General features: G+C 41.7%; 1 protein-coding gene and 1 long non-coding RNA gene across 5 annotated transcripts; both read left to right on the forward strand.

The window, feature by feature from the left end:
* Window positions 1-8,857: 8,857 nt before the first annotated feature.
* LOC143651220 (uncharacterized) lies at window positions 8,858-12,281 on the forward strand. Its single transcript, XR_013159916.1, has 3 exons — window positions 8,858-9,842; window positions 11,135-11,287; window positions 12,158-12,281. It is a non-coding gene; the product is annotated as an uncharacterized LOC143651220 (long non-coding RNA).
* Window positions 12,282-21,315: 9,034 nt separating this feature from the next.
* BMP4 (bone morphogenetic protein 4) lies at window positions 21,316-28,534 on the forward strand. 4 transcript variants are annotated; one of them, XM_077122607.1, is made up of 4 exons: window positions 21,316-21,464; window positions 24,785-24,909; window positions 26,089-26,412; window positions 27,383-28,534. In XM_077122607.1, the coding sequence occupies exons 1-4, from the start codon at window positions 21,403-21,405 to the stop codon at window positions 28,237-28,239; spliced, it is 1,368 nt and encodes a 455-aa protein (XP_076978722.1). In that variant the 5' UTR covers window positions 21,316-21,402; the 3' UTR covers window positions 28,240-28,534. The 4 variants fall into 4 exon arrangements, with proteins under 4 accessions (XP_076978722.1, XP_076978719.1, XP_076978721.1 ...); XM_077122604.1 differs by having other exon boundaries at window positions 21,376-21,674; window positions 26,036-26,412; XM_077122606.1 differs by lacking the exon at window positions 21,316-21,464 and adding an exon at window positions 23,917-24,128 and having other exon boundaries at window positions 26,036-26,412.
* Window positions 28,535-72,089: the final 43,555 nt, after the last annotated feature.

Genomic DNA, 72,089 nt, shown 5'->3' on the forward strand with positions numbered 1-72,089 from the left:
AGATGAGAGAACTAAGGTCAATTTACAGATGAGAGAACTAAGAGTGTGGCGTGACTTGTTCAATGTCACACCACCGGTTTGGGGCAGTGTGGGAAGTAGAAGCCAGGACTAGTCCTTTCAGCTGAGAAAGAGCAAAGGATTAGGACGGAGACATCCAAAAGTCGCAAACACAAAAATGTGTACAGGAACCAGGCAGACATGCAATGTGCAGAGCTAGCGGGGCTTTCCTAGAAACACACTGCTGTCTCCAGTTAGTTTTCCTTTTCTTACCTTAGAGATGTGAGTGCGGGCATGTCTGCATTTCTCTATTATAAGAATCCCAGCAGTGCTACAGCAGTGACCAAGGGGCACTCACCTGTGGCCTCCATGTCCCAGAACAGTAGGGAGCAAATGGACTGTGGCCACCATATGTCAAGGGGACTGCCACTCCAACCCATTGTCACCACATAGGAATCTGGTCCCCGTCTTGCCAGGTCTTCTGATTTTATAAGAGATGCAATAAATTAAGATATTTGCGTGAAATTTCCCAGGTATAAAATGTTGGGAGAATAATCCTCAAGGTAGGTAAATACGCCACCAGATGTTTACAACTCTCAATAGAGAATCTGAGAATGGGCAGGGTTGCCTCAGAATCCTAGAGTGAAGGCAAGCCTTAAGACCTTTGGTGAAAGAAGAAGAGTGATTAATTACATGCTGAGGGTTGACCTCACATCAATATACAGGGTCAGCACAGTGTCTCCTGGGGCATGGGGCACCAGTGGCAACTGTTCTTTCTGTGCTTTCCATAGCCTGCCTGTCTTTTTTCTCTCCTCTTTTATGTTGAAATGAGAAAATGATAGTTGTGCATCCTTAGCTTATAACCCTTATGTAGGTCTTCTCCAACCATTGACAGAAAGCTGTGGCTCTGGATTAGGGGTTGTGCTGGTTTGAAAGTATTATGTACCCCAGAAAAACCGTGTTTTAATTCTGATCCAATCTTGTGGGAGCAACTGTTTCTTTTAGTCCTGATTTAATACTGTAGATTGGAAACTTTTGATTCGATTATATCCATGGAGTTGTGTATCATGCCCAATTGTGGGTGTGAACTTTTGATTACATGGAGATGCGGCTCCACCCATTCTGGGTGCATCCTGACTAATTTACTGGAATCCTTTACAAGAGGAAACATTTTGGAGAGAAACGATAGAAATGACAGAGTGGACAGAAATTTTAGAGCAGAGCCGACACAGATGCCAACATTTAGAGAACAGAGACGCAGATGTTTGGAGATGCTTGGAGCCCAGCAGATATCATCATGAGATGTGAAGCAAGCCAGAACCTGGAGAGAGCCAAGGGAAGCCAGGAGATGAAAGGCAGCCCCAGAGAAGCAAAGTGAGGCGCCCTCACAGGAAGAGAGGCTGGAAGCAAAGGAGCCCAGGAGCACGGGACCAGCAGATGTCAGCCACGTGACTTCCCAGCTGACAGAGGGGTTCCTGACCCATCAGCTCTTCCTTGAATTAAGGTATCTTTCCCTGGATGCCTTAGTTTGGGCAATTTTATTGGCTTGTAACTGTAAACTTGTTACTTACTAAATTCCTCTTTTAAAAAGCCGTTCCATTTCTGGTATACTGTATTCTGGCAGATCTTAAACTAACGCAGGAGTCTACTTGTTGAAACTTGTATGTAGCACACAAAGGTCCCTAAGATATGTGAGCCTGTAGTCTGATGATTAGGAGAAGAGAGTGACCACAGAAGTGTATCTTTTTGCCATATTCCAGAGTCAGGTTTTTTGTCCCCTCAGGCCTTTACCTTCAACTGGAGAGTGGAAACTCTTGCCTCACCAGAGAGCTTATTTATTCATTATATAGACTGAAAAATTGGCAATACCAAGACCACACCCTGGCTTTCCCTTTTAAATACAACTCGTAAGAAAGGCATTGTTTTTTAAATGAGGACGATGAAGTTTCAGCTTGTCAACCTAACCTAAAAGTCATTATCTAAATTATGGGTGTAATGCCTCCATATCAGTTCCTATTTTCTCCAAAGTTTCTGCAGTATTTATTATTTTTAAAATCTAAAAGGGATAAAGTTAAGAGAAAAAAAACAGGAAAATAATACAAAAGGCATATGAAATGAAATGTCTATTTGAGAGTCACATCAGCCAGGTGGTTCAAGAAGCCCCCGGTGAGGTGGAAGGAACCCCAGCTATGGGGCCACAAACCCAAGTTGAATGCCAGTTTTGCCACTCACAGATTCATTTCATCTCTGTGATCATTCATATTTTCTTTCTGTTAAATGGGAAAATAATGCCTATATAGTACAGTCACAGTAAAGGCTAAAGCTAAGTTATATGACACATTGTTGGTTCTGAATGAAAGGTAGCTAATGTGGTGATTTTGTTTAAGGTGCCACCAGCCTCATATTAACTTACCTCTGGACAGCGCTGGTGAATATTGGAATTCACATGCATCCATGAGAACGAACCATTCCTAAGTGAACAGACAGCTGAAGCGTTTGCCCTTGTTTCTTCTGCAAAAACACCTCTGAGGAGAGGCCACCCAGTACCATGGAACCATGTTGGATGAAGTTTGGGACTGGACGAATCCTGTGAGAAAAATTTTACCTTTGTTTTTTCTCACTTTGTTTGGGGTGTTATACCATTTTTTAAAGAATCAGGGGTTGGTTTTTAGAGTTATTTGTAAATTTAGCTGCTTTTACAACATTGTACTAGTTTTAAAGTATTGTGCACCCCAGAAAAGCCATGTCCTTTAATCATGATTCAATATCAAACAGTGGAAACCCTTTTGATTAGATTATCTCCACGGAGGTGTGACATGCCCAATTGCGAATGTGGCCTTTTGGTTAGATGGAGATGTGACTCCGCCCATTCAAAGTGGGTCTTGATTAGTGTAGTGGAGTCCTTTAAAAGGGGAAACATTTTGAAGAAACCTCAGGTGCATATGCTTGGAGACCAGTTGCTTCAGAGCTGACAGAGCCAACATAAGACCCAGACGTTTGGAAAGGCAGAGCCCAACAGACATGGTCATGTGCCTTCCCAGGAGATGCTAAACAAGCCAGAACCCAGAGTTGTGTGCCAGAGGAGCTAAGTGAAGGCCCACAGATGCCAAGTGAGGAGCCCCCACAGGAAACAGGCTGAAAGCAACGGAGCCCAGGAGCAAGGGACCAGTGGATGCCAGCCATGTGCCTTCCCAGCTGACAGAGGGGTTCCAGACAGCATCAGCCTTTCTCAAGTGAAGGTAACCTCTTGTTGGTGCCATAGTTTGCACATTTTCAATGCCTTAGAACTGTAAACTTGTAACATAATAAATTCCCTTTATAAAAGCTGTTTCATTTCTGATATGTTGCATTCTGGCAGCTTAACTAATACAAACTTCAATAAAAAATTGTGTTATTTTGTTTTTATCCAGATTTCTTTTAGCACAAGAAATATACCCTTTTATATTTGATATAAAACAAACTTGGATCTTGTACCAAATATTATGACATTTTGAATGATGCTTCACACTTAGTAAGTAATCGATAAACACTTGTTATGTGTGATTAAATGCCCAGCCTCCCTGATGAAATATCTATTCCTGATAGACTCCAATGGAAAAGTGCTAGAAATATTGCATTCAGTGAAACTTCTCCACCCTCCAGAATTAAGGAAATTGCCAACATCTTCTGGGTTAATTCCATAAACTATCTAAGCACTTTCCCAGTCTACTAAAAGTTTTGTTATTATTGTTTTACATTTGAATTTACAAACAACTATGCCAGGCTAGAAATTTAAACTAATTTGAAATTTTTATTTTTCTTTTTAAAAGTCAATATTTAAAATAATAGGGGGAACAAATGTTAAAATAAATTCAGTTTGAAATGCTAGTGATAAATGAAAGCGAGGGGTAAGGGGTATGGTATGTATAATATATTTTTTTCTGTTATCATTTTATTTCTTTTTCTGTTGTGTTTTTATTTCTTTTTCTAAATCGATGCAAATGTTCTAAGAAATGATGAATATGCAACTATGTGATGATATTAAAAATTAATGATTATATATGTAGAATGGAATATGTTAATGTTTTTGTTTGTTGTTAATTTTTTTAATTAATTAAAAAAAATCAATATTTATCCAGTATCTTAGAGCAGCTAGAAGTAAACACCTAAAATTGTGGAATTGTGACCCTTACCAAATCTGTTCTAAAACTAATTGTTGCAATGTGCTTTGAAATTTATTGCTTTTTTTTTAATTCATGTTATTTTTCACAAAAAAGAAAAGAAAAAGAAAAAAAAAGATCCAGTTAAATATTTACTTCCTTTACTAAGTCCTCTTTGATGAATCCTACCCCATATCGACTATTTCCTTATTTCCTTTTATCATTCAAAGCATTCTATATATAATTGTAATATATTATCATATACTTGCTTTGTGTTACTGGACATGTCATATGTGAAAAATACCTTGCCTTATCTCTAAATCCTTTGGAGGCCATATCTCAATAGCGTTTATTCCAGAAATCATAGGTGAGGCTTAGTAAGTGTTTGCTGTATAAACAAAGAAAAAAAATCGGTATTTAGACTGACTAAAGATTTATGCTTCTGTCTCCCCCAAGGGCTGCCCATCTCCACTGTCCACTCTGCATTTCATCAGCTCTGGCCTGGACCATTGCAATTTGCTCCTAGCTGGGCCTCCTGTCTCATTCAGTCTACTCATGTGCACTACTGGATACTTTCTAAACACCAGCTTAATCCTAGCCTGTGACTTACTGGATAACAACCTTAGCTAGCGTTTGCTGAACATTTACTGCATCTGCTGTAGTGCTAAACCTTTGCGGTCACTATCTCATTAAATCCTCACAACAATCCTGTGAGACGCAAAGCGAGGCTCAGATGGGTTAAGTAAATTGTTTGAGTTAACTGCAAATTGCCTTTTTGGCTCCAGCTCATCTGCTCACATACACAGTCCCTCACCCACTGTAGCTATAGCAACATGGTAGCAGGGTGCTTGATGACAGCTCTTTGCATGCTGCCTCCTCTGTTTGGGGGGCTCTTGTCCACTCAGCACCTAGATGGATTCCTCTTTGCTGTGAAGCCTTCCCAGGTATTCCCCCAGCTCTCTACTTTGTCTCACCCATTTCCCTAGCACACCTCTGTTACTGATTACATTGCAACTATTAGTTTATCTTACTTTTTCTTTTTATCAAATTTCATGAGGGCTAGAACTCTACCACGTTGTATTTGTGTCCATGTACCCAAAGCCTGACATTAGACACTGAATAAATAAATGTTTGTGAAATGGATTCTGTTTTTTTACTAAGCCCTATTTGATCTGTATCATCCCTTTAAACTCAAATCTGCTCTCCCTTTAGTATTCTATTTCAGCCCCAAAGACCTCTCACTATCCCTGGGCCTCACTTCATTTTCCTACACAAAACATAACACCACCTGAAATATTATGCAATTATTTGTTCATTAGTTTTTTGTATCCCTTACCTTCCTAGAAAGTAATCTCCATGAGGACAAGGACTTGTTTGACTCAAGCCATTGCCTTATACTTAAAACAGATTGATGCTGAGACAGGGAGGGGCTGGGTGGCTATCCAGACTGGGTCATCTAGGGAGGTGATACTGAATTGATGGCTGAAAATCAAAACAGGACTAGATAAGAAAAGAAGAAGAGTATTCTGGACCTGGGGAGTCAACAAAATGGATGAATTTTGAGGTTCTCAAAGTGGACCGTCATGGTCAGGTTCACATGCCAACTTGCCCAGGTGGTGGTTCCCAGTTGTCTGGTCAGGCAAGCATTGGCCTGTCTGTTGCTATGAGGACATTTCATAGACTTTAATCATGACCACATCGACTGCATCTAAGATGACTGCATTTTTAATCAGCTAAGGAGTGTGTCTTCTGCAATGAGTGGTGCTTGATCTAATCACTGGAAGGCTTTTAAGGAGGATTCAGAAGAGACCATCAGTCTTCCTGCTTCAGCCGGTCAGCCTCTCCTGAGAGTTCATTGAGGACCTTCATAGGAGCTGCCAACTCACGGGGCTGCCCTACAGACTTTGGACTCTACATCCGTATGGTTATATGAGACACTTCTATAAATTTTATATTTATAGGTATCTCCTGCTGATTCTGTTTTTCTAGAAAACCCCAGCTAATACAGCTTAGTACCAGGAGTTGGGTGCCACTGCAGTTTGCAAATACCAGACATGCTGGGACAGTTTTTTTGGATGGATAAGGGGAAGATTTTAGAGGAACTGTGAGGAGCTTGATGGAGAAGACCTGGAGTGCTTGAAGAGACTATTGGTGTAAACGGAGTCACTACCAGTCTGGACAAAGGGGAAATAAAAGGGACAAATTGGAATTTGCAGAGTGACAATCATGGAAGCTCAGGTCTGCAGCCAAGAAACCACAGGCTGGGAGAATAGACTCTCCCATATATGTGGAGAGGGTGAGTTTGCTCCAGGAGCAGAGGGCAGGTCTTCCGCTTCGTTGCTCAGGAAGAGTTGTGCCACCCCAGGCATTGGAGAGGGTTGAGTGCATAAATGGGGTTGAAGGGAGCCTGGCTGCCACCCCATTTTTCTGGAGATGTTGAACATGTGCTCCGGAGATGGCAAAGATTCCGAGTGTTGCCCTGAAGCTTGGAGAGGGTGGAGCCGAGAAAAACGTGGACTTCCCAATGTGCCCCGAGATTGCAAGCACTCCAGTGTTGAGAGAGCAAAGCCACTGTATAGGCTCTTGGAAAGTGTGGGACTACTACTTTCTAAAGCCCTGAGAATAAATGACTTTCAGGCTTTGAAATCCAATGGAGTTTGCTCTGCAGGTTTTCAGAACTATTTGGGTCTGGTGGCTACTGCGTTCCTTCCAATTTCTCCTTATAGAAATGGAAACATTATCCTATTACTGTCCCTCCTTTGCATATTGGCAGGAGATAGCTTGTTTTGAGTTTCACAGGGACAGAGCAGAAGAGAATTTTCCCCTTAGAACAGACCATGCCTGTGGCTGACTTTGTTAAGATTTTGTGTTGGTTTTAACTTTGTATTATATTTGTATTATTGCTGAGATAATTTAAGGTTTTTGTGATTTTTATGATGAAACGAATGCATTTTATATATGAAAGATTTGCTGCATGGTATACAGAACCGATGCTAGTCGCCAAGTTGACAATGGGTGGACATGTAGTAGTTAGGTTCATGTGTCAATTTGGCCAGGTGATGGTGCCTAGTTCTGTTGCTGTGGATTTGAATCATTAGCCCGTGAAACTCATCTATGGCTGATTACATCTGCAGTCTCTACGGGGCAGACTAAAACAGTGTCTTACTGGTATATTCCCCAAACCACGTTGCAACACCTCCCACGAGGCCAGCTTGAAAGGGCCAGATTGACTGAGAGGTAGAGCCAGAGGATGACACCAACTGGGAACTACAAGCCATGGGGCAGAGATGAGCAGGCAGAGATGCCAACGCTGGAGGTAGTGAATCCAGCTTGGCAGGCAGCTGGACAAAGAGGGGGTTGTTATGGAGAAAGCAGGGATAGGGTAGGAACAAATAGAATCGACCCAGGAAAACCCTCAGGGGTGCCAGGCTCCAAACAGAGTCCCTCTTCCACTTAGAGGCTGGTACAACCCCACCAGATGTAGTCAGCTCTTGAGTGTCCTTCTCAACAGTCAACGACACTCCACACCTAAACCTGCTCCTTTTGTCCATTTTTCCATCTAACTCCTGAAACTTCTAACAACATTGGCCTTGGCTTGGAGTCATCCCTCATTCATTCTGCTCCTTGGTTCTGCCACATCTAGACAATTGCCAAGAACTGTCAATTCTTCCACATCCCTCCTGCCTTTTTTTTTTTTTTTTTTTTTTTTTTAGAGAGAGGGAGGAAGGGAAGGAAAGACAGAGAAGGAAGGAAGGAAGGGAGGAAGAAAGGGAAACATTTTTAAACATTTTCTTGTTTTATTATATTTTGTTTGTTTGTTTGTTTTTTTTTACATGGGCTGGGGCCGGGAATCGAACCGGGGTCCTCCGGCACGGCAGGCAAGCACTCTTGCCCGCTGAGCCACCGCGGCCCGCCCCCCCTCCTGCCTTTTATAGTCTACTGCTACTCTCCTATTACAGGGTGGTGGCTCCTCAAATTTAAAACAAAACAGAGTTAGGGATTCACAATCAGGTGAAAAGGAGGTTTAGGGGACTTGTTTTGAAGCTGCCTTCACAGAGCAAGATGCTTTTTTCCTTGGAGTACATGTTACAAATGAATTATACAGCAAAATTTTATATAAGTATACTTTACATCAATTAAGAACATGTTCATTGCACATATCAAGTTATATACATATTTAATTTTTATTTATGATAGAGCTTATGATATGGGAAATGCTTCATGGCACAGCAACCATTAGAATTGTTTCTTAAATGGTTTCTTTGACCTGAAGCTTCTCTTTTATTGCTGGACGAATCTTCCTAAAGCCTAGCTCCAATCCTATTACTAGTCACCAGCCTTAACTGGTTCCCCTTTGCCTACTGAATAAAGAACAATACATTCCATATGTGGACTTCATGGTTCTTCGCAATATGGATCCATACTGTGAGTCCACTCATGTTTTGGGCCTCTTATTCCATGATTACCCTCACCTAATTTATCAGTCAGGAATGCCCTTGACTACAAGCAAACTGAACACCCAATATGCACTGGCTTAAACCTATTTTTTTTCACATAATAATGTCAGGAAGTCTACAGTGCAAGACTGATGGACCCAAACTCCTTCCTTGTTTCTACCCCACCATCCTGTAGTATGACTTTTGACCTTCTGGTTATCACTTCATGACCTCACAAAGCGTTTCCAGGCCTCTCATCAGTATTCCAGGCAAGAGAAAGGAGAAAGAGCGCAAGGCAAAAGTTGGAGAAAAGTACATGTTAACTGAGCCTGTCCCTTGTTTATGGGTAAAGCAAATGGTTCCCTAGAATCTGAACCCAGCAATCTTCTCCTTATGATTAACTGGCCAGAAGTGTGGTGGGAGGTGACTGGAGCAGGCAAGATTGTGAGTGGAGGTCGGTCAACCAATCAGCAGTGCCTGCCACACAGCCCCCCACTCTAATTAGGCAGCTCATCTTAATCCGAATACGTCTTCACATCATTTCCTCCAACTTGAATGATCTTGGCTTACCCAATTGTTGCTTACTGAAGTCCTTTCATCTTTTTAAAGTCGCTGGTGAAATGTTACTTCCTCCAAGAAGGCTTCCTTGCTCTTCCTCCAAACTTTCTCTGACAGATTTCTCCCTCTGAGATTAACCACGTTTGCATATCTGCTCTAGGACTCTGTGCTGGTTTGAAAGGATGTATGTCCCCTAGAAAAGCCATGCTTTAATCTAAATCCCATTTCATAAAAGCAGAATAATCCCTGTTCAATACTGTATGTTTGAAACTGTAATCAGATCATCTCCTTGGAGCTGTGATTTAATCATGAGTGGCTGTTAAACTGGATTAGGTGATGATATGTCTCCACCCATTTGGGTGGGTCTTGATTAGTTTCTGAAGTCCTATAAAAGAGGAAATATTTTGGAGAAAAGGAGATTCAGAGAGAGCAGAGCAGAACAACATAGCTACGAGAAGCAGAGTCCACCAGCCAGCGACCTTTGGAAATGAAGAAGGAAAATGTCTCCGGGGTTGCTGCATGAAACAGAAATCCAGGAGAAGAAGCTAGCAGATGATGCCATGTTTGCCATGTGCCCTTCCAGAAGAAAGAGGAACACTGACTGTGTTCACCATGTACCTTTCCAGCCAAGAGAGAAACTCTGACTGTGTTCACCGTGCGCCCTTCCGCTTGAGAAAGAAACCCTGAACTTCATCAGCCTTCTTGAACCAAGGTACCTTTCCCTGGATGCCTTAGATTGGACATTTCTATAGACTTGTTTTAATTGGGACATTTTCTCAGCCTTAGAGCTGTAAGCTAGCAACTTACTAAATTCCCCTTTTTAAAAGCCGTTCTGTTTCTGGTATGTTGGATTCCAGCAGCTAGTAAACTAGAACAGGGGCCTTGCATTGTACTGTGGTTTATTATATGTGTTTCGTCTCCCCATTGATATTTTAGTCCGAGAGGACAGGGAACATGTCCCATTCATCTTTGTATTTCCAAGGCAACTCAGCACAGAGTAGGTATTCAATAAGTGTTGAATGGAAGCACACATATCCTACAACATTCCATTCTGGATAGAAAAATCTGCAATACCTCACACTGTGCCTATAATGGCCTCTCTGATCCGAGTTCAAGGAGAACATCTGCGGTTCTCTGTGAATATTGGCTGCTGTCCTTTGTTTTTAGCCAAAGCAGGGACATCTGTAGTGGCAACGTGACTATCTACCAGTGCTTGGCTGTATGTCCCTCTGCCCAAATGTGCAGCTGTTTCCTAGGAGGGAAAGTAGGGGAACAGTAAAAATAAGACAAAATAACAGCAATTTCAATAGGAGACTTGTCACGGAATTAGGCACATGTTAAGAAGCCTGAAATTGTGCTGCCACCTAAGCGATAATGATATCAATAACAACTAATACCATATATCAAGCTCTGACTGTATGCAAAACACTGCACTTTATATGCATTGTTCAACGTACTCCTCTTAAGAACATATTCATTTCTTAAATCAGGAAACCAAGGCGCAGAAAGATAAGTGATTTGCCCAAGGTTACAAGTTTGTAAGTGGCGAAGCTGGGAAGACACTTAGTGCGGACCTGTAAGGGAAGGGATATAGCTTTCTTTTACAGAGGAGAAAACTGCAACTCAGAGAAGTCAAGTGACTTGCTTAAGGCAGCAGTGCAGCTGCTAGGAGGGTGACCTCTGGAGTTGGACTCCCTGGGTTTGAATCCCAGGGCCACCACTTATTACCTATGTGACCTGGGACAAGTTGTTTAAAATTTCCATGCCTCATAAGGTTCTTATGAACAGGAGATGAGTTAATACCTTCATAGAGGCTGGCCCAGCACCTGCCCTAAAGCAAACATGTAGTAGCTCTTAACCAGAGCTGTCACGAACCTATACGATCAGGTAGCAATGACACAACATACCTGGTCTACTGAGCAGAGTGGACTTGGGCATTCACATATGCTTTGGGCTTTCTGAAATAAAGCATTCTTCTCCCAATGCCTTCTCTCCCACCAACAGGACCCATAATTTCACCAACCTCACTCATAAAGGAGTCAAGCTGAGTGGATAATGTGGCCCTGACTGCACTACTGCCCCCAACCAGCATTAATTGAGCCAGAGACTTAGCAAGCTGGTGGCTTCAGAGCTGTTTTGGGGAGGCACCTTCACCTGGTACGTGTTGAGCCATGTGGGGTGATCTTTGGTATTTCCATGTTATAATGCAAATTTGTTTAGTTAAAAGCCCCTCGTTATGGCAACTAGTCTCCAAAGACAGTCCCCACTGAGCCATGCCTCTTGGTACTCATGCCCTTGTATAGACCCCACTCCCCACCCGACTCTGAATGTAGGTGGGTTTCATGCGGCCAATAGAATATAGTGGGAGGGACATTGCATGACTTCTGAGGCTGGGTCACAAGAAGTCTGGCAGCCTCTGCCTTGTGCCTTTGGGATGCTCACTTTGAAGGAAGCCAGTTAATGTGTCAGTTCTACTGCCATGAGAATACTAGGCTGTGATAATGTCCAAGGCAGGCACATTGGGAGGCCGCATGGAGAAAAAGAAATACCCAGATGCCCCAGCAATTCCAGACATCCAGCTGAAGTGCTTTCAGATTGCTGTAGTCCCATCCTTCGTCCAACTGCAATTGCATAAGCATCCCCAGCAAGTACTGTCCTGCTGAACCCAGCCAACATGTTTCAGAATCGTTTGTTATGAAGCATTAGATAACCGAAACACTCATAATTCCCCAAAGCACTGGGGAAGTTACAACATACACAAATCCAAGCAACAGTTGAAGATTATAAGCTGTTTCTTTTCATTAAATTAGATTTTGTGGTAAATATACAAAGCAGGGTCAGTGCAGGTCTGTACGCAGAACTTTTGTAATGCTTTCCACTTTTCTCAAACGAGGGAAGGAGAAACACTATTTTAACACCACCTAACATTATAGTACACATGTATTTTTTTTTTTAATACTACTTGTCTTTCACTTACTTGTGAGCTAAAGATGCTAATGATTTTCTGTGTTTGGTTCTCCTCTGTAGCTCCTATGCCTAGAACAGGGCCTGACTTACAACAAGCATTTGTTGAATTGATAACATTTGAGAAGAGCGAAGATAGAATGTATTACAGAAGAAGTCAATATGTACTTAAATGTTTGTATAATAAATATATTCAGCCTATATAAAATCTCTCACACTCATTTCAAAAATAAAAGCTGGCACGCAAAGATATCCGTGATATATTAAGTTTAAAAGGTTGATTTTTAAAAACCTGATTGCAGCTTAATTACTTTTTAAAAAATGTTTAAGTGTATATTTACAAAGAAAAAGGGGAAGCCCAAAGCATTTTACACCATATTTATCTCACAAGTGATTTGTTTTTTCTTAGTGCCTTTTATACACTTTCTAAAATTTTAAAAATGAGATTTGTATTAGTTTTGGACTCAGGAAAAATGCCATTGAATAAAGCTAAACTGCAACATTGTTATTTTTGCTTTTTTTAAAATCTGCGATTCCCCCAAATTAAAGTTCTTCCATTTTTTTCAACCATTTGAATCTACTTTATGTGTATTTGTTCCAGTTACAGCTTTTCTAACTTCCAATAATGCCCTAGCACAGCACTTCTGCCCACATGAAGAACAAAGTGAAAAGTAGAAATAATTCATTTGAGGCACCAGTTCATTCCCATGGCAGTTTAGTACCATTATGATGCATCATTTTTTTTCTTTTTCTTTTTTTAATTTTGGGGCCTTGCTCTCCAGCAACTAACTTTCTATGATAACTGGTTCTCAAGACATAATTAAAACAGAATTAAAGGCAAAGAACAGATAACTGCTTGCTCTCTGATGCTTCCCCAAGCTATGTAAAGTTTGGTATTATGGATTTTAAGCTAAAGAGAAACAAAATGGGAGATTATCTGTTGACAAGCTAAAGGCATGAGAAAGAGTATTTAGCAGGAAGTTTGCCAGAGCTCAGGGTAGGTCCTCTAATGTACCATGCTGGAGGGAACACCAAAGTGAATCTGTTTATCCTCATCAGCTCCATGACTTGGTGGTAAGGACAAAAGAAAGTTATGGTCTTGTTATTTCACCTTGGGTGAGATATTTAACCACCTGGGGTCTCAATTTCAGCATGTTAGCTATAGATGATAGTTCTCACTGCAAAAGGTTAATGGAAATGGTCCCAGGGATGAAGGGGAGAGGAGTTCTTTCCTTTCTCAGGCTGTCTAATTAGCTGAAGAAGTTTCTATGCCATTAATAAGGAACTGTGGGTATGAATTTCCATTAAGATGAACCTGAACTGTGGGGCAAATGAAAAGGAAGTGAATGGGTTAAAGACAGTTCTGCCACAAAGTGTATGACAAGACTGAACATCTCAAGTTGTGGCTAGAGTTGCAGTTTGGGTTTGTTAGCTAGGTGGCCTCAGGCAATTCATTTAATTTCTCCAAGCCTCGGTTTCCTCAAATGTTTTTTTAAAAAAATATATTGGGGTAACTATAATATGTAAACCATAGATTGTTTCAAGGATTACATGAGATAATGGAACATGAATGTGCCTAACAATGGGCAGGAATCCAAAGCGTGCTGCTTTTCCTATGAGTTTTCAACAAAGATGGAAATATGCAAATATTTACATAATTATAATTATTTACATAATTGTTCAATTAATTATAACTATCCTGCAGAAACTCATTAGCATTATTAGCATAAATGCCACTAGCCATATAGTTTGCGGTCTGTAAATTAGTTTCACATGCACTGCAGCGTTTGCACCTCAAATTAAGAATTGCAAGAAGTTTTAGGTGGTTGAGTGGCAGAACAGTTAACATGGGGCAGAGCAGGTGTTTGGACTCTGGGTCACTGTTCTACAGAGCCAATGTCCTTTCCCCGCATGCGCTGTCTCTAAACACAGTGACATTTCTGTCATCTTGGTGAGGAGTTAAAAATGTTTTGCTTTTGAGTGGGAAAGCCATCTACTACTACGAATAAAGGTTCATGTTTGGAGATATAGCCCAATAAGAAAGAGTTAGGGCATGGGACATCTTCTAGGGGATTTTTAATCTTTCCTGGGTCCTGAATCTTTTTGAAAGTTTGATATAGCTATGTCCCTTCCTCATACACTTTTATACTTACATCTAAACTTGCACACATAAATACCAGAGTTTTCATAGATGCCCTAAAATCCATCCAAGATCCTTAATCAGACAACAGAGATAGTTTAAGGCTCTCTTATTTAAATAAATTAGCATTTAATTTAAGTGCAACAAAGAAACACAGCACTCACTGTTATTTTCTCCTTAAGACCCTGAGTCTTTCAGTTCTCTAGTTTTTATCCCTCTGCCCCCCCCCTTTTTTCCCCCAGTTAAGCTTGGGGAAATATAAACTGACCCTCCAAATCCCCCGTTTTAGCTGAAGAGCTTGTCAGATGCAGGAGAGGCACAACATATTTTGGTGCAAAGAAGACCTGTTTGTCCACTACCTGAGATGGACACCCTGGTACAGGAATTGAGCAAAAACATACAGCTCAACTGTATGAATGAAAATCAGAATTCTGAGCCAAAGGCATCCAAAACCAGTTTGCTTTTCCTTTGCACTGAATAAAGGAGACCCCTTACTGTGTTTCGCTTTTGTTGAACTGGCTTGAGGGAAGGCCAGACCCCAGGATCTTTGTTTTGCAGTGATGGCAAGGTCTGCTGCCCCACTCAGGAATATCTGAAGCCCCTTGCAGCATTCTCTCACATCCCCCTGGTCCCCTCCAAGTCAGGTCCTTGCTCCTCTTCATAGTTTTAGAAATCCCACCTCTTTAGTGTGGCATAACTCCGCAGGTAGCACTGCTGGGTTTGCCAAGGAGACACAGCAGATCCCAAGAGCCCTGGTACCTGGGGAAACACAGTCTTCCTAACTGATGGAAAAAACCATCCTCTGTCACCTGGACAACCCATCACAAAACGAATCGGCAGTGGAGAGGGTGGCTAGCTAAAAAAGTGAGAGCTTAACAGATATCACCCAAATATAATTATCTACAAGAACTCCTGTACTCTGTTGTTCCAGTATCCCAGGAGTGCAGGTGGGTGGGTGGGGGATGCGTGCCAGGAGTGGTCACCAACTCCCAGAGAAGGTTGGGAGCAGGGACAAATTTGACCCACGAGTCGCCTGGCTCCTGCCAGAGGAATCTAAAGTCAGGACCTCTCATTGCTTTCGTTGTTTGTTGACTCCAGGGATGCTCCGCAGTTTCACTCTCGTGGTACACGAAGAAGGAGGTGGCAGCACTTGGCAGCCCAGGAGTCTCTCTGTGAGGGTGGCTCGCCTCGGGTGCCCGGGCGCTCGCTGTTTACTCAAGTGCGGGTCAGCTTAGCCAACTGGGGCACAAACCCTGCACAACGAGTCTGAGAGCGGGGCGAGCTCTTGCAGGTGGGAGGGTGCAGCCGCTGCACTAAAAATAACAACGGCACGAGGATGGCGAGTCCCGGCGGGCGGGGTCCGCGGCTGTAGGCTGCGCGTTGGCTGGATGCGCGGGGGAAGAAGCGGCGTGAGCGGCCGCCTCCCGGAGCTGGACTGTGCGGTGTCAGCTCACTCAGCGCTGCCATCGGGCCTAAGGAGAAGGCGCAGGAGCCTCCCGAGCCTTTTCTCCTGGGGCGGGTGGGGATGGGGGTGGGGTGGGGTGCAGGGGATCCGGACAGAACCAGCTTAGTGCTCCCACCCCATTCCTCTTCTCCGGTGTCCCTCGGGCATCTGGAAGCAAGCCGACATTTCTTAGCTCTGGGATCCGCAAGGAAGAGTCAACTCTGAATCTGACCAAGAAGGGGTAGGGGTGGGGGTGGGGGGATAAGGACCTGCAAAAATGTTCCCCTCTGTTAGTCAGGAGGGGGCTGGAGAGGCACTGGGGCTGGCGAGGCTTGGTTGTTCCCCGCCGGCGGGCGCACCTGCAGTGGCGCACCGGGAAGCGCGGGGCGGAATTCCCGGCGTCTGCACCTCCCGCAGCAATGCCGCAGGTTGAGCGCCAGGTGCCTGTCAGCGACTCAGCCAGCCCAGGACCAGCCCTCTCCAGACTTCAGTCTCTATTTTCTCTGTGCTTGCTTAGCTCATTCTGGCAAACCGTCTCCAATTTCTCTGACTCCTTGAGATTGAGTTTGCAGCAATCTCTGAGCCCTGGTCGTCAGAAGGGCCAAACCTTGCCTCTGTCCCTTTGTTTCCGGGCAGGCTCTAAACTTTGAAGAGGGAGCAAGAGAAGCGATTCTTCGAAGCCTCAATTTCCTCCCTTCAGCTCATTCCCGGAGTCCTAGAGGTGGAGCCCGTTCCTTTTTGAAGCTCTTACCTCTTGATTGGGCTTCCTCCATTGCTCTCCTAAGAAATAAGTTATCCCGGTGACCTTTTTTTTTTTTCTCATGTAACTTATTTGGTACAGTCAGGTGTCCATGTAATAATCTTCTGCTTCCAAGACTCATCTCACAGTGGCAGTGCGAGATGACTCTTGTTCAGGTCCCACTGTTGAGACCCAAGAAGAAGGAGAGAGAGGGAAGGAGAAGATGTGTGAGCTGAGAGCAAAGTCATCTCCAAGGTTTTAATCTTCATGATACATTCTAGAAGAATTTAATTCCAAACAGCATGGAGGGGCAGCCTAAGCAGGAAGAAGTCAAATACCCATCACTGTGTGCCAATCCAGCCCTCCTTGTGATAACTATTCCTTGGAAAAGGCGCTTCTACATCCGTATCTTGTCTGCCATCCATGTATTAAACATGTTAATGATATAAAAGCAGTCTTCTAAAACTCGAATATCATTGGAGCTTGGATCAGCATTCTCTATTTTTGATACTTTACTTTAAAGGATTAAAAAAGAACCATATTTCAGAGAGTAGCAAGGTAACAATTTAAGGCATAGGGAACTCAAATAGTATTGCATTTTATTTGGTTCATGAAAAAAATTAGAATTCTAGTATTGTTTAGCTTTGAAGGATGTATATCAATGGTTGAGAATAGTCTCAAATGTTTGAAAAAGGAACTTTTCAATCAGATTAAAATTTATTCTTTAAACTAGGAAAAAGGAGACAGGTGTACATTTTACCAAGACGGGAAAAAAGTCAGAGGCATTAGGGATCATAAGATTCAGAGAGAGAAAATGTTCTGAATTTGTCATCTTGTCTATTATTTCCTTGCTCTCAGTAGGTCTGACTGCCCATTTTGTTCTTTACTTACTAGTTATCTTGGTAGACATATGTTCATGGGTCAGATCTATACAGACAAATCATAATGTTAACTCAGTGAATGATGATTTGTGTAAACAACATACCTTATTCAATAAACACCTGAGATATGTGTAGCACCAGGGATTGCAAATTAATGCGAAAGCATAACCCCTTCTTTAAAAAAGTTTATCGCTGATAAACTTCTTGGTAAAACTCGATGCTCAAAGTGGTTCTTCGTCTTCTACTTTGCTTTTTAATCATCGCCTTTGCAAGGAATAATAACAGCTAATATTTACTAAGCACTTGTATGCCTGTAATTTATCTACATGAACTCATTTAATACTTATAAAAGCACCATTCTCCAATTATAAATGAGGAAACTGAGACACTAGAGGGTAAGCTATCTGACCACAATCTCAAGTAGTAGGATAGATTTCCTCTCCTGGGACCTGAGAAAGACCTATGAGGAACCTGTTCAATCCTCACATTTTACCACGAGGACACTAAATCCTAGCAGAGGTAAGCAACTTTTTCTCAAAGAAGGTCACAGTTAAGTCTCACTCTGAGGTGGGCTGTGTGTTCAGATCAGAAGGAAATGAGCTTCATTTTGCTCTGTTTTTCAAGAACTTGGGAAGATATTCTGAAATTCCCAGTAAAGGCGTCTGCTAGGATGGAACGGCAGTTGGTGCCTTAGCATCAGGAGAGACTCCAGGACAAGGATTCTTCTGTCAGAAGCTGTGGCCAGAGTGATCTTGCAGGCTCAAGGCATCTGACCTGGGCTGAATTTTGAGTTTACTAGTTTACAACTCTATCATGCTAAGCAACTTCTCTGACTTTCAGATTTTCATTTATAGAACAAGGATTTTATGGGGGTATTGTGGAGGCTAGAGAGCAAATATGTAACAAATGGTAAATATTAATAAGAGAAAAAGAGATCTCTTTCTAATTCATCAAAATTTATCTTGCTTCTCAAAAGTTAGCAATGGTGCTGGGAATTCCTTTGGCGTACATCTTCATAGCTTCAATAAATACCTGATCAAGAAAGAAAGCTTGAAGACCTCATCTGGTTCTTAATGTGACATAGAAGCAAAGGCTACTGCTGCTACCAAGATTAGAAATCTTTTCACTTGCATAGACCTATTTGGTGTGCTTTGGGTATAGTACTGCTGTAATTACCACATTTAGCAGTTCATAAAGCATAAGCCAAACATATTCCTTGACTGTTTACTAATTCTTGATACCATCTTTTTAATAGCATCTACCAGCCCCATAAATATATGTGAAAGAACTGTTCAAACAGTGCTCAGAATCACTAGAGGACCTGGTTAAATATGCAGATTTCTGGGCCCAGATTGGGGGCAGGGCCAGGAATCTGTGTTTTATCAGCATCCCCTCTCTTAGTTCTCCAGCTTAGGATCCTACAGAACATATCTTAAGAAAGACTGTCTTAAAGGCTTATTGGCCAACTCGTCTTTCTTCATATTTTCCAGGAAAAATCCAACAAACACCCTTCATTCAGCACTAACAGCAGAGCAGCAACAGTTGTTTCTGAATCATCATTGGATATCTCCACTTGCCCGTGCTTTAAGAATAGAGTTTCACTTGGTTCATCTATATTATGTTCTATGAGAAGAACAAGATTCACAGGAGACTTGAGATGGGAAAAAGAAATGGACCAATTATCCTTGCCAACTTTGATACCTAGGCTCTGACTGACTTAGCTCTCTAACCAACAAGTAATTTGTTCTTGGCATGGGAAAGAGGAAGAAAAGGGGAGAAGACGAGTGGGTAAAGACAGTCAATACCAGATGGTTTGCACCCATCTTAAAGCATGGGGAAAGAAAAGATATCCAAAGAGAAGTGACGCTGAGCTGTTCCTACCACACATTTTACAATTCATAACAGGGTCTAAAGAAAGTATTTCAGGTGGCGCAATTGTACACTCCTGATTGTGAGTTTAACAGAATCATGGGCTGGTCAACGGCCACTTCATTGTCTGGGCTTCAGCAAAATGGGAAAACAATTATCATCCGAAAATACTTGGGATTAAACAACATTAAAACGCTATGGAGTTTAAAAATAAAATAGATAAAGCCCTGCTTTTAAGCAGTATATCACTCTTGTTTCTGAGTTTAAGGATTAAGGAACACTCTTAACTAATGGATTAAAACCATAGTGATTGATTTAGGGGGCTCAGGAAACATTTAATCTGTCCCAACTCTGTGTGCTAAAGGACCACACCGCCTAATGCCCCAGGAAGGACATTAGGTAGCTATTCAATAGAGTTTTAATTTTGTGTTGTTTTTAATTAATTAATTATAATTCGGATTTGTTGGAAGCAGGAGGTATATTGCGAGTCATCTTTTCTAAGTGGCATTACTGCCCTGCCCTGTCTCAGGGGTGATTTAAGATGAAAGAAGTTGTTGTTTCATAAAATTTCAATGAAATAATCTGACCATTTTTAGACTGAAAGAGAGAATGGAGATTATTTGGCCTAATCCTTTTATTCTCAGTTGAGAGACCTGAGATGTGTAGGAAATGAACTGACTTGTCCAAAGTCATACAGCTTGCTCGTGTGTTGTTTGATGCACTATTGAGCTAAAAGGCCTCGTCAGCGGTGTGATCCGGACACTTCCCACCCTTTGTCCTTTTCCACACATAGGAAGGAGTTCTTGTGTTCTAAATATTGAAGGTGTGTATAATGTAAAATTTTTACAGGTCAGCTACCCTGGGCCAGTATCTGTTTAAGTCAAGACCTAAAAGCTTTGCTGGGACAGGGAAGTGCAGTGTTTGTCTCCCAGAGAGAAAGTAGGACAGGGAATGCTGTCCTCCAGCACTCGTCTGGCTACCTGGAGCTCAGTGCTGGGATCTTTCACCTCACCCTGAAGCATCAACTGGAGGCTCCAGAGCAGAGGCTGAGATTTCCTTCAGGGCTTTGGGCAAGTCCCTTCCCCTTCCTTGTTTGTAAAATAGAGATGATGCTGATACCTCCCTGGTCGCACCATCACAGGCACTGTGTGAAATGAGATCCTGTCTGGGAAAGTTTTAAAGCTACCACATTCCACCTTCCCGCTAATACGATTACTAGTGCTTTCTAGAATATGAAAGGACCAACTCTTCACCACTTCTCCTTCCTTTAAAAACAGACCAAAGGGCATCTTTTCTTGTTTCCCGGTGGCCTACAAAGTTATTGCTCCAGTGACTGTCACTTCCTTGGAAGATGATAGAGCAAAGGATTCCTGGGTGTACACCAGGAAACAAACAAATCCACCATCCTCAAGAACCACAAAAATAATTCTGCTGTGGCAGTTAAAAGGGCTTCTGAGGTATATTCAGACTTTCTAACTGTAAGTAGCTCCAGCCTAAGTCCAGGCCACCTCTACTCCCAGGAAGTTTGGGCCTGTGGGGGAGGTGGGGGCAAGCCTGTTCACTGGAGCTCTTTTTGGGGATCATCACCAACGCTTTACAAAAGAAGCACTTGAAAAGATGTTCTGGGAGGAAAGCCACCTTGTAACAGCCGAAGAGGTACCACCTTCAGCTCTGTGCGCAGCCTGTTTCTCAACGTTTGGAAATCCTTTAACAACTTATGGAAGGCCACCCTTAAAACCAATCCAAGGGCTCCTTCCTCCATAACCTGATTTTAGAGGTGTTTCATTATCTCTAATTACTCGGGGTAAATGGTGATTACTCACTGTTTTAATAATCAGTTTGGGCAGCAGTTACTCTAAACTCAGGGAAGCCCAGACTCCCATGGGTATTTTTGGAAGGCACGGCGACTAGTCGGTGCATGCTTTCTAGTACCTCTGCACGTGGTCCCCAGGTGAGCCCCGGCCGCTTCTGCAAGCTGGAGGCAGCGGCGTCCCAGCCCCGGCGGCAGCTGAGGACTCGGGCGCTGCCGGGGCTTCCGGGACCCGGGCCTGGGAGGCGAGGCCCGGCGGCGGGAGGGGAGGATGTGGGCGGGGCTCCCATCCCCAGCAAGGAGGCGAGCAAGGGAGGAGGGACACAGGGAGGAGCTGACGGCCAAGAGGAGGAGGAAAGGAAGAAAGAACGAGAGGGCGAGAGAGAGAGCGAGAGAGAAAGAGAGGGAAAGACGAAGAAGAGAAGATGCAAGAGGGCCGAGGAGGAGGGCGGGCGGGAAGGCGCGTGGAGCCTAGCCCGGAAGCTAGGTGAGTCTGGCACCCGAGCCGGGGGACAGAGTCTGAGACCCCGCTGCTGCTCGGGGCTGAGTATCTCGCCTCGCTCCCTGATGGGATTCCGGTCCGAGCTGTCTCGAGCCTGCAGCGCCCCAGTCCCCGGCCCTCGTCGAGGCTCACTGCAACTGTTCCGAGGTCCCCAGAAGCTGCTGCTGGCGAGCCCGCTCTTGCAGGGAATCTATGGTGAGCAAGGCTGCCTGGCGAGGGGTGCTGGGCACAGGGGACAGAAGCGCATCCTTGCGGGCAGAAGCGGGATGCGGCCGGGGCAAAAGGTGGTCCAAGCTTTTTCCAACGGTGATGCTGGAAGTGAGGATGCTAGCGCTGAAAGACTTCCCTTACCTGCTATTGTCTCCGCCCAGGCCACCCTCTCCGTCGGGTGCCGGGGGCGTTTTCTACCTTCGAGAGATGTGGGCGAGGAGGGGAGGGGAGAAGCCCTTGCTAGGGGATCACTGGGAAAAAGATTGTAAGGTCGTGAGCTGAAAGCGCTGTCTGTGGACCGGGAGGTTGCGTTGCCCCGACGGGAAAGACCAGGCCAGGAAAGAGGGCGCCGGCCTTGAAGTCCGGAGAGGGTGAGGGGGCTGTGGGGCAGCAGGGTGGGGGAGAGAACCCCTAGCCAGCGGCGGTTCCGTCGTGGGAAGCGCAGTCCTACTGCCTTCTGGTGGGTGCGTGCCCTTGGCGGGGCTGCGTTGAGGGGAGTGTCACCCGATCAGGTGCCCCGCCGGCCGGACGTCCCCGAGAGAGCACGCGAATTACTCGGGCAGGTCGCGCCTCCTCCTTGAGCTCTTTTCGTGGACTTGCGGCTTCCAAGGAACCTCCCCTCTATCGTTTCGCGGTATGGAATCTGTAGGGAGGATGGCCGCAATGCCAGGAGCTCCAGGATGCTCCTCCTCGCAGTTGGCGTCCTAAGATTCACAGCTGGCAAGACGCGGCTCTTTCCCGGTTCTCTGTACCCGAAGCCGACGGGGAAGTGTCCCGAAACTTCCCTCCCCACGAGCGTCTGGCCCCACATCCTCAGATGCCTCCTGGGCTCCGCTTAAGTTCGCGGCTTGCAAGGACCACGGTTTGTGGGGTGGACGCTTTGTGAATCGTTAAAACGTCCAAAGACCTGGTCGGTAAACTGAGGCTACCTCTGAACAAGTTTCGGCGTTGGGAAGACTCGAGGAAAAGACGGCAAGAGTCCCGTCCCTGACCCCCGAAAAAAGGTTTTGGAGATGAAATTGGTCTTTCCGGCTTTTATCTTTTTGAATTAAAAATAATTCCGAGAAAAACGTATTAGAGACGAATCCTGCAGATTGCAAAAGTGAAGCCTCACCCACCCACATCACTCCCCCAGCCTACTCCTCTTAGCGCAGCTCAAGCCCCTTTGGCTGCCCGGGAAGATACCCAGAGGCCGAGGATGGCGCGGGGACCCGGGGCGTCCGTCCCCTGCATTGTGCGTTCTGCCCGCGGGAACCGGCCCGGCTCCGACTACTTCCCCCATTTCTGGGATTCCCCTCCTTTTTTAGGGTCCCAGGCGCCTTAAGAACACTTAGCCCTTTCTCAGCCTGCCCCAGCAGTGGCGTGAGAGCCAAAAAAGCCCAAGGCGGCTCAAAAAAAAAGAGCGAAGCTTGGCGCGGGGCGCGGGCGGTCGCGCAGGGGCGCCCGCGGCCTCCGCATCCCTGCCGGCCGCGGCCGGTGACGTTGGGCAGCCGCGGCCCTGGAGGAGGGCAGAGCTGCTCGATCCTTTTCTCCTCTTCCTCCAAGGCTTTCTGGGAGCGTCTCCCCAAAGTAAAACCAAGTCTTGGGGGGGAGGGGGAGGCGGGCAGCCCAAGCCCTCGAGGCCCGAAGCCGCCAAAGGCAGGAACTGGGAACAGCCTCGGGTGGGGTGCGCTGGGGGAGGGAAGGGAGAGTCGAGTCCCCAGCGTTTGGGCGGGAGTAGTGGGGCTCGGGGCCCTGCAGGCGGTCCCACAGGGGGGGGGGGGGGGCATGCGGTGTGTGTGGGGTGGGAACGCAGAGTCACACCAGGTAAGGTTTTCCAACAGGCCCTTGCGCTGGGCGACCCACGCAAACAGCATCTTCGCTTTGTGTCAGGCCATCTCAGTAATTCCTTGAGCTGTGGGTTAGTTAAATTCTTGAGGGAATATCTGCTGCGACTCTGCAGCTGGTGCAAAGGAGGAAGGGGGTGGGGGAAGGAAGTGGCGAGGTGGGGGCGGGAGTGGTGGTTGAAAAAATAAGCCAAGAAAGAGAGATGCAGACACAGAGGTCGAGTGCAGGCCGAAAGCTGTTCACAGTTTTCTTGACTCCAGGGAGCGTGGTGGGATTTCCTTTTTGTGTCTGGTCGGGAGTTGCAAAAAACCTCCGCGACATTAAGACCTGAAAATAAAATAAATAAATAAATAAATGTGATGCGCCCTTTTTTTCGCGGCGACGCCTTTTTTGAATCCACCCTGAGCCGGGAGCTCCAGCCTTCCACCCCTCCGCCTTGAACCCTTCGCCGACTGGTTTCTTTCGGGATTTGCTTTGCTGGGGGCGGAGGGAAGGGGAGATGGGAACTGGGCGGCCCAAGCAGTGAGCGGTTTTCTCCAGACTGGAACCAGAGCAAATAGCTTGGCGGCCCCTCCCTCTCCGCTTTCCCACCCGGATCCCCTCCCGCCCTCGGTGCGTGACTGGGTCAGCGGCTTTTGGCCGCGAGCAAAAAGGGTTGCTCTTCTGAGTCCTCGCAGGCGTGCGCCAGGGAGTGAGTGGCTGTCGCGTTTCCACTGGGGAGCAATAATTGGCCTCGCGGAGACCCTGGGGAAGGAAGTGGCGGGGCATGAGTGTGTGTGTGTGTGTGTGCGTGGGGGGGCTCCTCAAGCACTTTCCTTTTTAAGTGTCTCTTGGTGGTGAGAATTTGGGCGGCCCCGCTTGCACCGGGTTGGCACGCTCTGGCTTCAGACCGCTGCTGCCCGGCTCGGCCCGACCCACGGCTCGTGGCAGGTACAGGCAGGCGCCGCGTCCTCGGCGTGCTGCGCCAGGGGCTCCCTCGGAGCGCGCGGGCGGTTGCAGATGGGCTCGGGGCTCGGCGCCGTGGAGCTCCTCCCGGAGAGCCGAGGCTCCCGCGGCCAGCGCGGACGCGGGCCTCGCCGGGAGGGGGCGGGGGGGGCCGAGCGAGCGAGCGGAGGAGGGCGCGCGGGCCCTTTCGCCGCCCGCCGCGGGGAGGGCGGGCTCCTCCGTGCGTGGGGCGGGGCCTCCTCGTTCACGTGACTCGGAGGGGCTGGAAGAAAAACAGAGCCTGTCTGCGCCGGAGTCTCATTATATTCAAATATTCATTTTAGGAGCCATTCCGTAGTGCCATCCCGAGCCACGCGCTGCCGCAGCTCCTCTGAGCCTTTCCAGCAAGTTTGTTCAAGATCGGCTGTCAAGAATCATGGACTGTTATTATATGCCTTGTTTTCTGTCAGTGAGTAGACACCTCTTCCTTTTCCCCTTCCCCCGGGAATTCACTCTGTCCTCCCTACCCTTGCTCGTCTTCTGTCCGTCCCGTCCGACTTCCCTTCCAGCGTTCACACTCCGCTCCCTGGCTGCACCGTCGCTCCCTTCTTGGCCGGGCAGCCGGGCGTGCTCCCAGCTCACCGGTTCCTTTAAAGCGCCGCTTGCTCCCTCTCACCCTTTCCGATCGGGTGCGTTGGGAGGAATGGGGAACGCGAGCGTGCTAAAGGAGATCGTTTGGCAGCCCGGGCTTCTAACCCCGTGGGCTTGCCCGCCTCCCACTTGTCTAGGGAGCGCCCAGACCCCCGTGGCGCTTCCCCAGTCGTTTGTCAAGACGCACACAGGTCGCTTTGGGCATCCCTCCTTCCTACCCGGGGTTGAGGGCGCGGGCGCGATGAGACGCTTTTTGCTGGGCATGTCTGACTCCTCGGCCGCGAGGAAATAAAACCGTCCAGCCACCCGGCGAGCCCGTAGGCCACCTTCTCGGTGTCTGCACCACCCGTGGCCTCGCTCTGCCCCAGCTCTTCTCTGCTCTCCCTCGCTCCGGCCCCGAACCAGTTGGACTTCGGGGAAGTTGGACTTGGAGGGCGGAGGAAGAGGTGGCGGGGGTGGGGGTGGGGATGGGGGATGGGTGGGGAGAGGTGGAGAAGAGGGGGAGAAGCTGAAAGTCTGAAGCCGTGAGCGATGGCATTTAGAGTCTCCCTCCCCCCACCCATTTTACCCCTTCAACCTTAACTGTTTATCCTTGAAGAAGCCAAGCTGAGATCATGGCTCAGATAGCAGTTGAGACAAAAAAAAAAAAAAAAAAGATTAACAGGATGGAGGCTATCTGATTTGGGGTTATTTGACTGTAAACAAGTTAGATCAAGTAATTACAGGGCAATTCCTACTCTCAGGCTGTGCATGGCTGCAGCTGGTGCTGGGAGGATGGGGGGGCGGCGTGCGCGAGGGAGAAGACACAAACTTGATCTTTCTGACCTGTTTTATGTCTTGACCCTCCATTTCTAGTTCCATATGCATATGCAGACATCTCGATTTCTTTCTGTTTATTGGTGTTTATTTATTCTTTACCCTTCATCCCCCTCCCCCCTCCCCAGAGACACCATGATTCCTGGTAACCGAATGCTGATGGTCGTTTTATTATGCCAAGTCCTGCTAGGAGGCGCGAGCCATGCTAGTTTGATACCTGAGACCGGGAAGAAAAAAGTCGCCGAGATTCAGGGCCACGCGGGAGGACGCCGCTCAGGGCAAAGCCATGAGCTCCTGCGGGACTTCGAGGCGACGCTTCTGCAGATGTTCGGTCTGCGCCGCCGCCCGCAGCCTGGCAAGAGCGCGGTCATCCCGGATTACATGCGGGCTCTCTACCGACTGCAGTCTGGGGAGGAGGAGGAAGAGGAGGTCCGCAGCATTGGCCTGGAGTACCCCGAGCGCCCCGCCAGTCGGGCCAACACCGTAAGGAGTTTCCATCACGAAGGTCAGTCCGTCCCTGCCCCGGGTCTGAGGCAGGGAGGGTCCTGGGACTGGCTAGAGGGACAGTGGAAGTGCTGGGGGAGGAGAGGTGTTGGTACATCAAAGCCTGCAGTCCCCAAGGCTGCAGAACAGAGCCGCTCACCTCCAAGAATTTCCAGAACTGTGGTTGAGAGTCTTGGAGACAGAGGGGGAGGGGTTTCTGGGGACCGGGAATGACACGGCTCAGACTTAACCCCCAGCCGTGTGTTTTTGCTATATCAAAGCCTTTTCTGCCAGGTTTTCTGCCCGGTTTTTTCAAAGCACCTACTGAATTTAATATTACAGCTGTGTGTTTGTCAGGTTTATTCAATAGGGGCCTTGTAATCCGATCTGAATGTTTCCTAGCGGATGTTTCTTTTCCAAAGTAAATCTGAGTTATTAATCCACCAGCATCATTACTGTGTTGGAATTTATTTTCCCCTCTGTAACATGATCAACAAGGCATGCTCTGTGTTTCCAAGATCACTGGGGAAATGTTTAGTAACATGCTCGAAAGTGGAAGAAGAGGGAGAGGGTGTTGTGTGCATGTTTTCTCCTGCCTTTGCTCTGTTGCAGGAGCCCCTCTTTTTCTTTACAACTACTTGTAAAGAAAACTGTGTACACAAAGCCAAGAGGTTTTTTAAAGGGGGAGTCTGATGGTGGTGGAGTAAAGAATTGACACATGGAAATTATTAGACATGTAAAGGAGGTTGAGAGACACTTTCTGTCTTTGGTGCATGCTAAATGCTTGCTGAGTTTTGCTGGTTTGCTAGCTTCTGCATTTATCTGCTCCTTCAAATTAAAAGCTATGCTTATTTCCCCCTAAATAGGCTTCCACTATACAAAGTAGTACATACTCACCACTCATCATCCAGCTCTTAGCAATTTTCTTGACCTTTCCGTCTTTTAAAAGAAGTTCATGTGCATTTTTTTTTTCCCTCCCCAACTGTGCCTAGAACATCTGGAGAACATCCCAGGGACCAGCGAAAACTCTGCTTTTCGTTTTCTCTTTAACCTCAGCAGCATCCCAGAGAACGAGGTGATCTCCTCTGCAGAGCTTCGGCTCTTCCGGGAGCAGGTGGACCAGGGCCCTGACTGGGAGCGGGGCTTCCACCGTATAAACATTTATGAGGTAATGAAGCCCCCGGCAGAAGTGATGCCTGGGCACCTCATCACACGACTACTGGACACGAGACTGGTCCACCACAATGTGACACGGTGGGAAACTTTCGATGTGAGTCCTGCCATCCTTCGCTGGACCAGGGAGAAGCAACCGAACTATGGGCTGGCCATTGAGGTGACTCACCTCCATCAGACACGGACCCACCAGGGCCAGCATGTCAGGATTAGCCGCTCGTTACCTCAAGGGAGTGGGGACTGGGCCCAGCTCCGGCCCCTGCTGGTTACCTTTGGCCATGATGGCCGGGGCCATTCCTTGACCCGTCGCCGGAGGGCCAAGCGTAGCTCCAAGCATCACCCACAGAGGGCACGGAAGAAGAATAAAAACTGCCGGCGCCACTCGCTCTACGTGGACTTCAGTGACGTGGGCTGGAATGACTGGATCGTGGCCCCACCGGGCTACCAGGCCTTCTACTGCCACGGGGACTGCCCCTTTCCACTGGCTGACCACCTCAACTCGACTAACCACGCCATTGTGCAGACCCTGGTCAACTCTGTCAATTCCAGCATCCCCAAAGCCTGTTGTGTGCCCACTGAACTGAGTGCCATCTCCATGCTGTACCTGGATGAGTACGACAAGGTGGTACTGAAAAATTATCAGGAGATGGTAGTCGAGGGATGTGGGTGTCGCTGAGATTAGGCCGTCCTTTGGGACAGACACACACACACACACACACACACACAGACACACACACGCTCCCATCCACTCACTCATACACTACACAGACTGCTTCCTTATAGCTGGACTTTTATCTTAAAAAAAAAAAAAAAAAAAAAAAAGGAAAAAAACCTAAACATTCACCTTGACCTTATTTATGACTTTACGTGCAAATGTTTTTGACCATATTGATCATATATTTTGACAAAATATATTTATAACTACATATTAAAAGAAAAAAAATAAAATGAGTCATTATTTTAAAGGTAAACCTTGTTCTTTTTCTTCTTTAATCCTTTCTCTTTTCCTTCTGCTCCATGTCTTTGGAAGGAGATCTCATTCTGTTGGGTGGGCTTGGGGGCAGGATGGAAGTCAGAGAGTGGTTACTGGTGGTGGCAAAGTTGGAGGGACAGGAAGTAAACGGATGGCGGAGAGAGATGGTAATTGCCAGGGATGAATTGTTCTCTATTTCTGTTTAATGTTAACAAGGACGCAGCATCCTCTACCATCTGGATGACACATGCCTTGGAGAAACAGTGGGATAAAAGGAGCAAGTCCGATTGAAGATGGTTTTGGGCTTCTTGTGCCTCATTCTGGTTTTGCTCACCGGTTAGAAGTACTCAGTAGCTGAGTGTGATGGAGTCGAGTCTCAACTCTGACACAATTCCCCCCTCTACTTTTTTGATAACCCAGGATGTCTCCAGTTACTGAGGCACCAATGCTGTACGTTCAAACCAAAGCTGATATATGTACTCACATATTAATACATGTGTGTGGGTTTTTCTTTTTTTTTTTTGGATGCTGTATGGTGGGGAAACATTTCGTTCTTTTTTCATGTGAGTATCCCATTATTGTAGCAGCACTTGTGGAGTTTTTGCTTCTTTGGTTTTTTGTTTGTTTTTTGGGGGGAGTGCATGGGCGGGGGAATCAAACCCAGGTCTCATTCATGGCAGGCGAGAATTCTACCACTGAACTCCCCTCGCCACCCCCCTGTGTGTTGTTTTAAAACAGGAGTGGCTTTTTCTCTTTTTTGGATAAGTGGGCTTTACCCAAGAAAACATATGATGTATCCTACCTTCAAAGCATTTGATGGTCACTGTTTTCATATTTTGTGTGGTAGAATTCTTTGGACTTTCTTGACTTTTTTCCTTGTCCGCTATTCCATACACGAAGTCATCAGGTTCAAAATTCCACAAATTGGGCTGTGTGGGAATGGGATTGGACACCGAAGGGACAGAATTTCTATGTAGGCACTGAATAAAAGGGTTCCACTCTATGGAACCTTTTGAATTAAATAAATAGCAACCCACTTTGCCACCTGGTGTTGCACCCCTCCCCCCTCAGCCCTTTCCTTAGAGCTGGGGCATACCTGGTGGACCTTATGTTCTGAGGCAGGATTCCTTCAAGGAGAAAGCTCAACTTTTGGCCAAAGAGAAAGTCAACCGTAATGTCCTTGGACATTCTCCCTCAGCTATGTGCTGCCCTCAAAGCAGAGAAGTGACTTTCTGGAATGAGATGGAGGTGGGAGTTAAAAGAGGACCAGAGGAGAGGCTTTTTCTTTTTCTGACCTGTCACCCGCAATCAAATTAAGTTCTGGAATCTTAGCCTGCTCAGGCTCATTTCTTTCTTTTTTTTTTTCTCCAACCCCCCCAACTTCGGCCTGGATGGGTTTGGGCAGACGCAGTGTCTTTTGTACAGTCTGTGTGGGGAGGGCTGATAGGAGTGCATTTTTCCCTCATAAAGGTGTAGACCTGAGTGGTAATGTCCCGGGTGGTGGTGGGTGGATGTGTGCGCCCACGGCAAGAATGCATGGTGCACCTTCCTGGCAAGTGTGTTTCTCTCTGCAATGTGGGTACACCCTCTGCATTTGTGCATCCACTCTCTTGTATGTGCTTTTGGGGGTGGGGTGGGGAAGCGGTGGGTGAGGCAGGATTCATTTTTTGTTTTTAATTACTGAAATCCTTCAATCCTCCAAAAGGAGCTGCTTAGTGGAAACCAATAAAAATAGAAGTGGGGAGGTTGCCAAAGCCCCAGCTCCCCGGAGAGCACAGGTGGAGAGAGGAGGTCAGAGCCGCAGGCGAAGGCAGCAAGACTCCACAGTTCTTCCAAAACTCCCCGCAAAGAGGGTTTCTTGCCCCCCTCCCCAGCCCCCCAGGCCGCTGCCCCTTTGATTAATGCTATAGAGCTCGAATAAATCATTTAGGAGTAACCTATCACCGGTTCCCCTCAGGCGGCCTCATTTTGTTTTGCCTGATCTCCAGTAACTTTCTAAAATGCCCTTGTCGTGGGAAAGGAACCCACAGATCTCTAGCATTTGGACAAGTTATCTGAGGGCCCAGTCCTGGCTGCCAGGCTCAGGTCACTTTCTAGCAACCACTCCCCACCCCACCCCCAGCCCGCCCCCACCTAACCTCCCCCTCCTACTGGCTTATTTTCAGGAATGGATAATGTTGTTTATTTGTTCAGCCAAATATTTGGTCTGGGGAATTCACCGTGAAATTCTGTGAATTGCATATACCTAGTTAACAAAATAGTCCTAATGCCACAAATGTTAGCATGAAAAACAATGAGCTATGGCCAGCTTTAACTCCTTAAACTCTGTTCGATGGCATAGTCCTGAGGCTCAGGCAGATAAGAAACTGAATGTATTGAGATTATTTTATTTAGGTTTCTGTGGTTTTCAATTTTGCCTAATGCTCGGCTTTGTAGAAAATGTAGGTTGATTCTCATTCAGCGTTGCTTTTGGGTCAAGCCTGCCATTTTTTTTTTCCTTCATATTTTTTGTTTCCAAAGTAATGTTCCCATTACTTAAGGAAAGATGGGGAGGGAGCATCGCCTTTGAGAAGTTCAGCAAAGTTGTAACCACATCAGAGGAGCTGCATGGTCGATCCCTGCCCAACCCTTAAACCGGAACCGGCTTCTTGGGAGCTGAAGTAAAAGGGGAGGAGGTGGGGGGGGGGGTGCTGTTGAAAATGCATCAAACATTCTCTTGCTTTCGTTGCATAATTCGCTCAGAACTTGCCAGGTGACCTGCTGACTTTGTTTTCTGTCTTGACCATACCTTCGTTCTACTCCCCCAGCCCCCAGCCTTGCCGCCGGGCAGCCCCACGCTGGCAGACCCCAATAATCACCCGGCCTTGGACAGACGTCAGGATGTTGTCAGGGAGGCCCCGCCCACCCGGAGTCCTCACCCCACTCCCCCAGCCCCTAACCCCTCCTGCCCCCCGGAGCTCCCACCCGGCGGCCGCGGGGACCCGAGGGCGCGCCCTCTCCGCCGGTGACTCGGGGGCTCGGTGCATCCGGCGGCCGCGCGCGAGAGCTGTACCGCGCAGCTTCCCCTCCTCGCCCTCCCGGCTCGGATCCCCCCACCCCAGCTCACCCTCCCTGGGAGACTCGGGCTCAAGGGAAGCTCTGCGGAGACAGACGGATATGATTAGCACGCGTTGGTCCCTAGGGCTGTGGCGCGGCACATACATTTAACGTGAAATGGGGTCAGGACCGTGGAGTCTGGGGGCGGGGGAGGGCCCTCCAACCGGGGGCGGGGAAGGGGAGCAGGCGAAGCCACCGGGGCGCGTGAGCCGAGTGGGGCTATTTCTTCCAGAACTGACCTGCCAAGCCCAGGCTACGTAACGACAGAACTTCAGCTGACCACCTCCGGACCTGAATGCCTTCCTTCCCTCCAGAGCTCCCCGCTCAGAATGCTGCTGATAGTTCACCGCGAACCTGGGAAAATAAAGCTTATTTGATCCAGGGCTCCAAACCGTCTGTCCTCAAGGATGCTCAACACGGCGCAAATTGTATAAAATAGTCATGTTTTCTCTTTTTGGAATGCAAAGAATAACGCAAGCAGCTTGGGTGACCTTACCTTACCTGGAAGCTTGAAGGTTATTTGTATTCCCTAGAGGAATTTAGGAAAGCACAGGGGCTGCCAAATTCAAATTTAAATTGAGGAAGAGTTATTCAGGCTTACCACGTGATATAAACGAGCACAATTCTGAAAGCTATAATTGGAAATAAATCCAGAAAGGTTAGAAATGTGGCCTGTTTGGATTGTAAGGGTCCCCATTTTCCTAGGCATTCAGCCTGATTAGCAGAATGAACAGTCAAGAACTGCTCACCTGTGGAGAAAATCGGCGGTTTTAGGAGAAAAGTTTGCATTACTCTAACATTAAAAAAAAAAGGACAAACAGAAAATTTGAAAAGAAATCAAAAGTTCAAGATGTGCAACAACGTTTAGTCACTCTTAGAAAATTAAATAAGTTTTTTCACTGAGATAGCCACTTGAAATTAGCATTCACATGTCACTTAAGATATTAACTGAACCAAGTTCCGAATCTCTCTGCTTCTTCTCTCCAAAATACATATTTTTAAACCCTGAATGAAAATATAAGTGCTATCCGTTACACTACTACTATTTTAGGAATTGAAAATTACATTACTGGTATCATAACCTCTAAACTATTCAGAAACTGTAATATTATAGGATTCAGAAATGTTTACTTCAAAAATTGTGAAATTCGAGAGAAGAAAGACAAGATGGAACAATAATTTGCGGAGTCGGGTTACTAATGAGAACTTCTTAAGTCTAGGGTTTGGTCAGTTTTGTTACATTTTTTGAAGACACGATCTCATTGATTGATATTTTACAACCTGATTTCTAGCAAAAATATTTAAAAACAGAAACAAAGGCCCTCTACCTCTATCTAAATCCCTGAACCCCACAGCCAACTTGTAAGTAGAGTCTAATTTCACATGGTTTCTCGATTATTGCTTTAGTACTTTTCTTTTCGGATTTATTAACTGAAGTCCTGACCAGCAAGACACTTTCCTAACGGGTCTAAAGCAGACTGATTGGATGCTATTGTGTATCTCTTTGCCCCTAAAATACCAGCACAGACTCTTTCCTGCATATAGTTGCCCATGATTCAGTTGAGAAAATGTACAACTGTATTCCACCTGAGGTTCATGCGTATTTATTCTTTCAATCCTTGTCTTTCGGTTTTCTAAGCAGTTTGCTTTTGAGAAAGGACCGAGGGGAAGAGCCCACCAAATATACACGTTATCGGAGAGATTTTTCCACTGTACTTCAACTTACCTGAGTCTTTTATTGGCTACCCTGCAGCAGTAATGAAGTACTTTTCTCCGGGTTAACAAAAGATATGGTTAAGATTATAGCAATGTCCCTTGAATTCATTTTCAATTCAGAAATAGAAAAATGTGTGTCTTTTGAGAATGGTAACCCAAAGCATTAACTCGACCTCCAGAAAGCTCAAACCCACCCCAGCACTTATTGTGCAATTGCAATATCTCATTCCAGTTGCTTAGATGCAAGACTCTCTTTCCTTCTTCTATCATTTGTAACTTTTGCTAAAATAATAGTAAAGAAAAATTGTTATGGGAAAGCAAATTCGCTTATGGTCTCATCATCCTGAAACAACAGTTTGTTTTTTTATATTCCCTTCCAGTTTTTGTCCATATATTCATATATTTTCGAATAGATTGTATTTTGTGTTTTGCTTTTCTTAAATGTGCAAATAAATATTATAACTGTAACAGTTTGAATATTTCATGTGCATGAGTTAATGTAGATTAACTCTGTCCATTTGTGGAAATGGGTGGCATATAAGACTTAAACTCCTTTTCTCAGGTACTTTTAAGCAGCATGGTTATAGTTATCAGGGCTATGGGCATCATTTCCCAATTTTATTAAGTTTTATTTTTTAATTTCCTAAGGCTTGGCTTAAGTACTGTGGCCCTGGTTTTAAACAGAAAGCTGTTTTGCATACCTTAAGTATCCTGAAAAATGGATTACCTGACATGCTAGGCTTGACATTTTATACTGGAGGCCTGGTATCTACATGATTTAGTCATCCTGGGAATATGTTCCTTGCCTGGAGAAAATCAATCATAACTTGCAGAGGGAGAGGCTCTCTGCCTCATATACTCACAGGTCAGTCAGTGGTTGAGAAATCTGCACCTGGACTCCATGTATGCCCCCCCAGTTTTCTAACCTGTTTTTTTGCATTGAGTTCCTTGGGAATTGGGATGGTTGAAAGGGAGATAGAATTATCTAAATATAGTAATTACCAAATTGAAACCTATTCAGTTAGGTTACAAGGCTCAGAAGTGACCTTGACACTTTCAACCTTCAGATTCCAGTTGTTAGGGTCAAACACAAATGTTGAATTGCTGAGTGATTTCCACATACTTCTTTTGTGTACCTTCACCGGGGCAGACGAAAGATGTTTTTCCATGGGACTTTGTTTATGAGGCTTGACTCTCTAAGGAACAAACTGATCTCAAGCGATTTTGAGGTTTTCGGGCACTGAGAGAACTTTTGGAGCATGGAGAAGTAATTTGTTTGATGGCACTTTAAAAGAGTTAATTTACCTCCAAAAGGTGAGTTCCTTTACTATCCTGAGTCTTTTACTTCCTCTGCAATCAGGCTCATTATTTGCATAGCAAAGCATTCCATTTAGCTGGAAAGAGGGGGTGGGGGGCCATTAACAAGGAAAGTCACTTTTCCGACAGTATCTCACAACTCAGAAGTGTGATGTGGGTTTGATCAGCCTTTCCCCTCCTCTAACCCCTCAAACTTCAGGCTATTTTGCTCATTATCTCTCCTGAGATTGACCAGTCTTTCCAGATCGCTGGGTTGTAGGATTTAGCATACAGCTGCTTAGAAGACAGTTTTGCTAGAATTGTTTTTTTTGGCCAGTTAGTATGGATTTGCAGGTGAAAAACTCCAGGAAAACAAACTTCACCAACATCCTTCTTTCTTCCTCTTTTTCACAGACATTGCCATTCATCTATTTATCTATCATCTATTTATTTATTTATTTGTTTGTTTATTGGCATGGGCAGGCTTTGGAAAGTGAACCCAGGTTTCCAGCATGGCAGGCAAGAATTCTGCCCCTGAGAGAACCGTTGCACCGCCCTGCCTTTTATTTTTGATAATAATAATTTAAAAAAAAAAACAAGTAAATCAAGAAGGAGACTTTAATATATTGATGACACTTTGATATTATATGTGCCACTTGGCTGTACTGGTTATTTTGCCCAAACTCATTTATGCACTGAAACCACAATCTCCAAGGGCCTATACTGTGCGTAGGTTATTGTTTATTTGGTTGTCACTTAACAATTCTCCAGAACGAGCTCATAGTTTATTTTAACCAAATATCCCCCGTCTTAGAGACCTATCACCATAAATAAAGGGGATTTTCAGCATTTTAGAAAATCGAACACTTGGGGATTCTAATTAGCATGGGATCTATTGGTAGTTCTTTTAGCATGTCCATCATTTCCAAATTGGGGGATTTCATCACAGGGATTTGAGGGCAGAACCCAGGCTTTTTTTTTTTTTAATTTTTAAATTTTTAAATATTTTTATTGAGAAATCTGCACACAAATACATGGTGTACAATCAATGGCTCACAATATCATGACATAGTTGTGTATTCATCACCATGATCATTTTTAGAACATTTGCATCACTCCAGAAAAAGAAAGAAAAAAGAAGAAACTCATACATAACATACCTCTTACCCTGCCCTCTCATTGATCACCAGTATTTCAATCTATCTAATTTTTTTACCATTTATCTGCCTGTATTATTTCTTTTTATCCTTATTTATTTATTTTTTTTACTTATCTGTCCATAGCCTGGATAAAAGAAGCATCAGACACAAGGTTTTCACAATCATATGGTCCCATTGTAAAAACTATAGCATTATGCAATTGCCTTCAAGAATCAAGGCTACTGGAACACAACTCAACAGTTTCAGATACTTCCTTCCAGCCACTCCAATACACCATAAACTAAAAAGGGATATCTATATAATGTGTAAGAATAATTTCCGGGATAACCTCTCAATTCTTTTTGAAATCTCTCAACCACTAAAACTTTATTTTGTCTCATTTCTTTTCCCCCTTTTGGTCAAGAAGGCTTTCTCAATCCCATGATGCTGGGTCCTGGCTCATCTCAGGAGTCATGTCCCACATAGCCAGGGAGACGTACACCCCTGGGAGTCATATCCTGCATAGAGTAGGGGAGGGCGGTGAGTTCATCTGCTGAGTTGGCTTAGAGAGATAAGACCCCAGGCTTTTAATGAGCTCTATCAATCAGAAGGGGTGATTTCAAAAATATAAGTTTACTGTTAAAAGCCTAACTGTGATTTTGATTTGGACAGTGCTACACATTGAACATTTATGGGGGACTCTAATTTGGCCACATCTCCCACAGATCAATGTGATGTATGAATGGTGACTTGAAGGAAAAAGAATTTAGGAAAATGTTGGAGGAAAAGAATGACAAACAGGACGAAATGCTCTATGGTCCAAGCTGCATTGTTCAGCCCACTGGAAAAGTTTTACAAACTTCTCCAGAGCATGTCTCTGGGGAGAGGAGTGTGTTGGGATGGGAGAGAGTCATGAAAGAGTGTCTACTTTACCTAGAATAGTTTACAATGAAAGTGTATTTAGTTTGTATGTCCATAATTAAATATAAATAGCCCAGAATTTTAAATGGAAAATTAAAATAGAGTCTACCAAGATAAAGAAAAAAATAATTGCATTCTTGTGTTGTAATGCTGAGACACGTGTTTGTGTGTTTAAATAAGACATGGACACATAGACAGATACAAGTCTGGCCACTGGTGGAAAAATTATGTTATGCTGAAAATAAAAATGTCCCCTAGTTTAATTTAATGCAAAAATAACTAAAATCTCATAAACATATTAAATAGAACTCGAAAAATAATCAGATGGGCCACAAAATTCTAAGGTAATGATAATAGATTGGACATAGCAGATATAAAAATCATCACAAAATGACTATTGTGAGAAGTCTTTATCATTAGATTATTGACAGAAACAAAAAGAGATCAGTGGAATAAGCATAGCTTAGAAATAGAAACCTCAACATCTAACAAACTAGGAACAATACAGGAGTAGGTACAGGAATTACTCAGAAATGCTACTGAGTTAAATGGATATTATGCAGAAATGATTTAATATAGATGTTCACATTACTTGAAATTGTAGCAATGTATAAACAGTTAATATCTAACATTAAAGAGTTAATTATAATTTTGTTTTTTTACGTATAGGAAAATTGAATTGCTCACTATTAAATCTATTGCAGAAACATTTAAATTACTTGAGAAATTGAGGAAATTATTAGAAGTAAAGGAACCGAGTTTGAGAAATAGAAAAAATTTAAAACTTATAACAAAATTTAATAAAATATAAAAATAAATGCCTATCATATATCTGCCATATAAATAATTATAATATGTATAAAAGTATAAAAATAAAGGGAAACTATAAAAAGCAAAGCAATGTGATATGAAATGTGACAGTTACTTAATAAAAAATTTATTATAAATTAGAGATAGAATCCAAGGTCTATATGAAGACATATACTCAAAGTAATAGATACTTTAGTCCAGAGGTTGGGAAACTTTTTTCCGTGAAAGGTCAGATAATAAGTATTTTAGGCTTTGAGGGCCATATAATTTCTGTCTCAACTACTCAACTCTGCCACTGTAGTGCAATAGCAACCACAGACAATAGTAAACAAATGGGCTGTGTTTCAGTAAAACTTTATTTTTGGACCCTGAAAATTGGAATTTCATACAATTTTTATTTGTTATGAAGTATTTTTCCTTTGATTTTGAAAATCCATTGAAAGTGAAAAAAACTATTCTTAATTTGTAGGTCGTTAATTTGGTGGGCTAGATTTGGCCCTCAGGTCATCGATTGCTGACCCCTGCTTTTGACTGGTATTTCCCAAAGTGTTTTCCTTGAAACAATCATCTCAAAAGCCCTTTTTTTATGAAAGAAGGATTCTGTGACCAAATATATTTACGTATATTCTATAAATATATTAAAATATATTTACATATTGTATAAATATATTTACATATGGGCCCATTTATTTTGCATATATATACATATACATACATACATATATATATTTACAATAAGCATTCACATTTTAAAGGCTTTTTGAGAAGTCCCACTGTGGAAAACCTGTTTAATGTTGGTGAACTTAGTCATGGCTCAATCACAGGACACCCTACAAAGTCTTACAGGATTTGGCTCTAACCTATCTCTCTGACCACCCTTCTTGTCTCTTTTGGCCTTGTTAAATCAATTCCAGCCGTAAGGTCCTTCTTTCTGTCCTTTAACCAACACATTCATTCATTCCTGCCTTAAACTTTGACACCTGCTATCCTCTCTGCCTAAAAGGTTCATTGGAAAGTAGGCTGGCCTTCTTGTTACTCAATTGCCAACTCAAATGTTTCTTCTTTAGTAAGTCTTATTCTGATGTGCTTGTCCAATACAGCTCCCTCCTCTTCTTTCTCAACCACATAATTTGGTTCTATTTTTCTTCATAGAATGTTTTCTAAAATTTTCTCTGGGTGTGGTGTGTTTAATCCCCTGACTGCAATGAAACTCCAAGAAAGAAGAGACCTTGCCCCTCTCGTCTTCTGTTAGTTCATCCTGTCTCTAGAAGAAGGGCTGGCACATAACTGCGTGCAGTACAGTTTAATTCAGAGAAAGAGAGAGAGGGGGATACCAAGAGTGACACAGAGGCACAGGCTAAGGATTTCACAGATCACAGAGAAAGAGTACTTTACAGATGATGGTTCACATTTTGGGAAATATATGTAAAAAGAGATTGAAAAAAGGCTAAATCACCACGTGGAAAAAAAATGCACAATTTCACTAACAGTTGCAATACAAATTAACAATACTTTGAGGTTACAACTTAAAGCTTATTCTAAATATCTCATCTAATTACAGCTATCAATTGTTGATGTTACTATTAACAGATCCATTTCTCTTTCCTCAGGCATTCAGGCAATTTGCAATAGGAGCTATAAAACTGCTTATTCCCTTCCATACTGTGGAGAATATATCTCACAGAAATAATCTAAAGAGGAAAATTTAGTTTTCTCAGTAAATTGTTGTCAACCTTAGCTATAATAGGAAGGTATTAGAAACTGTCTTTCTTTGTATTCCAAATTTCCAGTGTTTAAATGAACATTAGTAAAAATGATCTTTTTAATGTAATTGTGTAAATTATGTCAATACATGGAACTGTGTTTATTAGGAAATATTAAATTAAAAAAAAAAAGAACACGAAATAAGTGCCCCATGGATAACTTAGTTGCAGAATATGCACAGCCTTCTAAACGCAGATAAAGAAGAAACAGAATAATGCGAATTACATTTCATGTTTTTTGCAGTCTTTTCTCTGTAAAGTGAAAATTTTGACCAAAGAAAAGGATCGAAGCTTGTCTGCACTGGGGAGAAAAATCCAGTTCTGTTTGATTTGTCTGAGGTCTAACAGAGAAGTCTTAAATGTGTTGAATTAAAGGTCCTAAAGGCATCCTTATTTCCCAACGAATTCATTTAGCTGTCCTCTAAGCAGAAGGTTACTATGTACTTCGAAATAATTGCATCTAAATAGGGCGCTTTGACATAAATTACATGGAAGATTCTAGTTCTTCCACCTTGAATTTATTAGCTTTGTTCTGTGGGTTTAAGTAACAAATGCCTGCTGTTTAAAACTTTCCAAAGCAAAAATTTTCCCATGGCAGGCCATGCTAAGATTCGCCAAGGTGTGAGACTAGTCATGTATTTAGAAGGTGCTCTGTGGTCCCAGCCCAGTAAGGAATGATTGCCAAAATGCCTGTCTTAGTGTTTTGCAGACGAGAGCTGAGAGCTGTTTGATCTCAACACGAGGCTACACTGGTGTGGATGGGAGTGCAGTGGAGAAGCAGTAGTCAAAGGGGAACTGTTATGTAATTATAGCATCCATAGCGTCCGACGCGCCACCCAGCCTAGTGTAATAGTTTGCACTGGGAAGTGGGCGTCATAAGCATAGTGAGAATTAATTAATGTTTATGAAGCCTTGCCCAGATTCATAGGAGGAAAACCCTTGTAAAGGCAGTGTGTTAAAGTGTTTGGAAAAATGATGTCTTCTTCTTCATTCCTCCTCCTTCTTAACTGGAGGTCAGAATTGGTTGGGCAGAAGACTTGTCTTTTCAAGGGAAGCATTCATTTTATTTCTTTGGAAAATGCTGGATAAGGCGGGCCACAGTGGCTCAGCAGGCAGAGTTCTCACCTGCCATGCGGGGCCCAGTTTGATTCCCGGTATCTGCTGTGCAAAAAAAAAAAAAAAAGAAAAAAATGCAGGGTAAAATCTTTTCTCACCCTATTAGTCAAGTCTATATTTTGCAGCATACAAACTTGAAAACATGGGATTTAACTGGGCTTAATGTATGTAAAATATCATCATTCTCATCAATGAATAAATGCAATCAATCATCCAGTTCATATATGTCAGTACACTACTTCTGCATAATGTACATGTTAGCAAATGTTAGTTTTTGTAAAAAAAATGTAGCAAACAATCCAGGAATAATTTTTTTTTTTTTTACCAAAGTGTGTAGTAACACAGTGGGTGGAAATGCATATTTGAATTATTCAACCATCATTTTTCATCCTGGTTCAAAACAAATTAAAACATCATAACAAAAACAGTTTGTGCATTATCAATTGAAATTATCTATGATTTAATATAGCCAGCTAGCTAGGTAGATTACCCTTTGTAACCTTTCCTTTAAAAAGACTGAACACAGAAAGCAGGAAAGAAATACAGTTAATGTAAAGTTGCAAACTTAAATTGCACAAAATATTTGTAATACCCTTGGCTCGCCCATATAGTATTCAGTATAGCAACACTTTTAAAATTTAGAAGAGTACTTGTAATTTTTAAATATAACATAGCGTGAGGATAAATTATTAACTGACATAATTATGTACTTTTATGGCTTACCAACCTGTGTTCTGGGTGCCACATTGAACATAGGATTAATACAATTCTTAGCTATTGAGTAGCATTTCCGGTGTTCAAATGAACATTATTAAGCAGACAAGGTGGCATCATCTTATTTCATTTAGAATAATTGTTTTTTTAATATTTGAGAATGATCCTTCTTTGTAATTAAGGGAGATCTTTAGAATATCTTTAGTATTATACTGTAATTTTCTTGTAACAGATGCTTAACTCAGGGGTTCATTCATTCATTAAGTGTTTCGTCAGGCTAAACACTTTAGTAAAAGATCTCCAAAATAAAGAGACTTACTCAGGTACTGTTCTTTGCATTGGGTTTTCAATATAAAACTCTAGCTTGTCCATGAAGCCAGGAGAATACTAAGACATTACAGAGAAAGAAGAGTAGCGTTACCCAGTAAGTCAAATTTAATGTGAGCAAAATTAAAAGATAGCAGTGAAATGTCCTGTATCTGTGGTCTTCAGTACCTGAGTAAGTCAGATTGAGGAGAAAAACTGAAATGCCTCTTGAGATTTGAAGGAGAGAGCCAATTTGTACTATAAAATCTGGCTATATTTTTAAAGTTCGATTTCAAATTTGGTCTAAGCGGGAAACTTGAAATATATATGATGGCAGGGCAGAAAACCCAACTGGTGTGGGGAAGAAGTTGTGCAGGATTATATAACTGATCTGGCGGTATTCAAATGTACACATTCTGAGGATGAATGCCCCTGTGCAAAAGAGGAGGTGAAGTCACCACAGAGTGTAGAACAAACATTCTGAGGAATTCAGTGTTGACTGACAGGACGCCTAAATAATATAAATGTCTTTTTTAAAAAAAGAGAACTAATAAGCCTGCCAGTTTAACTTTAATATGTGGAAATGCTCAAATTTACCCCAAATTGCCTGACATACAAGCTTTCCTAGAGCCAGTAGTATATAAAGAGGTTCTGAAAAGTTGAGAATTGGGTGCTTCCAGAAGTTCTTGATCTGCTAGAATCAGCATGGATTTTGCAGCTATTCCACCAGCCTCAGCATCGCTTTTCCTCACAGATTCTTTCTTCAGGTTCCTCCTGTGACCAAAATAATACCAAATCATTAATGCTGGAGTCTGTGCCTGTGCCACAGAGGGAAAGTAACCAATTTTGTAAACTGATACCTTGACCTTGCCCCTGAGCAGACAGTGCTATAACCAACTTAGCTAACTAGTCACAGACCTAAGTAGATGAGCTTGGTTGACGGAGGGGAAGCAATAAATTATGTTTGTATTGACCTTAGTAAACCTTTTAATTCTTTCCCACATGATATAGTTCTCAACAAATTGGGAAAATATGGTCTAGAGTCTAGGTAATTTGAACAACGGCAGCTCGCCGGCCAGGCATGCAGCATCGGTTTTGTGCCTCGGGGTAACTTGAACAGTTTTGTCATCTGTAGGAACGGTGGGGTGTTTCGAATCCAGGTTATTCTCCCACCGATCCAGGAAGGGTGCAGGTCTTTGGTTGCCTACCCTGGTGGGTGGGAAGGGACGTGGCCTGTCTGCCCTATTATGGAGGAAGAGCTGCTCCAGGTGTGTTGGGCTCAGGGCTGACATAAGCAGGCCTGAAGTTGATTGCAGCATTTCTCTTAGCAGCTGTTCTCTTGGAATAGAAAAAAACAAAGCCAAACCCATCTTCTTTTCTGCTGCTCATGCTAGTGGTATTCTTTCTGAAGCGGCCTGGGCTTTTTGGCCTCTACCTGTTCAATTAGTAAGTTGCTGCATTATCCCTTTCTTAGTCCCAAAGGGAATAGAGTAAAAGCTTAGATGGCCATCAAGTTGGAAAGTCTACATAAGCTGCAGAAAATTCATGCAGTCATTCACCCAATAAAGAACTGTTTGGTAACGACGGACGATGTGCCTGCCAGTGGTCTATGAAACAGTGGGAATACAGAATAGAATGCAGTCTGCTCCAGAGGAACTTATGGTCTATTTTAAGGCACTGACACATGTATGCATAATGACAATATGGGGCGATAAGTGTAATAGAGGTATAGAAAGCTTTATGTGAGTTCAAAAGGTGTCTCAGAACCAGGACAAACATTAATTCTCAACATAATTAGAGTCTAAAGCTGGTGTCACTATGGCAATTCATAGACAGACTTAGGCCTAATGTACATGATCTGTCTGATCAGCATTATGCTTAAAAAATTCTAAATCTGAATGCCTTTAAGTTGCCTTTTCCTCTTCTCCACATTTACAGTATCTATTTGACTCTCAGAGGTTCTGAGTTTGGAATCCCCAGCTAACTTCAGGAGGAAGAGAAACATCCTCTTAATCATGCCGTAATTTGCCACGTCCTCCAGCCCACATGGAGTTTGTAAACTGCATCATTGTGCACGTAATATTATTCATCTATTTTTTTCACTCCTTTTTTTCCACTCACGTTCATTTGGTTCTTTCTTCAGCAAACAAAGAATAAGAAATGGTCTAATTATTGAGCCATACACCTCTTCACAACTACTCCTTTAGCTACTTCAATACTTAGCATAACTTTTGAAATTGCTACTCTAAGTTCCTGCTAATTTCTTAAACAGAACTTTCCTCTGCTACCACAACTGTATCTTCACTGTTCTCGTCTAATTTTAACTTGTGACTGACAATAACCAAGACCAACCTCATGTGATCCCTTAACATTCAGCTCCACTGCCAGCTGGCAACTTTTCTTGGGATACCCCTGTTAAAAGAGCAGGGAGATAGAAACTGATTGCTTGATTCATTTCCTAGTCTCAGGTCATAGGCTACCACTGTTTGAGCTATCGATGGGGTGGCTGGGGGAGTGGAGTTTCACTTTATAGGAGGTATAAGTGAGCAGGATGTATCAAATACCTGATACCTGAAATACTTTATAATCTTGTTATTGCTTATTTTTTTTGTGATGGTTTAGAAATAATATTTTTTTCATGTCAATACAATAAAAATAAAAATATTTTATATAAGATGTAAAAAAGGTGGACAGCTGCAGTAGTTATAAAAATGCAAATAAAGCAAATAGGAGTTATTGCATTTCAGTTTATCAATTTGGCAAAGATTTAAAAGATTAGTGATATCCCATATTGTCAAGAGTGTGTGAAGATGGGCACTCTTTTACATAATTAATGGGCTATACATTTCTACAACCTCCTGGAGGCCAGCCTCATAATGGGTACTAAGATGCAAAATTGTACTTTTAGGAGTTTATCTCAAGAGCACCAAGATACAGGTACAAATCAATGCAGCACTGGAAATAATTGGAGGAAAGAGACAACAGGAGAAAATTTAAATATCCATCAATAAGGGATGACTCAAATCATTATTGCGTTTCCTGTAATGGACCCTAAGTTGCCACTAAAAAGAATGAGTGATAGTTGTATTTGCTGGGATGAAATGGATGTCCAAAGCATATAGTTTGTTTGTAAATGGATAGAGATGAGGGCTGCACATTAACGTGAGTGTAAGTAATAAGGCTGACTTTTGTGCATGATTATAGTTGAAAGGGGAAGTTTAGGGTTGCATTTGACACTAGAAGGAAAGCAAGAGGATGTATCTTGGGACTGTATAATATAGGGAACCCTGTTGGAATTGATGAATGTGGTTAATATACAAATAGAAGAATGTTCCTTGAACTAGGATAAATGTACATCATTATGACAAGGTGTTAATAATAAGATGGTATATGGGAAAAATGCACCAATGCAACTATGAACCATAGTTAATAATAATATTTTAATATTCTAGCATCAATTTTAACAAAGGTACTACACCAATGCTTAGTGTCAATAATAGAGGCTATGAGGGGTTTTTGAAACAAAAAAAAAAGGTTCTAAAATTAAAAATGCATGTGCAACTCTGTAATTATATGGACAGCCGTTGATTGTACACTTTGGATAGATTGCATGATGCGTGAATAAAACTGCCTAAAAAAACCCTAGCATATGGTTTCACGGGAAAAAGAACAGTCCTGAAAACAATTATATAGGATGATTCTATCAATATTAAATGTCATACAAGTATATCTTTATATGCAGATAGAGATGATATAACAGAATGTTAAAAAAAAGTTAGAATGACCACCTCTGGGTGATGGGACTTAGAGAAGATTTTTACTGATTTAGGGGATTTTTACTTTCTTTTTTAGCCTTTTGTATATTGCTGGACTTTTTTTTTATTTTAACATTATCATAATTAGAAAAAAGTAAATAAAAAGTTTGGATAAAGTATCCATGAGAGGCCAAAGGAGTTCTATTTTAACATCTGATTCTATAACCCATTGGCTTGCTCAAAGATCTTAGTTTTTATTTATAGGCATAATTCTTTAGGTAGACCATTACAAAAAGGGCTTGTAGTGCATTTTGCGTTTTCTTTTTACTAAATATGAAGTATTCCAATAATGGTCAATTAAGTTAGAAATGCATATGAACTGATGGCGTATAAATTTACCTCATTCACAATCCCTGGTGAGAGTCTTGACTTTTTTTGCTGTAACATTTCATAGTCAGTTAAATGTATTTTCCATGAATGGTCTTAAACAAGTTTTATTAAGCACCCAAGTTAGCAAAAGACATGCAGAGTAAACACCAGCTTCAAAATCTTACACCTGCAAATATCATCAAAGATAGAAACCTAAAAATAACACCAAAGAAATGGAATTTTATCAGCCATAGATGAGGCCCAGATCAGTAAAGAAATTTGCACACATAGGTGTAGAGTTCTTTGCAATTTCAATTAGATAAAAAGGATTTTAAATAGAAATCTGATTTTAATCAGGACTATATTTTGTAAAATTGAAGAATTTTCATAGGTTTTTCATAGGTTTTAGAGGGAAGAAAAACTCAAAATCCAGACAATTTTAAAAGCAAGATAAAGGTAAACCATTTCACTTACAATGCTCTTAAATTGTGGGCCTTTTAAAGCATGTAATGACAAAGGAAGTCCATATAGCAACACAGTATCTTTATTCAGCAATAGCTAAAGATTTTAGATAAAGCTTTTAAGTGTTTGGAATGTAAAGCTATATTTACAAATGAAGGGCTTAATTTTACCAAAGGTATGACAGCCACTTGATGGTTATAAAGTATGAAATTCTCTGGGGAGAAAAGTTACATTTAGTTAACATGTGTTGGATCTTGTATATTTATAGGAAATGTTTCCATTTTAGACCATTGATACATTAATAGTTTCCAGGCACATTTTATGGCAGAGTCTAAGTTGGTTCTCTTTTGAACAGTGAGGAGAGGATGTTTTTAAAGTAATCACTTAGATTTGCCTGGATTTTATTTATAAAGCCTCTGAAATCAAACTATGCCCTGAGGTAGTGAATTCCCTGGAGATGACCCAAAGCCCCTTTTACTCAGTTTCTCTTTACCAACATTCCAACTTCCCAAGTCTCTTGTATCCCTGTGTTTTCTTTCTTGGAAAGTAGTGAATGGATGTAGTCTATGGCTGTCGTCCCTGCATTCCTGCTTCCAATTTTATTCCTGGGGAGTCTGTGACTTCACTTTCATACTTCCTTGGAGAAGCTGCTGACCATAAATCATTCATTGTGGTGCTGTTTTAAAGCTCTGTGCGCATTTTGACATATGATCTGACTGGCATCTTTCAGTGGCATTGTGAGACCTCTAAAATTTGGGAGGAGAAAATAGGAATGTTTTCTCAAGAACAGGTAAGTGTGCTGCAATGCTGTTGCCTGTGTGTTCCAGTGTGTAAGTAAAGCCCTCTAGCGGCCAGGTGACCCCAGCCAGGTGCTGTGTGTCCCCCTCTTTTGGGGAGGGGATCTTGTGGACCCAGCTCTGTCACTCTCCAGATTCCAGTGAATTACAGGTGAAAAGTGGTGGTTCTGCCATCTAGTCCAGTTCTTGGGTTACAAAATTTCTAAAGGCATCCTGGCCTATAACCCTGGCAGCTTCCCAAGGAAGAGAGAGACCAGCCATCTCTCCAGCTGTGAAAAAGGGTAGGGACACTGAAACCTTTAACTAGCCCTTTAAAGTGGTAGGGGATATTCTTATTGTCAGTGCAGACTGGAAACTCATTAAGGGTCAGCAAGCTGTGAGCTGGGGGTTCCTCAAGGTAGCTTCCTGGCTTGAGGAGTCTTATCCTGCCTGTGATGCCTCAGGTAGAGGGAATGGAGTTCCTCTAGACCTTTCTTATAGAAAAGCCTAGGAAGCACAAAAATATGGTCCATCCAGTTACACTCACATGACTTGGGTTACTTGCTGTATCATCAAATAATCCCTCTGTTTAGGTTCTACAGAAAAAATATATACATATGGGAGAAATTGCCCATCTCCCCCAAGCTTGCATTCCTCTTTAGCCATGGGGTCCACAGTGAGTGTAAGTCCATTTATAAACTTGTAGCAAGGACCACATCCTCTCTGTGTCGTCAGTGAAGATCAGGGTATTTGGCATTTACTAGAGCCATGGTCCTGGGAATAAAGGAGAGTCATTGAATCAAGCTGCTTTGAGGTATATTTGTTCCTCAGGAGAACCTCTAAGTTGCAAAAGATACACTTTACCAAGCTGTTTAATTAAGACGCCTCTTGTTGTGTGTGGGCTGTGTACAAAGCAGAGCGCTGATCACCATGTAGGATTCAGAGAAGTCTTAGATAGAAATAATTCCTGTTCCTGAGGAGAAACCTATAACCTAAAACCACTGCCTTCTCTTGACCTATATTTCCCTCCCACTCCCTAACTCTTGACTCCCTGTCGATCTTTATTTGATTATTATTATTTTTAATACTTTTATTATGAACAAACATACAAACGTTCTTGATATGGTTGCAATCAATGGCTCACAAGAGCATCACATAGTTGTCTATTCATCACCATGATCATTTTTTTGAACATTTGCATCTCCCTAGCAAAAGAAAGAAAAAAGAAAAAAAGAAAAAAATCTCATACATGTCATACCCCTTACCCCTTCCTCTGATTGACCACTAGTATTTCAATCTAATCAATGCATTTTAACCTTTGCTCCCCCTATTATTTGTTTATTTCTTCCCCATATTTTTTACTTATCTGTCTATACTGATAAAAGGAGCATCAGACATAAGGTTTTCACCATCACACAGTTCCATTGCAAAAGCTATATCATTATACAATCATCTTCAAGAAACAAAGCTACTGGAACACAGCTCTACAGTTTCAGGTACTTCCCTCTAATCATTCTAATACACCTTAAACTAAAAAGGGGATATATATTAATATATATATATTATATATATATTATATATATATATATAATGCATAAGAATACATTCTCCAAATTCACTCATTAATGTTAGTTCATGTCAGTGAGACCATACAGTATTTGTCCTTTTGTTTCTGGCTAATTTCTCTCAGCATAATGTCCTCAAGATCCGTCCATGTTGTTCCATACTTCATAACTTTATTCTGTCTTACAGCTGCATAATATTCCATTGTATGTACATACCACAGCTTATTTAGCCACTCCTCTGCTGATGGACATTTGGGCTGTTTCCATCTCTTGGCAATTGTAAATAATGCTGCTGTAAACATTGGTGTGCAAATGTTCATTTGTGTCCTTGCCCTCATGTCCTCTGACTAGATACCTAACAATGGTATTGCTGCATCATACGGCAATTCTATACTTAGCTTCCTGAGGAACTGCCAAACTGCTTTCCATAGCGGTTGCACCATTTCACATTCCCACCAACAGTGGATAAGTGTGCTTTTTTCTCTACATCCCCTCCAGCACTTGTCGTTTTTTGTTTTTTCGATAAAATGGCCATTCCATTCTGGTGGGTGTGAGATGGTATCTCACTGTGGTTTTGATTTGCACTTCCTTAACAGCCTCCCTGTCACTCTCAGCTCTATTTCCCCACCTCACACTCACCCTTTGGCTTTTGCTTCTCTGAATTCTATCTCCATCACTCCATGTGGACGGTACCATGTTGCAAATTCAAGTAGTCATTTTTTTAAAAAATGAGCTAAGTTGTAGGTTTACAGAAAATCATGCACAAAATACGGAGTTGCTATGTAAAATACAGAGTTGCTATGGACGACCGATACAATCACAAAAATGTTCTCTTATCAGTTGCAACAAATGTCCCACGCTGATGCAAGGTGTTAATAACAGGGTGAGCTATGGAGACTCAGTAGTCACTTTGGGTCCTCCTCACCTTAAATATTCCTCTAGCAGTGTTTGACAGGGGTGACCACTTCCTCATTTCCCCCTCTCTGCTCTTGGTTTTCTACCTTTCTCGCCACTCTTTCTCAGTCTCTTTCGCCAGCTCTCCCTTCTGTTCTCAAACTGGACGTGTTTTGAGCTCTTTTTCCCTCATGTCACTTTTATACTTATTTTAACATAGATGTTTTAACGAAAGTACTTGGTGAGTGGTGCTTTTTTTTTTTCAAGTTAAATATGTCCAGACCCCAGACATATGTATTTATTGGGCCTCTGGTATGTGTATTTTGAAAAAAGAAAGTGTCACAGGTGACTCCTTAGGTTCAAAATTATTAAATGGCTTGGAAGACCCTGTATCATCCGCTCCTTTATTTTTTTCTGCAAACTTATTCTACGCTACCTGTTTCCTTCTACTGTATGGTCAAATCTCACTGGCCTCCTTTAGGTTCCTTCTCATTTCAGGGACTTTATACACGCAATGTCCTTGGCCTGATACGCTTTGTACCACTTTCTTTGCCAAGATAGCACCTGCAAATCCTTCATATCTCAACATCACCTCCAATGGGAAGCTTTTAAGCTCCCCTGAAACTTTGCCTTGTAGGACTCACTCCCATTGTTGTTTGTCTAGTAAATTGTTGTGCAGTTATTCTAATGATTGTCTCTCTGCTAGACCAAGGCTCCATGAAACATCTACGTGATCTCATTCACCACCGTGTCTGCAGCATCTAGCATGATGTATTAGATCTGGTAAACTCTCGATGGATGTGCTTTGAATGCATGAATATGATGGGAGTTAGGACACAAATACAAAAAGCAAATACTAGATATTGTTTTAGAAAGGTCCTGATGGAAGCATGAACAAAGCCCAGTGGGTGTAGGGAGAAAGAGATTATCCTGGTCTTTTAATGGAAAATTTCACGCTGAAAGTATGGTGAGGTTTTTCAGGGATAGGGAATGACATCTGAGGCTGAGGGGAAAACATGACCAAAGTTATAAAGGTAGAAAACTATAGAGTAACGTTGTGGAATAACAAGTGATCCAATTGGCCTGACGGTAAGATAAGTGCTGAGAACAGGAGATGATAAAATTGAGAAATAGGGAGGAGTGGGGGCAAACGAAAGAGAACAGAAGGAGTTTCAACTCCTATTTTTAAGAAAACATGTGAGCAGTTTTTGAAAGAGTTGATCTGGCTTTGGTGTGCAGGGGTTGCTTTCAGATATCTGAAAACCAATTAGGAAATATGTACTAAACTGTGCAATAGATAGTGAGAGCCAGGATTCAGGTTGTACAGAAAAAGACACCTAAGATTATAGAAGACACATCGCTGAAAATTTGACGAGTGAGTCTGTGCAAGGGTGACAGAGAGAGACCAGACCCCAATGACTTCCTCCGAATGCTAGAGGAAAGGTGGTGCCTTGGCAAAACAATTTCAGAAGAACCGTTAATCAGAATGTAATGGGAATTAATGATTGCATCAATTGTCCATTCTGCAAAAGTTACAACAGTCCTTTCATTAGGCAAATGTATTCACCAAGATTCCTGGCTTTTTTATCTGTGCCCTTTTTGCTGGCTCATTATTGACTAGTGAGCTGTTTGAAGTGGTTTGCAAGGTGATTTTGAGAGGGATGATTTAAAATGCTTTCTTTTGCTTTTTTAATTTAAACAAATTATTTTCTTATCTCAGACGGTTGTCATGTTTCAACCTACTACACAGGTACGCCTCAGGCTTGCAAATGACTATTCCACATTTACTGTGTAAACTATTGGCTCAGTGTGCTCCTTTAGAACCAGATATGTGTGGTTTTGCTTCACTTGAGGAATTCAGTAAGAAATATACTTCACGTCAGCAGAAACTCTCATAAATCTATATAAAGAAGGACATGAGTAAAACCTCCTTTTATGATCACAAGACTGCAAGGAATTTGTCTCCTTTCCTTTGTGGAGAAGTTGTGGAGTTTTTTCTAATACCTCGGAAAAAGCTTATTGGTGCCTATGAACTGATTTTGAGAAGAGATGCTCTCGTCAGCTTTTCCTTGAGTTTATTCTTTCCGATTAAGAAGTAATTGAAGGAGAAAGTAAAATTCTAAGCGTGGCTATTTCTCTTTGTATGTAAGAGGTATGCATTTTCCTTCTAGACGTGTACTCCAGGGAAGTTTGCCAGAAGAAACAAACAAGGCAGCCTGACCCTACACTGCTCGTTCTGTACAATGGTTGAGCTTCTGTATCTGGCCCTATGCATATAAACGATGTGTCCTAGGATAGAAAATCTTCCAGAAGCTCAAAAATATGGAAAAAAAAAGAAGTAGGGCGAAGAGAGAATTTTTCAATTGCAAATGAACATTTATACTGTTACTATTTCAGCTTGAATAGAGATTACACTTTTTAAAAATTCCATAAATTGCATTTTCTAGCTGTGTAGGTTTTGGCTCAGAGAAATTGGGATTCATGCAATTAAGTGAAAGGAGAGAAATATTAAGGAGAAGTCTCTAGATGGAAGAGTTTCTGCAGAAGACACCTGCCCAGCTTGGCATCATGAACTCAGTGGCCTGGCACAACCTCTGTGTGAATACTTTGGTTGGATTGATGACCTTTTGTGGGTTTCGTGGCAAGGAAAAAACCTATAAATTAATTTTCCTTTTTCTGAATGTAGCACTATATGTTCCTCTAAAGAATCCTTGGCATTCTGTTGTCTTATAGGCTTTACTAGTGAATTTGGGTGGGGGGCGGGGGCTGCATACTCCACATAAAAATTGTCCCTTGGAAACTGATGTATTATTTATCTAAATTTATACTTCAAATACAAAGCACCTTGTGTTACTGCAGGGATGTTCACTTTGGTATTTTATTGGCCTTTTAAACTCTATTTTTGTTCCATTGCATCACTGAATAACACCATTCCTTTCATGTGTGTATGTGTGCACACACACTCTTACCTCTGAAGTTTGTCTTATTCTGTTTGACTTCAGAAGACTTCTGAGACTACCCTTCATGCTGAGTGATTGATGCTTGGGGACCACCTGTCCCAGAGTGCACAGGTCTTGGCACCGAAGTGGCCACCCTTGGGTTAATAGCAGCCTGACCGTTCTCCATGGCCAGGCATTTTACTATTTCCTTTGGTGAGTAGGACTAGAAAGCATTGTCCGTTTAATTTATAGATGACACTTTCTTGGAAGGAAAAGCTCAAAGCGTACAGTTGAGGTCAGAACTAGACTTCATAATAGCTTTGCTAGAAGCTGAGGAATTGGCAGAGCTCAGCTCTGTGCTATGGCAGATACATTTCCCGGTTCACAGAGAATTCTCTCCATCTCCTGCTTTAACTGGAGCCTGGCTGCTCCCCAGGGCTCTTTCTGCTGGGGGCCTCCCTAATGCAAGCTGCTTGCCCAGGTTCCTGCTCACTTTCCTTTGACGCCCTTGAGAAACTCTGTTGCCCATTAGATCATCTGGATTGGTCACTGTCTTCTAGCATCCTCCATCCATGGACCACTTTTCTGTTGCCTTCCACCGGCATTCATTAACTGCTTTGGCATGTTCCTTCATTCTTTCAACAAAGATCTGTTCTTCTCCTCTTTTTCCTGTCATGGTTGAAAAGATGTTCTTCCTTCTACCTAAGGTCAGTCTCCACTCTTGGGCGCTCCATCCCATGCCCTCTGGCCTCCTTATGGCCCACTGGTTTCATCAACTTAACTTCACTGGGAATTTTTTCCTAACTCCAGCTTCATGGTCTCTGTTTTCACTCAAACCGCCACAATCTCTCACAATCTCTTCGGCCCCTAATTTGTCTCCACACTCATAGTTTTGCCTCTTTCATACCATCCCTCTTAATGCAGTGACAGCGAGCTTTCCAAAATATTAATTTGAGCATTTCACATAACTTCTTGCTGCCCTTCCATGCTGTGCCCCCTTGGTTGGTAAATGAAGTTCAAACTCCCCAACCCAGCATTCAGGACACTTCATGGTCTGGCCTCTGCTTGGCTCTGGGAAGACATAAGAAATCATCTCAGCAAATTAAGCAGTGATATGGATTTAAGAAGTTTCTGATGTTAAAATATGCAGTTTTCCCTTCCACATAGTGATTTGCCCCATTATGGCTGGGTTTTTTTTTGCATGGGCAGGCACTGGGAATCGAACTTGGGTCTCCGGCATGGCAGATGAGAACTCTGCCTGCTGTGCCCCTGTGGCCCACCCATTAATTGGAAATTAATTATTTGACTTCTGCAGAAGCCACAGATGAGGTAAAGGGTCTACCCTGTGGATTTTCAGGCCAGAAAAACTGGTTTGAAAATTTGTTTTAAAGTTTTAGCCTATACAATGTAAAAGTAACTGGAGAGACAGCATCTGCTGATCAAGAGGTAGCTAGGGAATTTCTTGAAACCCTGAAAAAAAATATTTATGAGGATTTTCCAAATCACAGGGGTGTCATGCCCTTAGCCCCTACAATGTGAAAAGGATAACAATACTTTTTAAAGTTACAATTTGCAGTACATACAAAGCCTGACTTTAAAGGGTCAAGAGAGAATTATGAAATATAGAACTTAAGTCTTTTACTTTACAGGCATGCCTTCTAAAACTGTTTCTGACATTTGCAGAATCTCTAAAAACCATATGCTTTTTCCTTTTAGATATTTATAAATGCATATTTGAATAATTTCTTTGTATACAGAATGTGATTCATAGGAGGGATTGATTGGTAATTTAGAAACTATTGAGTTCTAATTATGGGAAGTTGCCTGTGCAAGGGACATGTTCAATCTTCACCTATTTACTAAGCTTTAAGGTGGGAACAAAATACCATACCACCTCCATGAGTGTGTGTGTGCAAAGCATAACTAATAAAAATAATAGGCTAAGTTACAGGATATTAAAATGTTTTGCAAATAATAATCTTTTTCCTTTATAACCCATGATGACTTGCCAGTCCTTTGGAACTGTTTTTAATCTCTGAGGTTAGTTCTTATGCAACTTAATAAAGAGTAATCAGATACACGGTGGTGATAGTTCCTGCTTCTCAGTGTTTGTAATGTGACACAGGATGACCAAATAAAACCATGAGATCACAAAGAAAATCAGTTAATATCGAGCATTTGCAAACATTATTTTGACCTCACAACTCTTTCCAAACCTCAACTGATTAATTTATACTTATCTCAAAGGAAGGTGATGATTATCTGTTTTACAGGTGGGAAGAAGCCGAAGTTAGTTGTTAAATGCCTTGCCCAAGGCCATTGGGGAGGGGGATGTTTTGAGCCTGGCCTAGAACATGGACACTCATTTCTGTCTGAACAGGACGCCTGCTCCCTTCAGTGGGCGTCTTGATTGCTGTTTGGATGGATTTTTGTCGTTTGGTCGTCAATGGACAGAACATGGAAGCTAATGCATTTTGTGATTCGTGGGTCCCCTGATAAACTCCGCTCATGCAACCTTATTTTTTAGGAATGCTTTTCAGAGAGAGCAAAAGGGGGCTAAGGGAATAAGTTTTACATGACACATCCAGGAAATGCTTCTGCTCCAGCGTGTGGGTGAGCGATAACTGATGGCCTGTGTGGCTTCCAGTGATGAAATATAAACATTTAATGTTAAATGTTCATCGAAAGTGCGATTGCCTTGCTAGTACAGGGTGATGAATTGTAAACTTCTCGGGGGCAGAGATGATGGTGTAATTCCTTTGTACCTGCAAATTGAGGATGACAAGTTAGACAGGTTGTTCAACATGCTCTCTGAAAAGGGAATGTCAGAGGTCTTAGATTGCTAGCATTCCTCAATTTACATAACAGATATACTCACCCAAAGCTTATGTAAATGGAGTCACATTTTTAAAGCACCAGGAAATTTTTGCTTTTTAAAAGCTACTTGTTTTGAATCCATGTGAAAATAAATTGATAAAGGCAATTGCTTCTGCATTAATCTATTCTGCAGAGTTAGCTTTCCAAATAAGTGAATTCTTTTAAACCAGACACAGGTCACAAAATGCAGCAGTGGCACTAATACCTCATGGCCCTGGGAAGAACATGACTTCAGAGACCAACATCTTTGGGTAGTAATATGATTTATGTTAATTAATTCTGTGTCACTATGAGCAAGTTTTTTGGGGGTATTAGTTTTTTAAAAAAGCAAAACAACGAATAATTTTATAACGATAATTTTAATTTCAGCAAGCATCATTCAACAGCTTCAAGGCAGTTCTAAAGCAGTTCACATTGAGCTCCCTCATTCTTTTAATATTTGCACGGGATTCAATTGCATGAATTTACCGCAACTTATTTATTCATTCTTCTATTAATGGACAGGCTGCTTCTTTTCCAGTTTTTATCTTTTGCTATGGCTCTTGTTAAGAACATCTTTATAATATGTTTTATGCCTTCTTATTTTATGTAGCTTGTATTCTTAAGCGGAGGATGGTTAGGTATGTGTATTTTTAGTTTCATGAACCTGAAATTATACTCCAAAAAAACTCACTGCATTGTGTACCCAAAGACACGATCTGCCAGTTCTCGTATTCCAACGCCTCGCTTATACCAGCAAGTGCCAAACTTTCTCATTTATCTACTCTGCTGGATGAAGAAAAAGGACCTCAGCATCTTTATTTCTATTTATTTAATTGTGGGTGTGCTTAATAAGCAGCTTTTATATGTGTGTTAGGCCAAACAATTTTGTTTCTGGCTGATTGGAAAGAAATACAAATCAGGCATGAAATTTAATCCAGCTCTGAGACCCGGTACTTCCTTGACTTTTTCCTCCTTTGTTAGAATGATTGCAGTAACCTGCAGGATGATAGATAGGTTGATCCATCCACTCCTACCATATTGGGGGAAAAAAAGAAGAAGAAAAAGCAAAAGCAAGGGTAAGCAGTTTCTGTACCATCTCCAATTTTATTAAGACTCTTGGTTGTTAGACAAGCATTTTTGGTTCTGGGAACTGGAATCGGTGGAAGAACTTTTGAACAAAGCTTAGGAAAGAACTTAATTTCAAAAGGAACATGAGAGATTGTAGGAGAAGGATAAAATTGCTATTTAATGGAAAATAATTTCATACCCCTGAGCGCTGACTTTCAGCTGGGGAATCATCAGTTACCATGACATTTTGATTGTTATAGTGGGTAGTTGTTATGGGTTTAATCACTTTAATTTAAGGTCTGAACAGCCTACAGAAATTGGGTTTGTGGCCTTTTGAAGAAAATGACATTTTAATGTGTTACTATTACAAAAGGGAATCATCTCTGTGCAAATAGAAAGTCTGATAACAAGCTTTTCTGTAATTCTTTCCCTCTATTGGTTTAATTCAATCTCTTCCTTTTCAGTTTAAGAAACATTTTCAGGCCACATATTAACTAAAAAAGAGAGGGAGGGAAGGAAGGGGAGAGAGAGAGACAGAGAGAGAGACAGAGAGAGAGAGAGAGAGCGAGAGAGAGACGAGACTAGAACATAAAAGCAACGTATTTTTTTTAAAAAAACATTTTTACTGATAAATCTTCACATACATACAGTCCACACATGATGTACAATCAGTGGCTCACAATATCATCGCATAGTTGTGTATTCATCAGTATGATCATTTCTAGAACATTTGCATCACTCCTGAAAGAGAAAGAAAAAACTCCTACATCCCATATCTCTTACCCTCCTGCTCATTCACTAACAGTATTTCAATCTACCTATTTTTTCACCCTTTCTCCCCCCTATTATTATTTATTTTTACCCTTATTGTTTTTTATTCATCTGTCCTTACCCTGGATAAAAGGAGCATCAGACAAGGTTTTCACAATAACATGGTCACATTGTAAAAGCGATATCCTTCTACAGTCGATTGTTTTCAAGAATCAAGGCTATTGGAACACAGCCCAACAGTTTCAGGTACTTCCCTCCAGCCACTCCAATACACCATAAACTAAAAAAGGATATCTATATAATGAGTAAGAATAACCTCCAGGATAACCTCTCAACTCTGAAATTTCTCAGCCACTGAAACTTTATTTTGTCTCATTTCTGTCTTCCCCCTTTTGGTCAAGAAGGTTTTCTCAATCCCATGATGATGGTTTCTAGCTCATCCTGGGGGTTCTGTCCCATGTTGCCAGGGGAATTTGCACCCCCGAGAGCCATGTCCCACATAGGGGGGAGGGCAGTGAGCTCACTTGCCAAGTTGGTTTAGCGAGAGAGGCCACGTCTGAGCAACAAGCCAGGTTCTCTGGGGGTGACTCTTAGCTCTAATTTTAAGTAGGCTTAGCCTGCCCTTTTCAGGAGTAAGTTGCACAGGTGCAAACCCCAAGATAGAGGGCTCGGCCAATTGACTCTGTTGTCTCCACTGCCTGTGAGAATATCAGAAATTCTCCATATGGAGATGTTGAACATTTTCTCCCTTCTCTTCAGTGCCCCAAGGGGACCTTACAAATACTTTTTTATTCATGGCCAAATTACTCTGGTATATAACGGGACATCACCGTAACCTGGACAAACCAACAAAATCTCATGCCCTATTCAATAGTTCATTACTTATGGTGTTCAACTAAACTGACCATACAAGTTAAATTAGGAAATGTACAACTCAAAATATAAATTTTGCACCAAATAAACAACTCTCCCTTTGGTCTCACACAGAAGTTGAAGTTTTGAAATATGAACGATATCATCCTTTACCCTGTATTCTGATTTTCTTTAGTCCTATCCAGATCAGCTTCATTCATATCTCTAGTTGAAGTCTGATCACTTTTTCAACTTTTTGAACAGTTTCTGTAAGGGTTAATACTGAGTTTCTTTTTTTTTTTTTTTAAGAAAGAGGGAGGAAGGGAAGGAAAGACAGAGAGAAGGAAGGAAGGATGGAAGGAAGGAAGGGAGGAAGAAAGGGAAACATCTTTAAACATTTTCTTGTTTTATTATATTTTGTTTGTTTGTTTGTTTTTTTTTACATGGGCTGGGGCCGGGAATCGAACCGAGGTCCTCCGGCATGGCAGGCAAGCACTCTTGCCCGCTGAGCCACCGCGGCCCGCCCCTGAGTTTCTTATCTTCAGAGCTCTAACTTTGAGTCTCAGGTGTCACATAAATACCCGAAGTTTCAGGGAACGACCAGGTTATACATAAGCAGCTCAGCATTTCAGAATTTAGAAATCACAGTTACAACTCCTGAATACGTGTGACTGCTGTCAGATCTTACAATCTAGGACCCTTTACAATAGGCCATAATCTGATAACCCATGCTCTCAACTTCAATTCTCCGAGTTTGTATATTATAGTTAGTACAGATGAGTGAGGCATGATAATATTTGTCTTTTTGTTTCTGATATTTCATTCAACACATAGTCCTTAAAAGTCATTCACCTAGTTGCATGCCTCACAACTTCATTCCTTCTTGCAGCCACTCGAGACCGCAAAGCAAGTTAGTTTTAATCCACAGGAGGATACAAAATTGATTTCAATTTTAGAACATTAGTCTTTTGTTGTTGTTGTTAGCTGCTTTTGACCCTCGTGCAGTTTCCCAAACATGGACCACTATGTTCATCTTTACAGTCAGAACAAGACTATTTTGCACTTAAAGACAAACCTATGAGAATGGCCCCTATCCTATCACTTAGGTCATTTTAATTAGAGTAACACATGGTCACATCTGCTTGCTGGAGGACAGAAGTGGGACAATAGAAAAGGACACAGAGGGCCAGCAGGAGAGAAGAAGCCTTGTCCCCTAGGTGGAGGTCGTCTGGCTGTGTAAAAGGGTGGTGACCAAGGGAACTTTTAAGAACAGGGTGACTAATTTTTAAACTTTTGTGTGTAAACTGCAATTTAAATCCTCTTCATTTCACCAAACTTTTCGTAAAATCTGATCACACGTAAAAATGCTTTGGGTGAGTGTGTTGTTTTAGTTATTAGTCTTACTGGAATTCCAGGAACAGGGCTCAGTTAATTGGGTTGATGTGTAGTGAAGAAGAGACAGCATGCACAAGCTATCACAATGATTCAAAGATTGAATTAACAATTGGAAGCAGGAGCGAGAAGCCAGAGATTACCGTGACAAGGTAACCTATGAATTTCTTTTGCCCATCCTTTTCCCCAATCATGCCACTTCCCGAAATAATCTGAGGTTTGCAGAAATCTGTGGGTGGAAGGGAAGAAAGAGGAAGAGATTTTCCACAAAGTGTGGATGGCACAGTTAAGCCAATCTTATCTAGACTTTAAAGTTGTATTTGTTAGTAGGCAGACATCCTAATTCCACCTTACCTTCTAGGAGAGAGGATTCTCAGAGGGGATGGCGCTACATTCCCCAGGTCCTGTACTCAGAAAACAGATACAATATATCGTTGAAGATATTTCAAGTTTTAAAACATGTACATCCTTTGAGGATATAATCAGTTACATGAGCAAAAAATGCATGTACAATGACATTCATTAAGTAAATTTTATAATAGACAAAACTGGAGCCTCTACTGATAGATGATATGTTTGTCTATGCAGAAACTCCAAAGGAATTTATAAAACAGATTCCTACTGGAATTCATGAGTGAATTTAGAAAGACTGAGGAAGGCCATTGTACACAATTAATTGTATTTTATATAGTGGCAATAAAGAATTGGAAAGACAAATTAAAAAAATGAATGCTATTTAAAATATCACCAGGAACATGAAATACATTGCATTAATGGATTGAAAAGACTTAATATTGTGACGATGTCATTTGCTCCCAAATTAATCTATAGATCTAGCACAATACCAATCAAAATCCCAGGAGGATTTTTTGTAGAAATTTCCATCCTGATTCTAAATTTTATTTGCAAAGCCAAAAGAATTAGAATTTTGATAAAAAAGAACAAAATTGAAGGACTCAAACGACCTGATTTCAAGTGAAAACTATAGCAATTAAGACATTGTGTGATTGTTGGAAGGATGGAATCACTGTGTGATTGTTGGAAGGATAAATGAATCGAGCAAAATAGGGATTCCAGATACGGCCCTACAAATATATGGCCAATTGAGGAGCTGTGTGTGTGTGTGTGTGTGTGTGTGCGCGCGCGTGGTCCAGGAACCGAACCCAGGCCAGTTGAGTTTAAAAAAAACTTTTTATTTTGAGATAATTCTAGATTCACATGCAGTTTTAAGAAACTGTGCATGTACTCTTCACTCAGTTTCTCTCATTAATAACATCTTGGAAAACTGTACTTTAATATCACAACTAGGAAAAAAAAAATCACAACCAGGAAATTGACACTGATTCAAACAAACTGATCTTGTTCTTATTTCCTGGATTTTACTCGTAATGATGTGTGGGCGTATTTAGTTCCGTGCAATTTTATCAGATGTGTAGACTCTTGCCTCTACATCCACAGTAAAAGCACATCCAAAATATAATTCCATCACCAGAATGATCCTTTGTGTTGTCCTTTTATAAACACGTGAATTTCTTCCCCTCACCCCCCTGCTTTTAACTCCTGGCAACAACTAATCTGTTTTCCCTTTCTATAATTTTGTCATTTCAAAAACATTTCATATAAACGGAGTCATTTAGTATGCAGCGTTAGGGGGTTGGCTCTCTCTCCCTCAGTGTAATTCTCTTGATGTTCACATGAATTGCCATGTGATTACGTAATTTATTCCTTTTTATTGTCGAACGGTAGCCCATGGTATGGATGTACCATAGTTTGTTTAACCATTCACCCAGTGAAGGACACATGGGTTCCTCCCAGTTTTGGTTACTGTGAATAAAGCTATTGTGAACATTTGTATGCAGATTTTTGCATGGACATAAATTTCCATTTTTCTGGAATAAATACCAGGAATGTAACTGCTGGGTCATATGATAATGACATATTTAATTTCTTAAGAAACTGCCATCTGTTTTCTAGAGTAACTGTACCATTTTACATCCCGTTAGCAATATATGAGTGATCCAGTTTCTGTACATTCTTGCCAGAATTTGGTGTAGTCACTATTTTTTAACTTAGTCATTTTGATAGGTGTGTAGTGACATCTCATTGTGGTTTCAATTTACATTTCCCTAATGGCTAATAGTGTTGAACATCTTTGCATGTATTTATTTATTATCTGTGTGTCCTCTTTGGTGAAATGTCTCTTCAAGTCTTTTTCCCAATTTCTTACTAAAATGTTTGTTTTTTCAAATATAGTGTGCGTTTTGAGAGTATATGTTTTAGAGAGTAGTCTTTTGTCACATATGTGGTTTGCAAATATTTTCAAGTGCTGGTTGTCATTTCATCCTCTTAATAGTCTTTTGCTGAGCAAAAGGTTTTGATATTAATGAGGTCCAATTTACCAAACTTTCCTTTTATGGATTATGCTTTTGGTGTCACTTGTAAGAATTCTTTGATCCTTAGGTAGTGTAGATTTTCTCTCATTTTTTTCCCTAAAAGTTTATAGTTTTAAGTTTCATATTTAAGCTGGTGCTTGACCTGAGTTAATTTTTAAGTAAGGTGCAAGTTGTAGGTTGATGGTCAATAATTTTTGCCTCTGGATGTCCAGTTGCTCTGACATCATTTGTTGAAGGATGCCAACTGTTTTTTTTTAATTGTGACAACATACGTAGCATAAAATTGCCATTTGAACCACTTTTTTTCAAACATTTTTTATTGTTAAACATAATATATGTATATAGAAAGAAAAAGCAATGATTTTCAAAGTACACTTCAACAAGTAGTTACAGAACAGATTTCAGAGTTTGTTATGGGTTACCATTCCACTATTTCAGATATTTTCTTCTAGCTGCTCTAAAACACTAGAGGCTAGAATAAATATTTTTTTTGTGTGAAAAATAACATAGTTACAAAAAGCAATAAATTTCAAAGCAGATCGTAACAATTAGTTGTAGAACAGATTTCAGTTTGGTATGGGTTATAATTCCACAATTTTAGGTTTTTACTTCTAGCTGCTCTAAGATATTGGAATTAAAAGAAATATCAATTTAATGATTCAGCAGTCATACTCGTTTGTTAAATTCTACCTTCTCTGAATAACTCCATCACCTTTGATCTTTCTACCACTCTTGTTTTATTTTTACTATATGATCATTCCATTCTTGTTATACAATCAATAACTCACAATATCATCACATAGTTGTATATTCATCATCATCATGATCATTTCTTAGAACATTTGGATTAATTCAGAAAAAGAAATAAAAAGAAAACAGAAAAAATTCATACATACTATACACCTTACCTCTCCCTTTCATTGATCACTAGCATTTCAATCTACTAAATTTATTTTAACATTTGTTCCCCCTATTATTTATTTATTTTAAATCCATATGTTTTACTCATCTGTCCATAAGGTAGATAAAAGAAGCATCAGACACAAGGTTTTCACAATCACACAGTCACATTGCGAAAGCTGTATCATTACACAATCATCTTCAAGAAACATGGCTTCTAGAGCACGGCTCCACATTTTCAGGCAGTTCCCTCCAGCCTCTCCATTACAGCTTAACTAAACAGGTGATATCTATTTAATGCATAAGAGTAACCTCCATGATAACCTCTCAACTCTGTTTGGAATCTCTCAGCCATTAACACTTAATTTTGTCTCATTTTGCTCTTCCTCCTTTTGACCTAGAAGGTTTTCTCAATCTTTTGATGCTGAGCCCCAGCTCATTCTAGGATTTCTGTCCCACATTGCCAGGAAGGTCCACACCCCTGGGAGTCATGTTGCATGTAGAGGGGGGAGGGCGGTGAGTTTGCTTGTTGTGTTGGCTGGAGAGAGAGGCCACATTTGAGCAACAAAAGAGGTTCTTTGGGGGTGACTCTCAGGCCTAATTTTAAGTAGACTTGGCCTATCCTTTGCAGGGTGAAGTTTCTTATGAACAAACCCCAAGACTGAGGGCTCAAACTATTGCTTTGGTTGTCTCCACTTCTTGTGAGAATATCAAGAATTCTCCACTTGGGGAAATTGAATTTTCCCCCTTTCTCACCATTCCCCCAAGGGGACTTAGCAAATACTTTTTCATTCACTGTTCAAATCACTCTGGGATTTATTGGGGCATCACTCTGGACAAACCTACAAAATCTCATGCCCTACGCAAGGTTCCAAGTATTATGGTGTTCAATTAAGCTGTCCACGTAAGTTATATTAGGAAATGCACTAGTCAAATGATAAATTTTGTACCAAATAAACATTTTTTGCTTTAGTCTCACACAGAAGTCAAAGTTTTAAAATATGAATTACCATCCATTTTCAATACCCTGCAGTATTGACATTCCTTTGTTCTTCCTCATGCAAAAACATTTTTAAATTTGTACATTTAGTCACTATTATTATACACTCTAGGCATTCCTAGATTATACCATCTCAGTCTTTACTGTCTATCTTTCCTTCTGATTTCATTTGTGCCCCCAGGACTTCTCTGAACCATTTTTAAAGGTGCAATTTGGTGGCACTAATTACATTTATAATGTGCTATAATCAACGCCATTTGCTACCAAAACTTTTTCATCACCCCAAATGGGAATTATACCTATTTAATAATATTTCCCTCACCCTGGCTCCTATGACCCTAATCTATCATCTGTTTCTATGTGTTTGCTTATTCCAGATATTTCATATAAGCAAAATCATATAATAGTTGTCCTTATGCGTCTGATTTATTTCACTTAATGTTTTCAAGGTTCATCTATGCTGTAACACTGATGCATCTGAATTTCATTCCTTTTTAAGGCTAAATAATGTTCCATTGTCTGCATATACCACATTTTGTTTATCCATTGTACTTTTTTCCCCCCGCATGGGCAGGCACCAGGAATCAAACCCGGGTCTCTGACATGGCACGCGAGAACTCTGCCTGCTGAGCCACCATGGCCCGCCTGCCATCATACTTTTGATGAACACTTTGATCATTTCCACGTTTTAGCATATTGTGTATAATGCTGCTATGAACACTGGAGCACAAGTACCTATTTGAGTCCGTGTGTTCAATTCCTTTGGTTATAGACCTAAGAATGGACTTGCTGGTTCATATGGTAAGTCCATGTTTAACTTTCTGAGGAACTGCTGAACTGTTTTTACAGTGGCTGCACTAGTTTACATTCCCACCAAAAATGCACAAGTGTTCTAATTTCTCCACATCTTTGCCAACGTTTGTTATTTTCCCTTTTTTCTTTTTTTTAGAAAATAACGGCCATTCTTGTGGGTGTCATGCCAATCAATTTTTGACAAAGGTGCAAAAGTCTTTCAGTGGGGAATTTTCAACAATTGATGCTAGAACAGTTAAATATCCATATGTGATAATATGAACCTCCACCCGTATCTCATGCCTCATTTTAAAAATTAGTTCAAATGAAGCACAGATCTAAATGTGAAACCTAAAACTATAAAACCTCCAGAAGAAAATATAAGAGAAAATCTTTGTGACCTTGGATTAGGCAAATACTTTTTAGATATGACACCAAAGGCACTAGCCATAAAAGGAAATGTTGATAAATTAGACTTCATCAAAATTTGAAAAGGTTGCTTTTGAAAACTGTTAAGAAAATAGAAAAACTATAGAAGGGGGAAAATAGTATTTACAGAAAACCTACCTGAAAAAAACTTGTGTCCACTGTGTATAAATAATTTCCCAAACTCAGTTATATTTCTACAATCCACAAAATAAGTAAGTGGACCACGGATTTGAGCAGACACTTCACCAAAGAATTTCAAAGGCAAATAAGTATATGAAAAAGCACTCAGCATCATTTGCCATCAGGGAAATACAAATTAATCCACAATGAGACACCATTACACATTTACTAAAATGTCTGAAATTGAAACAAACAAACCAGAAGCAATGGATAGTACCAAGTACCGATGCGGATGCAGAGCAGCTGGAGCTCTCATACATTGCTAGCAGGAATGCAAATTGGTACAACTCCTTTGAACAAAAAGTTTGACAGTTTCTGTTCTAGTTTGTAGCTGCTGGAATGCAATATACCAGAAACAGAATCACTTTTTAAAAGGGGAATTTAATAAGTTGCAAGCTTACAGTTCTAAGGCCGAGAAAATGTCCCAATTAAAACAAATCTATAGAAATGTCCAATGTAAGGCTTCCAGAGAAAGATACCTTGGTTCAAGAAGGCCGATGAAGTTCAGGGTTTCTCTCTCTTCTGGAAGGGCACATGGTGAACATGGTGTCATCTGCTAGCTTTCTCTCCTGGCTTCCTGTTTCATGAAGCTCACCGGGAGGCTTTTTCCTTCTTCATCTCCAAAGGTGGACTCTTCTTCTTGTGGCTATGCAGTTCTTCTCTGCTCTCTCTGAGTCTCTCTCTTTCTCCAAAATGTTTTCCCTTTTATAGGATTCCAGTAAACTAATCAAGACCTGCCCCCATGGGTGGAGACAGATCTCCACCTAATCTTGTTTAACAACCACTCTTAACTGAGTCACATCTCCAGGGAGATGATCTAATTACAGTTTCAAACATACAATATTGAATAGGGATTAGAAGAAATGGCTGCCTTTACAAAATGGGATTAGGATTAAAACATGGTTTTTCTAGGGTACATACATCCTTCCAAACCAGCACAGTTTCTTAAAAAGTTAAATCTATACTTACCCTATAACCCAGAAAACCCTCTCCTGAATATTTGCCTGAGAAAAACAAAAACTGTACACAAATATTCATAACTGCATTATTAATAATGGTCACCCAAACCTGGAAACTATACAAAGATCTTTCAACCAGTGTACTGCTAAACAAACTGTGGTACATCTAAACACTGGAATTCTACTCAGCAATACAAAAGGATAAACTAAGGGTACATGCAACGTGGATAAATCCCAAGTGTGTTTTGCTGAGCGGAAGAAGCCAGATTCAAAAAGCTACACATTGTGTGATTCCATTTATATGACAGTCTGGAAAAGGAAAAATTGTAGGAACAAAAAAGAATAGTGTTTGCCCGGTGCTGAGCAGGGAAGGTTGACTACAGAGGGGCAGAGGAGGGAGTTTTTTTGGATGATGGGACTTTCTGTATCTGGATTGTGATGATGGTTACATGACCGTATGGTTTATCAAAACTTGTAGGAATCATCTTAACAAAGAGCGAAATGAACTGTGTGCATATAAAGACAGTGAATAAGAAATACTTCTGTAGAAAACATACACTAAAATCTTAATTATTGTCTCCTAAATGGAAGGAGACCATATAATTTCAATTTTTTCCCTCATATCTACTTCCGTATATTAGAATATATACTTTTCAAAACAGAAAGAAAAGAAAAATCGTTACATGTTCACTGTGGAATATCTGGAAAAGACAGGAAAGTGGAGTGTAGTAAAAGGAATTATCAGAGACCAATCATCTTTTGGCAGCTGCATTTTTATCTATTTTAGTCTAGTCTCTTCTTTATACATAATTATAGCATTTTCCAAAGGACTTAAATTTGTTTTTTCTTTCTTTAAACCTGTCCTTATCTTAACTTCTAGGAGCGTACATACTTACCCTAAGAAATATATCTCTGTGGCTATATCTCTGTTGTTATTAAAAACAATGAACCCAGATGGGCCACGGTGGCTCAGTGGCAGAGCTCTCGCCTGCCATGCTGGAGACCTGGGTTTGATTCCCGGTGCCTGCCCATGCAAACAACAACAACAACAAAACAATGAATCCTAGCTCCTCGGCTGTGGAGCCATTTTTGTTGCTGCACCCCAGGTCTTGAGGTGTGTGCATTTGGAGGTTGGGGTGTGGACAAGGTGGACTTTTCCACTCTGGGAAGCATGGAAGTTGGTATCAGTCCATGCCTTCAATGCAGAGATAGTTACGACCTGAGTGGGGATTTGCCAGGGTAGCAACTCAAAACAAGAAGGCAAATATATCTCCAAGAGCTTTGTTTCCAACATAGGAATTTCCTTCCTTACCCTCTAATGCTGGTATGTCCACATTTGTCCCCAAAATCTAGCTCCCCTTTTCACTTCATCTATATTTAGAGTTCCTTCACAGTTCCTACTTCCACCTCTGGTCCAAGTAGCACATTCTTTAAGTTCTTCCAGCTAGACTGTGTTTGTGTACGCACCAGATTTTCCCCAGATTTGCATTACATTTGCTTCTGAGATCTCCTCGATTTTCTAACTGCTCTCCTCTCTCATCGCTGGCTGGTCCACGTCTCACAATCTCAGCCCCCTCCTCACCTCCCCCCACCCCCGCCAGATCTTTCCTCTATGTCTCTCTCTCTCTGCTGCCCTCCTTCTCTTACCCTGCTTTCCTTTTCCCATTTGGATGCCAGGTGTTGTACAGTTAGGTCTGGGGATCAGTCCTCATTCAAACCCCTCAAGGCCAAAATACTTGTAGTGGCTCTACTTCTGGTGTTAAATGTCTTTGCAAATCTCACTCATGAATACGAATTATCAAGTGTGAATGTTGCAAAAGACAGTTATGGATATTAACTTTATGTGCCCTTTTTTTAAACATAGGAAGACACAGTATAGGAGAGCAGCTGGAGTGAAGACTCTGCTGTCAGATTACTTGGGTTTGAATCACTGTCATGCTACTTTCCAGCTGGGGCATCTGAAGTAGGTTTTTTAGCTTCTCAGTGCCTTGGTGTTCATATCTGCAAATCAGTGAGTTTAATGGCATCTATTTCATAACGTTGCTGTGAGGATTAATTTGATTTTATAAAAAGCATTTGGAGGAGGCATGCCTGGCAAATTGTGAGTGCTCCTGAAATGCTAGCTCTTCTCATTATGGGATAATTTGACCTTTGTGGGTCACCAAGATGATGGTAGAAATAAGCATTAGCTACAAAAGTCAGAGCTAAGTCAGGGAATGAGCCAGTTCCCAGAAGATTCTCTGTGACGTTGAGTGAAAACTAGTTGCCAAGGCAGAAGGCCTGCACGGAGAAGGTGGGTGGGTATTCCCAAAGAATTAAAGCCCTTAAGCAGCCTTCCCAGCCAGAACAGTTTCATGGATGGGTTTTTACCCTTGTCAGGACCAGAAGGATCAGGGACCCAGAAACTTGCTTGCCCCTGTCCAGGACTGTGTGTGGATGTGTGCTGATTGGGGTGGGGAGTCCAAGGAGGAGGGGCCATCTTTACCAGTGGTCAGTGAGCTAAGCAGAAGTTATACCAATAAATGCCACTTAGAATAATAATAATAATCCCTACTAGGGACCTCTGCCTTGTTTCCTGATTGATCATCCTTTACATTCAGGAGAAAACTTATCTGCCAGGGAAAAATTAGCAAAGCTTATTTTGGCATTTGAAATTTGAATTCAAGACACTAAGGATCTTATTTTACTTCTTATTTCTGCTAAGCTGTAACCTGTTTAACCTAGCCAGTTACCCATACAGGAATGCATAATCACACCATCATTTTTGCAGAGAATAGAGGCAGTGGGGCGATATTTCAGGGTATGCATGCCATAAAATAGACTCTTTCCACAAAATTCCCACTGACAAATAGAGGACGTTTTCCAATTTGATTATACATTTCCACATGCCTCCATTAAATCGGGGGAATAGGTTTACACGAACACTCCTTTCATACAGCAAGGCCTCCTGAATCTTCTTCATCTGACATGAGGATTCCTGTGCATGCTTTCCCACCAAACAACAACAAAACAAACCAAAAAACCCTAAGCAGATGGCAGAACACTGGAGGAAGGAGATTGGATCAGCAGCATTTTGTGTCCAGGAGGGATTTAGATACAGATGAAGTAGAGAAATAGGGCCAAAGGAGCTAGGCAGAAAGAAAGTGACCCCAATGCTATTTAAGAGAGCAAGAAGGTCATTGTGGAAAAGGTGACCAGTTCTGTGATTGGTATTGATTTCTTTTTCTCAGCCAAACATTGGGAACTGAAATCTTAAAAAATGCAATTTGCCACAGTTTCAAAAAGCATGAAATACTTAGGAATAAACTGATCCAAAGATATGCAAGAGCTTTACAAAACATTACTGAAAGAAATTGAGACCTAAATAAATGAAGAAATGTACATGTTCATGGGTTCAAGTCTAATATTTTTCAGATGTCAGTTCTCTCCAAATTGATTTACAGAATCAATGCAACCCCAGTCAAAATTCCAGCAAAATATATGTGTGTTTTAAATTGACAAAGAGTCTAAAACTTATCTAAAAAGCAAAAGTCCCTGAATAGATGAAGCAATATTGAAGAGGAAATATTTTTTAAACCTCAAAAAAACTAAATTGTTCTTATTTAGCTTAATGATTTAAGCTCACGTAGGGAAAAGGTTAAAATACTAACATATGCCCGGGGTGGGGATTGGGGCATGGTTTAAGATTTTACTTTCTATGTATATTGTGCTGGTAATTAATTCTGAAAAGTACTGCTGGTACAATATCATTTGGTTCTTGGTTGGTCTCCTTCTCTTCCTAACTCAAAGATTGGAAAGGGGGCAAAACAACAAAGCAGATTATTTCCTGCATGCTTCTGTTAGTTTCTAAACTTTAAGGCAAAAATTTAGCTCTAGCATACACAGCTCTAAATTTACTAACAAAATCCCTGTGTAAATCTGAAAGGTGGTTTATATTTATAACTGCATCTTAACATTTTCCCCTCTTTGGCCCTCTCTTTAGACATGCTAACCATGGGGTTTAGAAAACTGGGGCTGTTTAGACAATGTTAAGAGAATATTGGATTAAGGCCAGGATGTGTTAAACTTCTAAATGTAAATATCTACTAACATCCCACGGTGAATGGGAGTGCAGCTAGCATTTACATTTACCGTTGGTTCTCATGAATGCACATTAGCTGGGCTGCAAAGTTAATCTGGATACAAAACTTGAATGGAGCTCCTTTACTATGTACAGTCTGTGAGTGGATGTGAACGGCGATGACAGCTGCTAGAATAACAAAATTGAGGAGAGGAAAAAGTATAGCACGGTTCTCATCCTGAGCTCAATTGTTGCTAATTGGAGGTCCAGTCTCAATATCCAGGCAGCTTGATCTGGTCTCAAATGGCAGACAGATGCTCTAAAGCCTTTGGGCTCAGGTATCTTATAATTGTGGCTCCAGCCAAGGACAAATTTGATTTGCAGCCCACATTTTGGCCTCTCTATAGTGCAAAGTGCCGGGAGTTCTTCCCACTTTGCCCCTTTCTTCAGATTATTTCCATCGCAGGACCCATTCCCAACTGCTCGTTGATTTCTAGAACTAACTCGATATTTTATGACCAGTCCTCTGAGGATGGAATTCCAGAAAGAATGGTACAGAAGACATGGGACTTGAGGAAAAAGGAGTACACACTCATTATATAGGTCATTGGGAAGGTGAAACAAAAACTGTTTGGAGCAGAAAATGAAGAACCTTCCCTTGGGAAGTATATGCTTCTGGGACAACTATATCTGCCTTTCCAATGCATATTTTAAGGTGGATAAAGTCAAGTTAAAATGAAGACTGAAGACAAGTTGGAAGGGAAATAAGGTAGAAAGAGCAAGACATGACATAGGCTCATCATATACATATTTAGGTGAGGGCTGGTAATGGTTGAGAAGATTTAAAAAGCTAATTGTGTACCATGAACCTCAAATTTTTTCAGTTACTGGATGTCACAGTTACCCCTCAGATAACCAGTAGGTTCCTGTAAATGCCATCACCAACGTGTGAGTTCTTAGGTGTCTATCATTGAAAATGATAGCTTCTATTTGATGGTTAGGACTGTGGAGTGGCATGGTGGCTCCTGAGAAACTGTTCATCCAAATTATCACACCATCTTGGCATTGCAGAGCCGCCGACCGCGCACTCTAATGTACAGTGTACATAATCAGTAAACGTCCCCAAGATATGATTTGTTATCTTGCTGCCACTTCAGAATTCTTTCATATTCTTTAAATATTTAAGTTTAAAACCAAAGTTTTAAAAGGATAGTTTTTTTTTTTAAGAAATATTTCTGGGACTGTAAGAGATAACATGCATCTCTCCTTATGCATCTCACTGATGTCATACTCTCCGGATCTGCACTGTCCAGTGCAGTAGCCATTAGTCACTATTGAGCACTCAGAATGTGGCTAGCCCAAATTGGAAGGTGCTGTAAATATAAAATTCACACCGGAAAGCAAAAATTTAGTGTTAAAAAGAATGTAAAATGTCTCAATGATATTTCTATTGATTTCCTGCTGAAATGATAATATTTTGGATACATTAGCTTAAATAAAATATATTATCAAAATGAATTTCATCTGTTTCTTTATACTTATTATAACATGCCTACTAGAATTTTAAAATTTTATACATGTCTCACATTTTATTTCTATGGAGAGCACCACTCTAGATTTTTAATAAAAGGAACACGTGAAAGCAAAGCTGATCAAGAAGCAAGGTTGGTTTATAGATACTCAATGATTCAAGATATTTTCCTTATTTAAACAATTAAATGTATCCTTAAAACTAATTATGTGCTGGTCTGAAAAGGTTTATGTACCCTAGAAAAGTCACATTTTAATTTTTTTCTATGGGCAGGCACCAGGAATCAAACCCGGGTCTCCAGTATGGCAGGCGAGAACTCTGCCTGCTGAGCCACTGTGGCCCACCCAAAAAGTTATGTTTTAATCCTAATCAACCTTGAGGGAGCAACGGTTACTTCTAATCCCTATTCAGCAGTGTATGCTGACACTTTAATTAGATTATGTCCATGGAGGTGTGTGCTGATTTGAAAGAAAGTATGAAAAGTATGAAAGTAGAAAAGACATGTTTTAATCAAAATCCCATTTCATAAAGGTAGAATAATCCTTATTCAATACTGTATGTTTGAAACTGTAATCAGATCATCTCCCTGGATGATGTGATTTAGTCAAGAGTGGTTGTTAAACTGGATTAGGTGATGACATGTCTCCACCCATTTGGGTGGGTCTTGATTAGTTACTGGAGTCCTATAAAAGAGGAAACATTTTGGAGAAAGAGATTCAGAGAGAGCAGA

Source organism: Tamandua tetradactyla, chromosome 12 (genome assembly GCF_023851605.1).
Source record: "Tamandua tetradactyla isolate mTamTet1 chromosome 12, mTamTet1.pri, whole genome shotgun sequence".
Taxonomy (NCBI): domain Eukaryota; kingdom Metazoa; phylum Chordata; class Mammalia; order Pilosa; family Myrmecophagidae; genus Tamandua; species Tamandua tetradactyla.

Bases quoted from the DNA above. Each gene is read 5' to 3' on its own strand.
- BMP4 (XM_077122607.1), top strand. From the start codon at position 21,403: ATGCAAGAGGGCCGAGGAGGAGGGCGGGCGGGAAGGCGCGTGGAGCCT. The intron at 21,465-24,784 runs GTGAGTCTGGCA...TATTCATTTTAG, and splicing joins GAGCCTAGCCCGGAAGCTAG to GAGCCATTCCGTAGTGCCAT. The intron at 24,910-26,088 runs GTGAGTAGACAC...TATTATGCCAAG, and splicing joins ATATGCCTTGTTTTCTGTCA to TCCTGCTAGGAGGCGCGAGC.